The sequence below is a fragment of the Camellia sinensis genome, chromosome 2 (assembly GCF_055761805.1).
Source record: "Camellia sinensis isolate YWXY chromosome 2, ASM5576180v1, whole genome shotgun sequence".
In the NCBI taxonomy this organism is placed as follows: Eukaryota; Viridiplantae; Streptophyta; class Magnoliopsida; order Ericales; family Theaceae; genus Camellia; species Camellia sinensis.
The window spans coordinates 213,864,395-213,936,483 of record NC_138962.1 but is presented as its reverse complement, the minus strand read 5'-3'; the positions used below and the strand labels follow the sequence as shown (position 1 = coordinate 213,936,483).

The 72,089-nt window shown below is 34.8% G+C and overlaps 2 protein-coding genes and 1 long non-coding RNA gene across 13 annotated transcripts; 2 read left to right on the top strand and 1 right to left on the bottom strand.

Moving 5' to 3' along the window:
- Positions 1–9,542: 9,542 nt before the first annotated feature.
- Positions 9,543–16,656, top strand: LOC145820628 (uncharacterized). 2 transcript variants are annotated; one of them, XR_014362529.1, is made up of 2 exons: positions 9,543–10,370; positions 15,853–16,656. It is a non-coding gene; the product is annotated as an uncharacterized LOC145820628 (long non-coding RNA). The 2 variants fall into 2 exon arrangements; XR_014362528.1 differs by lacking the exon at positions 15,853–16,656 and adding an exon at positions 15,352–15,585.
- A 17,925-nt stretch (positions 16,657–34,581) lies between these two features.
- Positions 34,582–56,879, top strand: LOC114321936 (mediator of RNA polymerase II transcription subunit 12). Of its 10 annotated transcripts, none has more exons than XM_028269166.2 (14): positions 34,582–34,877; positions 35,890–35,984; positions 36,153–36,347; positions 40,356–40,415; positions 40,697–40,802; positions 42,196–42,264; positions 42,368–42,421; positions 42,642–42,749; positions 45,593–45,742; positions 45,844–46,164; positions 46,290–48,688; positions 49,867–52,482; positions 52,962–53,265; positions 55,960–56,879. In XM_028269166.2, exons 3-14 carry the CDS (start codon positions 36,220–36,222, stop codon positions 56,416–56,418), a joined length of 6,774 nt encoding a protein of 2,257 aa, XP_028124967.2. In that variant the 5' UTR covers positions 34,582–34,877; positions 35,890–35,984; positions 36,153–36,219; the 3' UTR covers positions 56,419–56,879. The 10 variants fall into 10 exon arrangements, with proteins under 10 accessions (XP_028124967.2, XP_028124966.2, XP_028124968.2 ...); XM_028269165.2 differs by having other exon boundaries at positions 35,887–35,984; XM_028269167.2 differs by having other exon boundaries at positions 35,887–35,984; positions 36,148–36,347.
- Positions 56,880–64,628: 7,749 nt separating this feature from the next.
- Positions 64,629–69,332, bottom strand: LOC114321937 (rop guanine nucleotide exchange factor 3). The gene is made up of 8 exons (XM_028269172.2): positions 68,897–69,332; positions 67,863–68,219; positions 67,653–67,769; positions 67,346–67,503; positions 67,162–67,236; positions 66,408–66,704; positions 65,814–66,158; positions 64,629–65,044 (listed from the first exon to the last, which is right to left on the bottom strand). Exons 2-8 carry the CDS (start codon positions 68,173–68,175, stop codon positions 64,916–64,918), a joined length of 1,434 nt encoding a protein of 477 aa, XP_028124973.2. The 5' UTR covers positions 68,176–68,219; positions 68,897–69,332; the 3' UTR covers positions 64,629–64,915.
- Positions 69,333–72,089: the final 2,757 nt, after the last annotated feature.

Sequence of the window (72,089 nt, the reverse complement as noted above, 5' to 3'; positions counted from 1 at the left end):
AAAAGATGATCAGCACTACCACTCAATCGTTATCTACAAGATAAAACACCCCTAGCTATAGCCGGGAGCCCTCTGATGCCCAAGTCAGTCCTCCAATATTATCAAAATATTTAATGAACTAATTCATAGAGAGAAATTGCGTCCCTCAACCCATAAGGGTGTTGCCTAGTTATAATATCCAGTAACTTACTTAGCAAGTAGTTTGAATGTTCCAGAAGTCATATCCCAAACAATCTCCGGTTGTGAAGGACTTTTATATCGATAAGATTTCATATCCTGATGAGTTTTGCACAACATAAAACACTAACGCAATGTTTGATAACTGTCATACACATGATAATTTATAATTACGCCACGTGCCAGTGTCGGGACCCACATAATTCCTGTAATTATTTTTATTCCCTCTCAGTCTTCATTGAAGAAAACAAAATCCAAACAACATACAATCAAAATCCTTGGCACAAAACGGATATAGATACTTCGATTTCAAATATAATCACCAATAATTCTTCTCCACCATGCAAGCCTGTAAACAAAAACATAAATCTCACTAAAACCGAAACCAACAGTAGAGAAAGAGAATCAGACTGGGGAAAAAATAAAATTAAAAAACAAATAAATTTATAGAATGGTAGGATATTACCCTCAACAACTTAGACCTCTCCCCGCCTAATCCGTTAGCTCCTCCGCCAGTGCCCGCAAAGTCTAGGAGTTAGGATGACTAATCATATTATTCTTTAAATAAGATTTAAAAATTGATTAATTTATCCCATGAAGTGATTTAAAATTTTGATAGATATACATCAGAAAAAATAGATAATAATATTACTAAATCCTAATTCAAATTTAGATATTGTCATATTTTTTTGAGATTCATATCTAAATTCTTATCTTTTTTATTTTTATTGTTGTGTGGTTTATTTTCTTTTTTTTCAATTTATTTATGATGGATTTTTGGGTTTTTATTTTTTTTTAATTTAATTTATCTGCAGTTTCTATTTTTTTTTTTGAATTATTATTATTTAGGTAAGTTATGATGTGAGTTAGATATGTGATAAACACGCGAGTTTTGTTGATTTAAAGTATGATGGTGGGAGATATTTTCAAATTAGATTTGTTTAGATAAACTTTAAAGATTTTTAAAATTTAAAATTGGATATTGAGATCTAAAAGAAATATTTTAACTGAATAAATAAAAATCAAATTTATTAATTATATGTGTTTGTATATCTGATTTTTGGTTTTTTTTTTTTTATGCTATAATATAATATAAAAGATATAGATAGATACCTACAACTTTTATAAAAATATTATCTAATTTTTTGGAGAAGGAAGAAGGAAGACAAGTTTTAATATTTTTTTTTTAAATTGGTGAAAAAGATTAAGATGGAGAGATTATGAAATATTTTTGTTATCTTTCCATTTAAAATTCATAAATTAATGGATAAGTATTATTTCTAAAATAATTAAATAAATAAATCAAGCAATAGTTTTTTTCATCTATTTTATAAATTGAAAAATCAATAATTTTAGAAAATTAATTAATTTGTCCTATTAAGTGATTTAAAATTTTGATAGATATACATCAAAAAAATAGATAATTCTATTACTAAATCATAATTCAAATTTAGATATTATTAGGGTATGGCTTCTGTACAGTCTTTAATCGGACTGGACCGTACTGTTGAGCCCGTGGGGGCCCACCACGAGTCCCGTCGTTAATCGGATCTTTATCTCGGCTGAAGAGTACTAAGTGTTGGTTTTTCCAGCCAACCACTCTTCAGCCTAGATCCTCATCTCGGCTGAAGAGTACTAAGTGTTGGTTTTTCTAGCCAATCACTCTTCAACCTAGATCATCATCTCGGCTGAAGAGTACTAAGTGTTGGTTTTTTCAGCCAACCACTCTTCAGCCTGGATCCTTATCTCGCTGAAGAGAGCTCAAAGTTGGTTATTCCTGCCAATTTAGGGCGAAGTGTTTGGTTATTCCTGCCAAACGTCCTGCAGCCTAGATCCTTATCCTCGGCTTAGGAGAAGTGTTGGTTTTTCCAGCCAACCTCTTCAGCCCAGATCCTAATCCTAACTGAAGAGAGCTCAAAATTGGTTATTCCTGCCAATTTAGAGCGAAATGTTTGGTTATTCCTGCCAAACGTCCTGCAGCCTAGATTCTTATCCTCGGCTTAGGAGAAGTGTTGGTTTTTCTAACCAACCTCTTCAGCCCAGATCCTAATCCTAGCTGAAGAGAGCTCAAAGTTGGTTATTCCGGCTAACTCTGATTTCATTGCCCTTGTATGCTAAAATTATTTTTACAGAATAAAACAATTTATGCTGAAAAAGAAACTACTTGTTTTATTGAAAAAAGAAAAAATTACAAGTACTTAAAAGAACTAAAAATAAAATAATTTGAGATTGGCAGTGTTCCATGGCTTGGGAATGGCTTTGCTGTCTTCATCTTCCAAGTGGTATGCCCCTTTTTCCTGCTAATCCAACCACTTTGTAAGGTCCTTCCCAATTGGACTCTAACTTGCCATCTCCAGGTACTAGGGTGTTTCCCATTACTTTGCGCAGCACCGAATCTCCAATCTTGAATTGCCTTGGATGTACTGTCTTGTTATATTTTCTGGATAACTCCAACTGGTATGATGTAATGTGAACCAGTGCTCTTTCTCTTCTTTCTTCTGCAAGGTCGAGCTCCAGTGCTATGGCTTCTCTACTTAAGTCTAGATCAAAATTTTCACTTCTAATTGTGGAGAGGCCAACTTCCAGTGGGATTACTACTTCCATGCCATAGGCCAAGGAAAAAGGTGTTTCTCTAGTAGACCGCCGAGGTATGGTACGGTAAGCCCATAAAACATGAGGAAGCTCCTCCGCCCACTTGCCTTTAGCTTTCTCCAGCTTTTTTTTCAATCCATCCAAGATGACTTTATTTGACGCTTCCGCTTGGCCATTTGCTTGGGGGTATGCCGGTGTAGAATTGTAGAATTCTATCTTGTACTCTTCACAAAAGCCTCTAAAAATTTTGCCATCAAACTGAGTGCCGTTGTCAGATATTAGAGCTTTTGGTATGCCAAACCGAGTGATGATATTCTGCCAGACGAACTTCTTCACATCTTTCTCCTTTATTGATGCTAGTGCTTCTGCTTCCACCCACTTTGTGAAGTAGTCTGTCGCTGCAAGAAAGAACTTTCTGTTGCCGGGTGCCGTTGGAAGTGGTCCTACTATGTCCAAGCCCCACATTGCGAAGGGCCATGGGCTAGTTAATGGTAGAAGCTCTCTGGCTAGTTCATGTATTTGGTGTGCAAACTTCTAACATTTCTCGCACTTCTTGACATACTTCATTGAATCCGCTTGCATGTAAAGCCACTAATATCCTTGCGAAATTGCTCTGTAAGCTAATGATCTTCCCCCTTGTTAACTTCCGCAAACGCTTTCGTGTATCTCGAATTAAAATGCCTCGACCTTGCTGGGATGGACGCATTTCAAGTAAGGTCCTGTGAAGGATTTTTTGTACAAGGCCATTGATGGGGAGAGCCAAAATCCCTGTGACTTTGCTCTAATCTTATTGGCTTCTTTCTTCTCTCTGGGTAAGACGCCGTCTTTTAAGAACATTATAATGGGATCCATCCATGAAGGGCCTAATTCGGTGCAACACACCTCTTCTACTTCGGGTTCTTCAATGCTTGGTCTTGGTAAGTAGTCAATCAGTAACGGATGTGGGATGGATGTATCTGCCATTGAAGCAAAGCCTGCTAGCTCGTCTGCTCTGCTGTTTTCTTCTCAGCCAATCTGCTCTATCCGTACTACTTTGAACTTCATGATCTCTTTTCTGACTAACTCTTAGTACTTAGCCATCCTTTTATCCTTTGTCTCGTAGTCGCTTGAAATTTGGTTTACCACCAGCTGTGAGTCACTATAAACCATTAACTCGGTAGCCTTCATGTAGTGTACTGACTTTAGTCATGCCAGAAGCGCTTTATACTCCGCTTCGTTGTTTAATGCTGGGAAGCCACGGTTGACTGCTTGTTCCACTATTAGGCCATCTAGTGAGATAAGGACTATGCCAAGTCCTGCACCGTGAGGACTATGCCAAGTCCTGCACCATGCCTGTTGGACGCTCCATCCACGAAGAGCTTCCACATCTCTCCAACGAATAGCTTCCAACAAGTGAAGGGATCGGATGATGCCTTAGGGTCATGAGCATTGCTGGTATTTTCTTCCAAGTCCACACTTTCTATTTGCCCCTCACTATCTGATTGTGCCAAGTTTTTACTTGTTGATGAGTCTTTGCTTGGTGTAGCATGGTTTGCTTCTTCCTCCCTTCCTTTACGCCAGTCTGTTTTGGGATGTGGCTAGGCATCCTGTATCAGGGGTTGCGCGTTTCCTGCGGCGCTTTCCATTCCCATTTCGGTTGTATCAGTCAAGTCAACTAGGCAGATGTGATGACTTCTTGGTGTGAATTCTGCCACAAAGTCTGCCAAAGCTTGGGCTTTTATTGCGGTTCTGGGTTGAAACTTTATGTCAAACTGTCCCAATTCCACTGCCCACTTTAAGATTCGCCTAGAAAAGTTCGCCCTCTTAAACAAAGCTTTTAATGGAAAAGCTGTGAGGACGATTATGGTGTGGGCGTGGAAGTAATGCGACAACTTCCTTGAAGCTATCGTCAAGGCTAAGGCCAGTTTTTCCAATGGTAAGTACCTGATTTCTGTGCCCAGCAATGTCTTGCTGACATAAAAAATGAGCAGGTGTTGGATTCCTTCTGCTTTGACCAACACCGCGCTGACTACATGCTGTGAAACTGCCAGGTACAAAAAGAGCTCTTCACCAGGTATTGGGGTTACTAGCAACGATAGGGAAGGCATGTATTCTTTCAGGCTTTCCAGGGCGTGGTCGCATTCTTCATCCCACTCAAACTTGGCCTTTAACGCTTGAAAAAATGGTCGACATCTGTCTGATGGCTGACTTATGAACCGGTTGAGTGCAGCTGCCATGCTAGTGAGATGCTGTACTTCTTTTACTGAGTTGGGCCTCTCCAGATCCTGAATAGCTTTGATTTGAGAGACGTTTGCCTCTATACCTCGGTTGGTCACCAGGAAGCCTAGGAATTTGCCAGATCCTACGCCGAACGCACACTTGGATGCATTAAGGCGCAACTTGTTCTTCTTCAAGATTTGAAACATCTTATCTAGGTCCCTAAGATGGTCATTCTCATCCTTGCTCTTGACCACCATGTTGTCGATGTAAGCCTCCATTGTTCTGCCTAACAACAGTTCAAACATCTTGGTGACCATCCGTTAGAATGTTGCCCCTGCGTTTTTTAGGCCAAAAGGCATGACCTTGTAGCAATACAGTCCTCTGGGCGTTGTAAGAATGTGACCTCCTGGTCTGATTCATATATAGCAATCTGATGGTAACCTCTGTACGCATCAAGAAAGCTAAGTCGATTGTGTCCTGCCGTTAGGTCTACCAGTTGGTCTATCCACGGTAAGGGAAAGCTATCCTTTGGGTATGCTTTGTTAACTGTTTTGTAGTCCACGCAGACACGCCATTTTCCATTCTTCTTTGGCACCACCACAGTATTGGATATCCACTTGGGATAGTGCACTTCTCTAATAACTCCTGCTTCTAGAAGGTTTCCCACTTCTTCCGCCACTATCTCGGCGTTGTGGAGTGCTGATCTGCGAGTGCACTGTATAATTGGTCTAGCAATTGGGTGGACATTTAATTGGTGACAGATGAAGTTTGGGTCAATGCCTGGCATGTCATACGGCGTCCAGGCGAACACTTCGATGTTAGAGGTTAAGAATTTCATGACCTTTATTCTCTCAGTGCTGGATAATGACAAGTCGAGCAAAAAGAACTTTTCTGGATCTTTTTCATCTATCCTTACCTGTACCAAGTTTTCTACCTTTTTCTGTTCAGCTGCTTTGCCAACATTTGCGAACAGCTTGTTGTTCTCAGGTTCTTCCACCATCTGTACATATCCCTTGGCAGCGCGGCTGCCATTTACTGTGACAAAGCATTGTTTGGATATAATTTGGTCTCCAAAGACCTCTTCAATTACTCCGGCTTCGTTGGGGAACTGCAATACTTGGTGGTAGGTCGACGCTACCAATCGCATGGCATGCAGTCATGTCCTTCCCAAGATTATGTTGTAAGTGGAAGGGACTTTCAATACCCAGAATTCCACTTGTTTCGTCATGCTTCCTGCTCTGACTGGGAGGATTATCTTGCCCACTGGCCACTCTGGCATTAAGTTGAATCCGATTAGGGGAGATGTTGCAGGCGCCAAGTCTTTGTATTTCAGTTTCAATTATTTGAAGGTTTCGTAATACGTTATCTCACACGAGCTTCCTTGGTCGATCAAAATCTGTTTGATGTTGTAATCCTTGACGCGGAGTGTGACGACCAGTGCATCATTGTGAGGGCAATATATCCTTAAGTCTCTGTCAGAAAAAGATATGACATTTGTGGCTTCTGTTCTCCCCTTTTTGATGGCAGGTTGTGCACTTAATACCTCCCTTAAGTGCTCAGCCTTCTTGATCATTCTCCTGAGCTCACATACTCACTCAGGTTCGAATACCCCATGTATTACGTTAATCACGCCTTGAGGTAGGGCGTCGATCGGCATTCCGTTTGGGTGATCGTGGTTCTGGGGGGTTGGCTGTGTCCCTTCTTCTATGTATTGGTCCAGGTGCCCAGCTGCCACTAACTCCTCCAAATGCTGTCTCAACGGCGTGCAATTCTCTGTACAGTGCCCCTTCTCATTATGAAAGGTACACTAGAATCCTTCGTCATAGTCTTTTTGTGCTTCTCCCAACTTAGCTAGCCATTGGACGAAAGGTTCATCGCGTATCTCGTTGAGAACTCGGTAGATCAGTTTTTTGAACACCGTGGTAATGGCACTGCGAACTCTTAACTACCTTTTGTCCAGATCCTCTTTGTTGGCCCGTCTGCGTCGCCCATTCCTGCTTGGTTATTCTACCGTGTTGACTTTTGCCGAAGTCTTTTTATTTGGTGTTGTTGTCGTGCAAGACTTCACCTTAGCACGAGCGTCATCCTCTTCCATACGAATATGTTGGTGTACTCTCTCCATTAAGGCCTCCATCGTGGGGGAGGCGTCATAGTAATTGAATCCCTCAATTTGTTGCCGACCGACAGGCCCCGTTTATATTGTGCGATGGCGAGGTTTGTAGGACAATCCCCAATTTGGTTGAAGGTTTCCTAATAACGACTGTTGTAGGACCTCAATGTCTCTTTGTCGCCCATGTCAATGGAGAGTAGCTGATCGATCTCCACTGGTGTCTTGGTGTTCGTTCTAAACCTTGTCACGAACCCCTCTGTCAATTGTGCCCAGGAGGCGATGCTGCCTTCTGGTAGCCTTTCGAACCAAGTTAGACCCAAGTCGCCTAGGCTGGACGGAAACATGATGCACATTAAGGCCTCGTTTCGCCGATATATTGCCATAACATAGCGAAAGTGGCTCAAGTGCATGTAGGGGTCCGTCTTCCCCTCATAAGTGGTGAATTTAGACTGGTGAAAGCCCGAAGGTAGTGGTGTGTTCTCAATTGCTGGAACGAACGTCGAGGTTTGCAGCCTTGCTAATGCTTTGTCTGCTGGTTCGTAAGTAAGGCGTGGTATTGGTATTCCTACTTCAACGTTCCCATGCGTCCGAGGAGCCAACCGCTGAAGGGCTGAAACTCTGCGCGGGTCACGTGCCCTGGTATCTTCTTTCCATCGTGCCCTTTCTTCTAGCACAGTTCGCAGATCGGATGATATAGGCAACTCCGTCTGCCTAGATGACGTCTAGTGCGTGCGCGAGGGGCGATAGGTTCTTCCCTCAGTATATGACCTCTCAGTTCTCGTTCTCTCAGACCTGGAGTAACGAGTCTTGAGAGTTCTTGATTGAGTGTCGCTTGTTCGTAGGCTCCTATTCTCTACTTGCGATGGTGTGGTATGTCTACCATGGTCTTTCGAGTGGCAAGGGGGCATGTTGCTTTTGCGCCTCTCTCCTGTTATCACCCTTTTTCCTTTGATCTGGCACTTCATAGACTCCATGTCTGCCACCATCTTCCTTATTAACTCATCTTGTTCCTTTACGCGATCCTCCAGAACTTGAGGATCGATCCTCCGCCTCTGTCTTTCAGGACTTTGAGAGCGATGGGGGCTGTTAGTCCACCTCTCCCTTGCATCCCTCCGGGGGTTCTGTCACTGGGGCTCTAAATCCGCCATGGGAGAGATAGAAGTCAAACCTTCGCGCCTCCCACCCCCCTCTGGGGTTTGTCCATCGATGGTGGACTGCGGAAAATCTTCATTGTGTGCCATTACTTCCAATTAACGAGGAAAAACTTGATCAAGAGGTTTTGTTCTTTCTGGTCTTCCCACAGACGGCGCCAATTGTACGAGTAAGAAATAATGTTCTCGTATAATCCTGTTGATCAAGTTTGCGCTTCTCCAAACGTCGTCGCTTTACTCCCTGAAAACACAAAGGTGAGCTAGCCGGCGGGTGTGTGCTGGATATCTCTCTGATGCCTAAGTCAGCAAAATAGACAAATAGACAAAAGCTCTATGTATTCGAGAATCAAAGTTGTGTTACCTCTCCATAGGTGATGTTATGAGCTTTTATAGGTTCCGCGTGGCACAATCCTAGTTGGACTCTTATTCCTCCATGCAGAGAGTCCTCCTAGGAATCACACTCCTGAAAGACAATGTTTATCCTTCAACACCCCCCCTCACTTCTTAAACCAAGTGAGATGGTTTTACCTCGGTAGTATGACAAAACGACCGAGCTAACATGGCCATGCTAAACTGGCAACAACGACCGAGCTCTAACTAGCTCGGTTCTTCCCTTCATGGCTTGTACCTCGGTTTCACCTGTTAAGACCGAGCCAACCATAGCAAGCTTGGGCCGAACTAATCTAGAGCAAGGTCCTGAGTGTAGACACCCCATTTTGACCGGCCCTAAGACTCGGGCGCTTTCTTTTGATTACCTGATGATGACAATTAGAATGTGTTTCTCACAAAATTCTCAGTAAGAAAGACGGAATTTAAGTTTTAATCCCAACCTTCACCCATTTTTTGGCCTAACTATTTTAGACCTTAAAACCCTCTTTTCAAAATATGTTTTTTTAAATGTTTCTACGATGTCCCGAGGCTCCCATTTCGATTAAAATATTACACTTTTCAGTAAACCGAGTAAGGGCAAAGTGAAAATAAATGGAAGGGAGGTGAACTTTTTGAAAAATATTTAAAAATATCTTCTTTATAGGTTTGGAATTGAAGGAAATAGGAGGGGATGAAAGAAAGTTGGTTTAGGAAAAGGATGAGTATCAAATCATTAAGAAGGAAATGAGCAGCCTTCACTAAATCAGGCATTTCTCTTTGTACACTTTGAATTTAAATATGAGGCCACCACCATTGGAAAGTAGACTTCTGGGGCTTCAATTTAGACCCAAGAACCACCTTAGACCAAGTCTAAATAAGGGAGATATGCCCATTTGAAGCTAAGCTTAAGAGCAGATTTGTTGACCCAGCCCGAGACAGCCTTCACTAAATTAGGCATATCTCTTTGTACACTTGGAATTTAAATGTGAGGCCACCACCATTGGAAAGAAGACTTCTGGGGCTTCAATTTGGACCAAAGAACTGCCTAAAACCAAGTCCATATGGGGGAGATATGCCCATTTGAAGTTGGGCTTAAAAGCAGATTTTGTTGATTCGATCCAAAACAACAATAGCCCATTTTTCTTGGTTTTGGTTCGGTTGGGACAACCCATTTACCCATTTTTTGAGCCATTTAAGTGCATCCACTCATCCTCCATTATACCTAATCATCCTCCATAGTCAAAAAGATTTTTTTTTTGCATCCATAAAGGAGTATCCCATGCAACCACCTTGAAAATTTGCCCTCCTATCACATTCTTGTCTCCCACCTTGTCTCCCACCTTCTTTTTGACCTTTACTCTCCCTCATTGCCTATATAGAATGATCATATTGTAAGAGAGGGGGAGGACCACGAAATTGAAGAGAAAGGAGTGAGAAAAGAGTGAAAAAAGAGAAAAAATTTGAGTTTTTGAGCCAAAAATATTCCTATCTTCCATATACACCCCATACCTTCCATAGCTACTGAAATTCCTCATTTCCATACACCAAAACCACTCCAAAAATTCTGATATAGCCAAAGATCAATCGCCTCGATCATAAGGAAGAATGTTTAGTGATTGAAAGTAAGGAAAACTAGAGAGTTAGCCACTTTCCATACCACAAACTCCATAAACTCCATAATTTCGAATTGAGGATTTGAGAACACACTTCCTACACTTGAGGGTGATCAAGAGAAAGTTTGGAAATCAAGAAGTTCAATATTTCTTTGGAAGGTGAATTTTTAATCTTTCATTTTCTTATATTTTATATCTTATATTTATATTCTTGCTTCTTATTTCATTGTGTTTTGTTATAATCCAAGTGGTTTGTTTATCTCATATTTGTTTTCTTACTTTATATTTCATAGTGTGTTGTTATAATCCTAGCGGTTTGTTTAGCTCATAATTATTTATTTATTTATTTTTATTCGCATACTTTAATTTCATATTAGTTTTGTTGTAATCTTGCATGTTTTACCTCATATTTATTTTTTTCGTGTATTAGTCTCATATTAGTTTTGTTGTAATTTTGCATGTTCTATCTTATATTTGTTTTATTGCTTTAGGTTTATGTTGTGAGTTTGCACTTTTTTTTATTTTATTTTATATTTATTTTCTTTTTTTTAATCTAACCTGTAGTGGTTAGTTGAGCCACCTACATATTTTTTGTTTGTTCCTTTTCTTGGTTTCGCAACAAGACAGGTTTTGCTTGGCCTAGTTCGCCGGCCGGCCTATTTGGCCGGTCGGTTAGCTTCTTCCGAACAAGATGGCGTAATCTCCCAATATTGACTAATTTCCGCCGGCGGTTCTAAAGAACATGAAGCTTTTATTTTATTTATTTATTTTATTTTGAGTGTATTGTGAGGTTTTTATTTTATTGTAATATTCTCCTCATCCCTCTCTAATTTGGTTTGTAATTATTCTTTAAAATGTTGTAATAATTCCCCGCCCCGCTTCTTTCTATCCCGTTCTTTTACTTGCTTTCTTTATTTGTACATAAACATCATATTTATTTTTCATCATAGTTATGCTTTGCATCCATGTTTCATGCATCTTGATTCGGCTAAGTTTGCATTTGTGGATTTAATCAATTCCTATGTGATTATGTGCGCTACCTCATGTTCTTGAGATGATTCACATATCATATTTTAGAAGCCGAATCTTTAGTTGCATCTCATGAGTGAATTGCATTACGGTTTTGTATATAAGATCATGCATATTTTACTAACTTTGTTTTGCAGCTTGTTCGTGGGACATCAAACATGTGAGTTTTTATGCTTTAGCATCCCGTGTGTGTGTGTTTTTCTTACTATGTTTAGCATTCTACCATGAGGCTAGTTGCTTATGTGATATAACTCTATGAATGCCGGTGGATGGAGGTTGTGTCGCTTAATTTGGAATGATGTTGATTTTTCATGCTTGTAAACTCAATTTATTTGGGTTGTACATCGTCAAAACTCTTTCAAAATGCATGATATCAAATTGCTCCAAAATGAATGGCATAGTCTATACTTGTATGCTTCACATAGTAAATTTTAGGATTTATTAACTAATCAGAACATGAACATATAAATAAAATAAAATTCATATCATGGTTAGTAAAGACCGATCTTTGATCGGGTGGACAGGGTGCTCATTATTGACCTTCCCCTCTCATACCTAAGGTTCCGAGCCAAGCATCCTTGGTTATGACGAACAGTGGCCTAGGCATGAGTTATGGGTTTCCTAATTTTCCCAAAATAAATATTAGGTGGCGACTCTGAGATCTGATGACGCAGTCCATTTTTGACAAAATTGCAATAAAATGGATTTTCAATAAAAGTTGCCAAATCTGGACTCTCATCTATGTTTCACATTGCACTCGTGAGAACAGATCAAAGAGATCTCGGGGGTCCGAACTGTTTAACGCGCGCGGGCACCCCCCGGGCATGTTACACTGAGGAAAGCTCAATACATCTTCGCTCAGAATGGTATACCACTCTGACCGTGGTGACCGAGCTAACTTCAAGTCTTTTTTAGGACCGAGCTAACTACAAGGTCCTTTTACTCAGCCATTTCTTACCTCGGCCCACAGAACGGCCCATTATACAGCTCGGCCCAATTTACTTATAAATTACCCTCTCAATTAATATGTAATATTTTTATAATTTCAACACAAACATAGTTGAATAATAATTTTATTTATAAGAAATTCACCAAATTTTTATTGAAATATTCACATATTGAATCCAATCTGTTTGAAAATTACATGACATTCAATAATGTAATTGAAATAACTATTAAATATTAATTAAGTAAAAAACATGTATATTGAGTTTTTGCTCTTCGAATGGATCCAAATGACCTTGTCTACAATTGGTTTTCGTAATATATATATATATATATATATGTATATGTATATATAAAGAGTATTATGAGTTGAAAACAAAGTAATTTATTTGTGTATTCATTAAAGATTTTGAAACCCAATCTTGTACTTCAAATATTCCTTTGTGCAGTTGACTTTTTATTGCAAAAGAGAAACTTATCATTTAAAAACTTAATCCTACTCACTACATATATGCAAAGAAACAAATTTAAACTTATGAAGATCTCAAATAAAAAAATAAAAATATAAGGAAAAATATTTTAGAGCTACTACATAATTAAGTTTATTTACGTCTAAATTTAAATTGAGTGCATCGAACACATAAATTAATATAATTGAAGAATAAAATATAATAAAAAATAAATGAGATTGAATGAAAACTTCTTTCAAACTCGTGAATGTGCTCCAAACACTCTTCTTGATTGGTACAATTTTTCTTTAAAAAAATGGGTGAGCTCCAACTGCATAACAAAACATCACTCTTTGTATCAGTCTTTTAGCCCTTTGTTGCCATTGCTACTTTTTTTTCTATACGTTGTAGTTGTAGTTGTAAAATTTTTAAAAAATGAATAATAAATTTTGGAGGCATAAGCGCATCTACTACATTATTATAATTTCAACAACTAACTTAGATTATAAAGAAAAAAAATTTAAATACACCAAATAAACTAAAACTAAAACAAACAAAAAAAATCTGCAAAAGAAAAAATAGAGCAAAAAACATAATATGAGATTTCAAATATATATTTCTTTTCACATAAGAAAAATCTTGCATAATTGGTTAAATCACCTATTTAATTTCTCTGCAGGGTTCTTTTGTTCTCCAATGTTTTTGCCCAATTTCATATTGTCATAGAAGTAAGGTTTTGAGATTTATAGTTTAATTAATTTATTTTTTTTTTTGAAATATCTTTGAGTAAGATATAAATTTGATGAAGGAATTTGAATTATAGTCAAACTCATCATTTATCTATAAATATTTTGAAAAAATCCTATCCATATAATATTATATATATCCATGACATAAGTAATTAAAAAGTGAAATAAAATTTCTTAAAAAAGAGGAAAAAATAGGAAAATAGAATGAGAGAAGAATAGATGTGCCACCTAGAAAAGAGTTTAATAAGATTGTAGAATTGAGAATTTGGAGTTTTTTAAGAGATCACTTAAATTTTAAAATTTTGATCATTAATATGTAATGTGTTTATAATTTCAACACAAACATTGTTGAATAATAATTTTGTTTATAAGAAATTAACTAAACCTTTATCGAAGTATTCACATATTGAATCCAATCTGTTTAAAAATTACATGACATTCAATAATGTAATTGAAATTAACTATTGGTGTTTTGGGTACATAGTAAAAAGCCACAAAAAAAACTAGCTTTTTTAGCACAAAAAAGTCAAAAAGTCACAAAAAAACCAAAAAATCAGCTTTTTACCAACTTTTCAAAACACTACTAAATATTAATTAATTAAAAAACATGTATATTGAGTTTTTGCTCTTCGAATGGATCCAAATGACCTTATCTACAATTGGTTTTCATTATATATATATATATATATAAAGAGTATTATGAGTTGAAAACAAAGCAATTTATTTGTATATTTTAAGGATTTTGAAATACAATCTTGTGCTTCAAATATTCCTTTGTGCAATTGACTTTTTACTGTGTGACACCCCGAACGTTTAATCAAGTCCACATAAATATTTTTATTTATATATAATTATGGTTGCACGTGATGATAGATTATTAAATGAATAAATGTATAAATCTAAAATGACGTTGGGTTATTAATTAGGGATTATTATTTAAGGCTAAATTAACACAAATATAAAATTTATAATACAAATTAAAGAAAAAAAAGGGGAATAAATAATAATATTATAATAATAATAATAATAATAATAATGAGTGTGGTAGTAAAATAAATATTTAATTTTCTATTGATATATGATATAATGTAATTTAATTAAGAATTAATTTAATTATATAGTAATATTGAGAATCTGGGCTAAAATGTAAATATCTTATATATATATATATATATATTTAATGGATAAGTGACAATCTAAGTTTTAATGAAGGAGATCGGAGTGGATTATGAAATTGGATTAGATCGCCACGCGTCGGCCTCGGGGCATTTCTACTTCGCTATAAATTGGGAAGAGCTGAACAGAAGCATAAGAATGATTGGAAATCAATGAGGAAAGAAAGGAAAAAGAAAAGAAAGAAAAGGAAAGAAAAGAGAGAGGGAGAGGTACGTAAATAAGTTGGGTTAGTGGAGTAAGGCTAAGGGTCACTATTAAGGTGAGTTATATTATACCTTGAGTTACCGAAATGTATTTTATTTATGTTTTGACTTACCAAAATCTATTTTATACAAGTTATATTTTATTAGTATATTAATAAAAGTTATGTTTTATAAAATTTTCAATTACGTGGTTTTATTTCTGAACCCTATTTGCTTAAAAGGAAACCCATGGATATGTTTGTTTTTATTTTAAAGAATAATTGGCTATAACCTTATGTGAAAATATGTTTTGTGAATACCATCACGGGAGTCCCATGCCTTGGGGGACTTAAATAACCATTGGCTTAGTGATTGACCACTTTGTGGCCCAGTGTTTGTCATGGATCCATTGATCAGTATAGTGCTAGTCACTTAGTGATGTACTGTGGTTATAGTGATTATTTCAGTTTCTGGCACTTAATTAAATTATGTATTCAACTCAACTCAATTTATAATGTTTTAGTTTAAATAAATATCCATGGCCATTTTGTGCCCTCGTAGTATAATATTTCTCACTCTGCTATGTGCTTATAGCTGTTACCCCTTTCAGGTGACGAGGTTTAGCGGGATCAAGATGGAAAATGAATCGCTATGTTTTTTTTTTTTAATTTTTTAAGATTTCTGTCTTCTATTATTAAACTCTTGTAATACAGTGAAGCTCCAATGACTATGTTTTATTACCTTTTAAGTAAATGGTTGGTACCCAGTTATTTATTTTAATTTATTTAATTTATCCGCTTGCGCTGTAACTACAGAATTATCCGAATCACTTTATTTTATTTTATTTATCTTGTTAGGACATTAAACCTTTAGGTACCAAGTTTGGGTCGTGACAAAAGTGGTATCAGAGCAATGTTTGTTTTTAAAAAGAATAAAAATAAATAATTAAATGAATAAATAAAAAATATATATATATATATAGTACAAGTTTTTAAAATTTTATATAATTTTCCAAAAAAAAAATGTATTGAACTTACATTATTATGTGATATGTCTAACGCATATAAGTCATGTTATGTATATGTCTAGGCTAAGTTTTCTTGTGTTGTAGGGCATGGCAAACCTATTGGAGCTATTTTGGTACGAGCACCCAGAAGCTCATATCCTCCCGAACCAGTTAGAGGGCTGGGGTGACTTAGAGAGTCTGGTCAGGCAAGCCCATCCAACACTTGACCATCTCATGGAAAGATCCGTTTACTTACAGGCTGAACCTGATGAGGACTTATTATTCTGGAGACTTAGCCGAGATAGCACCCGTGAAAGGTACATAAGAGCAACCCACGTTGTTGGTCTTGCTCCAGATATAGAACCACCACATTTTCTGGTCGCACCTCTACCCGTAGGCTTTGCAGAGAGGAGGGGACCTGCATATCCTAGTAGCCACCTTCGCACCACGACACCACCTCCCCAGTACATTGTCTATACCCCAACTGTGGACTTTACCGACGGTGCATCATACCTGGAGACACCGATACGGATTACTAGACGGGAATTCTGGGGTTATGATCACGGTGCTCCTGTTTACGTGGTTCAGATAGTATGGAGCTGTTTCGGAGTTGAGCTTAGTGGGTGGGAGTTTGAGTCCATCATGCAAAGTGAGTTTCTGGAGTTGTTTCATGGACTAGTTCTCCGAGGCCAGTTCTCCTGGTGGCCTAATGGGTCATTTTAGATATCTGACCAGAAGACCCTGTTTGTGAGCTGACCATGAGTAATCTAATCTTTTTGTATTAGTAGGATTAGACATTGATTTGTGACCGCCAGACTGACACCTTATATATGGTAACAATGATGTATCTGGTATTAATATGATGTATATGTGGTAATGTTAACATGATGGTAAAGTTATTATATTATATATGAAAGTGGTGATATTAATAGCAAAACTAATATGATGTATACAATGTGGTAATAATAGAACTAATATGTTACATATGACGTTGTATCAAAATTGTTTCAATATGATATCACGCTTACATCATTTTACCTTGTAGTAATGGCCAACGAAGGAAATGAAAACGGATCATCAGTCAGCGATACCATCCCAACGGAACAGATCATGGAAAGGGCAGTCACCAACTTTTTATAGGCCTTAAAAAGCAACATAACCAATGGGACAGTAGAAAGACGAGAAGGATCGACTACGATCAAACAATTTCAAGATCTGAAACCCACCACGTTTATCGGCAGTCCAAACCCACTAGTAGCAGAGGCTTGGGTCAGGGACATGGAGAAAATCTTCCGCGCACTACCTTGCACAGAAAGACAGAAGGTGACTTTTGCTACCTTCACCTTCAAAGACGATGCACAGGAATGGTGGCTCCTTACCTTGGAAAAGGAAGATATTGTGACTTGGGCGAGGTTTTTAGAAGTATTCTATGAAAAGTACTTTCCAGATTCACTACGGGAACAAAAAGCGTCAGAATTCATACATCTAAGGCAAGGAACCATGACAGTGGCCGAATATGAAAGTAAGTTCACACAGCTGGCACGGTTCGCGACATATGTCATTCCCACCGAAGCCCGAAAAGCCAGGAAATTTGAAGCAGGATTGGATCCTGAAATTAAGGACAGGCTGGAGGGTCTAAAACTACCAACCTACGCGGCGGTGGTAGATCGAGCGTACATTGCGGAAAAAGGAATTAAAGCTTTGTGATCTGGGGAGCCAAGTCAGAGGAAGCGATTTTGGGAAAGAGATAACAGAAGGCCCAGTGTCGCACCTCCCAAGAGAATAAATATAAGCACAACCAGTTCAACCGGTCCAAGCAATCAAAGTCCTACAGACCCTAAAGGTGGCATCATTCCAGCTTGCTCTACCTGTGGAAGGACTCATTGGGGACCATGCCGTCAAGATACGAGAGCATGCTTTAGATGTGGCCAAGTTGGCCATTTACTGAGAAATTGTCCAAAGCTCGTCTGCCCCTTTGAACCAGTCCGAAAACCCGCAGTACCTGAAGGAGCGAGAAAAGACCAAAAACGCCAAGGAAGAGCTTTTGCCCTGGTGCCTGAAAACCCAGAAGTTACTGAAAATATTGTGTCAGGTGCACTCTCTATTTGTGGTCACTTAGCCCATGTTCTCTTTGACTCTGGTTCAACCCATTCTTTTGTTACACCACACTTTGCTACCAAGTTAACGCCAATACCCGAACCCTTAGGATACATACTATCTATGTCTTTTCCCTCTGGAAATTCCACCCTTAGTATTGATGTGTACAAATCTTGCACTGTATCCTTAAAAGGTGAAACCTTACACGTAGATTTGATACCCCTTGGCATTAGTACCTTTGATGTAATCTTAGGAATGGATTGGCTAGCTGCTAGTCGTGCCTCTATTGATTGTAAAGCCAAAAAGGTGTTCCTCAGGTCACCAAACCAACTCGAGCTTGTCTTCGAAGGAACTAGAGCCTCTCCCCCTCCCTGTATTATATCCTTTATAACAGCCCAACGACTGCTAAGAAAGGGTTGTTGTGGTTGTATCTGTTATGTGATTGATACTGAACAAGAGACCCCCACACTTGATGCGATCCCCGTAGTTCGAGAATTTCCGGACATGTTTCCTGAAGACCTGCCTGGCACCCTAGTTGATCGGGAAATCGAGTTCACCATTGAAACTCAACCTGGTACCCAACCAATCTCAAAGACCCCTTACCGCATGTCCATGGCAGAATTGAAAGAACTAAAAACTCAACTCCAAGAATTACTGAATAAAGGCTTCATCCGACCAAGTACTTCACCATGGGGAGCTCCGATGCTGTTCGTAAAGCAAAAGGATGGTACAATGAGGTTATGTATCGACTATCGAGAACTAAATAAAGTCACTATCAAAAATCGGTACCCCTTGCCATGAATCGACGACTTGTTTGATCAACTGCAAGGCGCCTAAGTGTTCTCAAAAATTGATTTGCGTTCTGGTTACCATCAACTAAAAGTCAAAACGAAAAGCATCGAAAAGACTGCCTTTAGGACCTGTTATGGGCACTATGAGTTCCTTGTCATGCCATTTGGCGTCACCAATGCTCCAGCGGCCTTTATGGACCTCATGAATCGAGTGTTCAAACCCTATCTTGGCGAGTTCGTCATTGTCTTCATAGACGACATTCTCATATACTCTAAATCGCCAGAAGATCATGAACACCACTTGCGAAAAGTTCTACAGACATTACGTGATCACAAACTTTATGCCAAGTTGAAGAAATGCGAATTCTGGATCACTAGTGTACACTTCCTCGGTCACGTCATTAACAAAGATGGCATTTCAGTTGATCCCCAAAAGGTTGCAGCAATCGTGGATTGGCCACGACCTACTAACATATCCGAGATTCGAAGCTTCTTGGGCCTAGCCGGCTACTACCGGCGCTTTGTGCAAGACTTCTCGAAGATAGCTTCATCATTGACCTAGCTAACTCAAAAGAACACACCCTTTGAATGGACGGACAAGCAGGAACGTTGCTTCCAAGAATTGAAGGACAGACTCGTGACGGCTCCAATACTAGCGCTCCCCGTGGAAGCAGAAGGGTTTATAATTTACAGCGATGCCTCATACAATGGTTTGGGTTGCGTTCTTATGCAAAACGGGAAGGTCATTGCTTATGCCTCTCGCCAACTAAAAACTCACGAAAGGAACTATCCAACTCATGATCTAGAATTGGCTGCGGTGATCTTCGCCCTCAAAATCTGGCGTCATTATCTCTATGGAGTAGCCTGCGAAATCTACACTGATCACAAAAGTCTCAAATATCTGTTTACACAGAAGGAATTGAATATGAGGCAACGACGATGGCTAGAATTCATGAAGGACTACGATATAGAGATTCATCATCATCCCGACAAAGCTAATGTAGTAGCAGACGCACTAAGTCGAAAAACGACCAAAAGTTTGGCATGTACACTCGTTCCCTGCAAGATCCATGGATTGCTCGCCAACATAATCGTGGAAACCGAGTTGATGGAAGAAATTAGAGCCCGCCAATGTGAAGACAAACTTTTGAAGAAAAAGTACGAGGAACAAGGAAACACACCTGATCTTGACTTTACAATTAGCAATGGGATACTAAAATTTCGAAATCGAATTTGCGTACCTGACTTTCCAGAACTCAAGAAAAGGATATTGGTAGAAGCTCATAACTCGAGGGTTGCAATCCATCCTGGCAATACGAAGATGTATCACGATCTGAAGGAATACTTCTGGTGGACCGAAATGAAGAAAGACATAGCAAGCCATGTCTCCAAATGCCTGCGTTGTCAACAAGTTAAAACGGAACATCAGAGACCTGTAGGAATGTTGCAACCACTCCCTATTCCTGAATGGAAGTGGGAGCACATTACTATGCACTTCGTGGTCGGGCTACCACAATCTTTTTCAAAGAATGATGCAATATGGGCTATAGTAGACCGATTAACAAAGTCAGCACACTTTCTACCAATCAAAATCATGTACCCTCTAAATAAGTTTGCCACTTTATAAATCAAGGAGATTGTTCGGTTGCATGGTATCCCAATATCAATCGTGTCTGACCGAGATCCTCGTTTCATGTCTCATTTCTGGAATAGATTACAAGAAGCTTTGGGAACTACACTGAAATTCAGCACGACCTATCATCCGCAAACCGATGGGCAATCCGAAAGAACTATCCAAACGTTGGAAGACATGTTACGTGTATGCGTGTTGGACCTCAAGGGTAACTGGGATGAGCACCTACCTTTGGTGGAATTCGCCTATAACAACAGCTACCAGGCAAGCATTGGAATGGCGCCGTACGAAGCTCTATATGGAAGAAGATGTCGATCACCTCTGTGCTGGACGGAGGTCGGGGACAGGAAATTGTTAGGCCCCGAAATCGTGCAAGTCACTAGTGAGAAAATCCAACTCATTCAACAACGAATTCGCACCGCTCAGAGCTGCCAGAAAAGTTATGCAGATACTCGGAGACGAGACTTGGAATTTCAAGTAGGGGACCATGTATGTCTCAAAATCTCCCCAACAAGAGGAGTAATCTGGTTCGAAAAACGCGGGAAACTAAACCCACGTTACATCGGGCCATTCGAGATACTGGAAAGAATTGGTCCTGTAGCCTATCGCCTTGCACTACCTCCTGAGCTATCTAATATCCACAACGTGTTTTACGTTTCAATGCTCCGACGGTATCTCTGAGATCCAGAACATGTCATCGATTACGAGAACTTGGAGGTTCGAGAAGATCTCACCTACGAAGAACAAACAGTGCAAATTCTCGATCATCGTAATCAAGTTCTCCGAAATAAGACCATACAGTTGGTAAAGGTCTTATGGCAAAATCATCACATCGAAGAAGCTACGTAGGAAACCGAAGCACAAATACGAGCTAAATACCAGCACCTCTTCGAAGGTTAAGGTACGTCAAGTTTGAGGACAAACTTCTGTTTGGAAAGGAGAAATGTAACACCCCGAACGTTTAGTCAAGTCCACATAAATATTTTTATTTATATATAATTATGGTTGCACGTGATGATAGATTATTAAATGAATAAATGTATAAATCTAAAATGGCGTTGGGTTATTAATTAGGGATTATTATTTAAGGCTAAATTAACACAAATATAAAATTTATAATACAAATTAAAGAAAAAAAAAGGGGAATAAATAATAATATTATAATAATAATAATAATAATGAGTGTGGTAGTAAAATAAATGTTTAATTTTCTATTGATATATGATAGAATGTAATTTAATTAAGAATTAATTTAATTATATAGTAATATTAAGAATTTGGGCTAAAATGTAAATATCTTATATATATATATATATATATATATATATTTAATGGATAAGTGACAATCTAAGTTTTAATGAAGGAGATCGGAGTGGATTATGAAATTGGATTAGATCGCCACGCGTCGGCCTCGGGGCATTTCTACTTCGCTATAAATTGGAAAGAGCTGAACAGAAGCATAAGAATGATTGGAAATCAGTGAGGAAAGAAAGGAAAAAGAAAAGAAAGAAAAGGAAAGAAAAGAGAGAGGGAGAGGTACGTAAATAAGTTGGGTTAGTGGAGTAAGGCTAAGGGTCACTATTAAGGTGAGTTATATTATACCTTGAGTTACCGAAATGTATTTTATTTATGTTTTGACTTACCAAAATCTATTTTATACAAGTTATATTTTATTAGTATATTAATAAAAGTTATGTTTTATAAAATTTTCAATTACGTGGTTTTATTTCTGAACCCTATTTGCTTAAAAGGAAACCCATGGATATGTTTGTTTTTATTTAAAGAATAATTGGCTATAACCTTATGTGAAAATATGTTTTGTGAATACCATCACGGGAGTCCCATGCCTTGGGGGACTTAAATAACCATTGGCTTAGTGATTGACCACTTTATGGCCCAGTGTTTGTCATGGATCCATTGACCAGTATAGTGCTAGTCACTTAGTGATGTACCGTGGTTATAGTGATTATTTCAGTTTCTGGCACTTAATTAAATTGTGTATTCAACTCAACTCAATTTATAATGTTTTAGTTTAAATAAATATCCATGGCCATTTTGTGCCCTCGTAGTATAATATTTCTCACTCTGCTATGTGCTTATAGCTGTTACCCTTTTCAGGTGACGAGGTTTAGCGGGATCAAGATGGAAAATGAATCGCTATGTTATTTTTTTTTAATTTTTTAAGATTTCTATCTTCTATTATTAAACTCTTGTAATACAGTGAAGCTCCAATGACTATGTTTTATTACCTTTTAAGTAAATGGTTGGTACCCAGTTATTTATTTTAATTTATTTAATTTATCCGCTTGCGCTGTAACTACAGAATTATCCAAATCACTTTATTTTATTTTATTTATCTTGTTACGACATTAAACCTTTGGGTACCGGGTTTGGGTCGTGACATACTGCAAAAGAGAAACTTATCATTTAAAAACTTAATCCTATTCACTACATATATGCAAAGAAACAAATTAAAACTCATGAAGATCTCAAATAAAAAAATAAAAATATAAGCAAAAATATTTTAGAGCTACTACATAATTAAGTTTATTTACATCTGAATTTAAATTGAGTGCCCTCCTTATATATTACAACAAAATCGAACACAAAAATTAATATAATTGAAGAACAAAATATAATAAAAAATAAATGAGATTGAATAAAAACTTCTTTCAAACTCGTGAATGTGTTCCAAATACTCTTCTCAATTGGTACAATTTTTCTAAAAAAAAGAAGAAGGGTAAACTCCAACTGCATCACAAAACATCACTCTTTATATTGGTCTTTTAGCCATTTGTTGCCATTGCTACTTTTTTTCCTGTACGTTGTAGTTGTAAAATATTAAAAAAATGAATAATAAATTTTGGAGGCATAAGTGCATCTGCTACATTATTATAATTTCAACAACTAACTTAGATTATGAAGAAAAAAAAAATTAAATACATCAAATAAACTAAAACTAAAACAAACAAAAAAAATCTGCAAAAGAACAAATAGGGCAAAAAACATAATATGAGATTTCAAATATATATTTCTTTTCACATAAGAAAAATATTGCATAATTGGTTAAATCACCTGTTTACGGAGGGTTCTTCTGTTCTCCAATATTTTTGCCCAATTTCATATTGTCATGGAAGAAAGGTTTTAAGATTTATAGTTTAATTAATTAATTTATTTTTGAAATATATTTTGAAAAAATCCTATTCATATGATATTATATATATCCATGCCCTATGTAATTAAAAAATGAAATAAAATATATTAAAAAGGAGGAAAAAATAGGAAAATAGAATGAGAGAAGAATAGATGTGCCACTTAAGAAACAGTTTAATGAGATGTTAGAATTGAGAATTTGGATATTTTCATGGAAGTAAGGTTTTGAGATTTATAGTTTAATTAATTTATTTATTTTTGAAATATCTTTGAGTAGGATATAAATTTGATGAAGGAATTTGAATTAGAGTCAAACTCATCTTTTATTTATAAATATTTTGAAAAAAATGCTATCCATATGATATTATATATATTCATGCCCTAAGTAATTAAAAAGTGAAATAAAATGTATTAAAAAAGAGGAAAAAAGAATGAGAGAATAATATATGTGCTACCTAAGAAAGAGTTTAATAAGATGTTAGGATCGAGAATTTAGAGTTTTTTAAGAGATCACTACATTTTATGAAGGAATTTGAATTAGAGTCAAACTCATCTTTTATCTATAAATATTTTGAAAAAATCTTATCCATATGATATTATATATATCCATGCCCTAAGTAATTAAAAAGTGAAATAAAATATATTAAAAAAAGAAAAAAATAGAAAATAGAATGAGAGAAGAATAGATGTGCCACCTATTTATTTTTTTTGAAATATCTTTGAGTAGGGTATAAATTTGATGAAGGAATTTGAATTAGAGTCAAACTCATATTTTATCTATAAATATTTTGAAAAAATCCTATCCATATGATATTACTAGTGTATGCCCGTGCCTAAAGGCACGGTGCAAATAATGATGAGATCAAAATGTAATTAAATATAAACTTATTGGGTTTGTTTTGAAAAGATTTTTTATTAAAAAAACTTGAAAATATTTTTAGTTGTATATTTTGAAAATAAACATTTCCCAATCAACTATTTAAAATACAGCAAGTAACACAATCATAAACATTTCATTTTTATTAACAAATTTTATGACTCTAATGTATAAACTTCATATCAATGCAAACATTAAAAATAAAAACACCCTTGCTAAGCAAGTTAATAAAAAATTTTAAATACAAAACAAAACATACAAACCATGGTATTGTACATTTGTTAACACTCTATAATCCAAAAAAATTTACACCAAACAATGCACACCAGCCTGTATTCTGCAATTCAAAAAAAAAACAAATTAAAATTAAATACCAACCAACGCACACCAGCTATTACTCTGCAATCTAAGAAAATTAAAATTGAAATGCACACCAACCAGTGCTCTGCAATCTAAAAAAATTAATTTAAATACCAAGCAATGTACACCTGCTGGTGCTACTGCTGCAAATCACATTGTAATAGTTCTTTGCAAATTATAAACCTAAAACTACGTGAGAAAAATATAGGAATAATAATAATAATTTAACTTGCCTACAAATAATGTGACATGAGAAAAATGTACTCCCAACACAATCTGACATCAATCAAAAGCCTACAAATGTTATGCAAACTTTCAGATATAACTAATTAAGTTGAGAAACAACTAATATATCTAGATAGTTCAATATAAAGCTAGACATTGGGTCATTGAGCAATCAACAATATTTTTTGATTAATACTAAATCACTTGTACATCCATGAAAATACTAAATCACTTGTACGAAAAATAACAACCATACATAGTGGTCTAATGTTTTTTTTCAAATCACTTGTACATCTTTTGAGAATTTAAAACGAATAGCAAAAAGTCAACTCGTCTCTCCACTTTTCGAAATAAAACCATTGATAGCAAAATCGATAATAAAATCTAACAATTAATAGGAAAATTGCAAATCAATGGTAAAGCTTATCAACTTTAATAATTTAAGTGATAAAGTTTCCCATGATTTTGCAATTTTTTTGGGTCTTACCACTAATTTGAAATTTCTCCAAAATTAATTTCAGTAATTAAGTGTCACAGATAGAAAATACTTAATGGGTTACAATCAAGATGCGAAGAAATAAAAATATAAAAAAAAAAATGATTTACCCTGCAATTTTCGTAAGCAATCTTGGTGGAAATTCTACAAAGATACTAAGATCTTTTTATCCCCATTCGGGCACGGGTCATTCGCTATTTTAATTCATTTTCATATAAGACAATTAGCGAATGACTTGTGCCTAAAAACATTCCAAAAGGAAAGGGGAAAAAAAAAAAATCTAAGCATGCTTTCTATCAATTCTTGCATACCGTATCTCATGAATTGTTTGTATGATTTCAAATAAATATATCAAATGGGTTATGAGTTCGAAAACAGTTATGATTAAAAATTAATACTGTAATTGCTAAAAAAAGACAATCAATAGACTATGCTCAATTAAGTAGTCCTAAACAAAAATAATAATTTTCATTAGATCACTCAAACACAAAATAGATAAAAATCTGATTAACAAATAAAAGCCGATAGAAAATGAGATTAGAAGAGAGCTAAAAAGTTAATTGAAAAGTAATTTGAAAATTCAATATTATTCATTTTTCCTTTCAAAATGACACCAAAATTAAAATTAGGCAATTCCATCAACCAGACTCCTCTTGGTTAAAGTAGATAGCATAATAATAAGAAAACAAACAAAAAATTAATAACTACGGACCTCTAAAAAAAAATAAAAAAAATATGAACAAAAAAAATTAAAGTCGCTCTTTCTATTGAGGTAAAAAATCTATCATAGTGTTAAGCTTTTCTCTCATTCTACCTTTAAAACCCATCAAAGAAAACATTGAAATCAATTATTTCACAAAACTATCAACATATATGCACCAAGAGTCACAAATAATCACATACCCATAAATTGAGTCCTGAAATAATAAATGAGCTACACATACCTATAATAAAAAAAAGCTACACAATCCCAAAGAAATGAACCCTCAAAATCAAACATAGATCATACCCACATGTCAAGAGAGAATGAATAGGATAAAATGCAGATGGTTAAAGAGAGGAGAGATGGATAGAGGTTTGTGGAGTGAGTTTTGAAGTGAAGCAAAATACAAAAAATTTAGAGATCTTTAAAGGTGGAATTTCTCAACAAACATGACACATTTGAGAGGGAATTTAAAGGTGAAAAAACAATCTCTCACCATTTGATCTTAGAAAGAAATAATCAGTCTTACCAAAATATTCAAGATACTTTAAAAAAACTGCCTTCTTGATCTTAGCTATATGAGATCTGACAAAATGTTTAAAATTGATCTTGACCATCTAAAATGATACATGAGACAACTGTCCAATCTCTCTACTTGGACAATGATACAAAGTACATAACAATGTAATAATAATGATTCTTAAATTTTCGAAATTCACAAAGCTTCACAATTCAAGTGATGACAAAACAGAGTTATATTCTTCATCCAAGTACATCATTACTTATGGTTATCTATTCAAGGCTCTAAAGCTCTAAGCAACATGATCATGATTATCACCATCTTGCTCTTGCTTCCACTGGCCTGTGAGAAATTAATGCAAATTGTGAAAATTAGGTTAGTAACTTGGTAGACAGAAAGTAGCATGCTACATAAAAGAGAATTGATATGGTACATGATTTAATGTTGAGATATCCACAACGCAATACAATAACTTCAAACTCTCTTGCAAATGCCAACATCACCGTTTAAAGCAATGCAACTATTAGAGTCAATTGAAACCTATCATTCCATGTTCAAGTGAATAGACATGCGTCTGCACTATTAAAGTAGATAAATGAATAGAAAGAAAACAATAGCATAGAGAGTGAAATTGAGAATGACAACAAATCATACAAACCTCCAGACCGTAGCTACCTAAAAACCTATTGTAGTGAAAACATCATGTTTGATACAATAAGAAAAAGAAAACAACCAAAGAAAAAGTAAAATTCAATACTAAAACCATGATATAAAACAAAATTCAATTGATAGTGGAAGACAACCTTGTAAGAGAAAAATAATCCAAGTACCTACTAATCTGTTTATTTTTTCCCAATGCAAGAGTCTAGGCTATTCCTACACTCTTCTAACTCATTGAGAGTATTGTTCAATGGAAACCCAAAAAAGGAATGTGAGACATGTATTGCATAGAAAAGAAGAGTTACATGACTGACCAAATATTTTAAAAAAAAGTTATAATTTTACCTTATTTATTTTTATGCCAACACATCATGACTAAACAATGGATAAGAATTTTTTAAGATTGTAAACCGACAAATAATTAAATTCAAATTTATAAAATGAGTATGAAAAAAAAAATCAAAAAGCAATTAAAGTTTACCTTGTGTTTCCCGTCAAGAAAACAAACCAGTTGGAAACAATGTTAATTATAAAGGTTAAAAAATACAAAATAAAAATAAAAGAGAGACGAAGGACAATATAATATTTTAATTGAGATCCAAAAATATACATGATCCTCTAGCCAGAAAATTCAAATCATATTAAATAAACCCTCAAACGAAGCTTAATAATTAAATCATGAATTTACCTTTATAACTATAACTCATGCCTCAATTTGGAAGTGCTCACACTGGTAAATAAAATATTACAAACTTTAAACAATTGTGAGTTTTTCCAAAGAAAATAAGCATCAAAACTAACATATTCCTATAGATTCATATCCAACCAACAGTGGTAGAGTATTTAGAATGAATAAAGAAGAAGATTAAAAAAGAAAGATTACTTTAGGAACATGACATATTTCAAAAAATTATTTAGGGACATAAAGTCTAGATAGGAGTATTTAGAAACATGACATATTTTCATAGTACATATCATGGAAAAAAGTAGAAAATTTAAAATTTACTTGACAAAATTGTCACCCTTCAAAACTATATAAAAACAACGCCCAAATAGTACACTTTAAAATCCATGTAAACTACTAAGATAACTGTGGAACATAAAAGATGAAAGTGAAAGAGAAATGTGCCTATTTTGTGAAATGGGCACTAAAGGTAAATGCACTTATTTCTCAACTTTCAATTTTTATGTTCAATTTTTTTAAACTTATTTAATTTATTTATGTTTTATAAGTAGAAATTGCAACAAAATACTCTTGAATCTAGCATAAATTTTCAAAATAAAAAAGGAAAAATTATAGGTAGCCTTTTAAAAAATATTACATTTTTATATTCAACTAAGACCGAAAAAAAAAAACGAAAGACTTTTTTATTTTTAATGAACCTTTTAAAGATTTTTTTTCAATTTTTTGTTTTGTTTGTTGTTGTTGTTGTTTTTTTTTTTTTTTTTTTTGATCTAGTAGATTGACTTGAAATATAAATTTTTTATACACAAATTTAAAAAAAAAAAAACACTAAAAGGAAAAACTCTATTTTTTTTTTTTTTGTCCCAAACTCACCAAGAATGGATCTACATTTTGCCTCACACCTTTTGGATAACTACATTTAGAGAGTTCTAAAAGCTAGGCAAACTAATTTCATGAGTAGCAATTGTTGTTGGAGTACACATATTAGGTAAAGTTGTGAGATAAAATTAAAAAGTAAAATTATTTTATATATACTTTTGTTAAGTGAAATGTAGTGTTAGAGTTATTCTAAAAAGTAAAAAACTTTGTTGATTTACAAACCAAATTAGAACTAAACCACAAGATGTAATGTGAGATGTATATAAAGCAAGTAAAAATGAGTGAGAGAGTGCTTACAATCAAGATGTGGTTGAAGAGGAGGAAGAGCTGCGGAAGCATAAATACTATAGAGAGAGAAGATGAACAAAACAGAGCATAGAGAGAGAAACAGAGCCATTTGCTGATGCTGTAGTGTAGCTGTGTATTGAAATGAGGAAAGAGAAGAGAGTGAGCTATACCTATATATTAGTGTATGTCCGTGAATAATGTTAGGATCAAAACATAATTGTAGTTTATACGTATCATGTTGAAATTTGTAAAATTTATGTCATTTTTTGATAAAGATACTTAAAAAAAAATATAATGAAATTTTGTATAGTTTGTGTCATTTTTTCCACTTTCTTAATTCTAGTGGTAATAGAAGGCTCCTCAAAAGGGCATAAAAATTCTATCAGTTAATTCTGGAAATACATGATTGCGTCTTTCACTTATTAACTACTCCTAATTTCTAAGCCAAGGTAATCCCCACCGAATTTCACTATTTCATTAGAACTACATGCACCATCATGAAGTGGACCAAACTAAAATCTAGTATCCGTTGATCACTTCTGTGTACTGGTTTATTTTGGACAGATAGAATTTGTTTCCAAATCAGAGAGAGATCTTTTGTGCACCTTAGAAATTGTAAATCGGTGTTTATTTTATCACAATCATTTACTGGCTTATAGATAAGCAGTTCATGTATACACACACAAACATGTTTTGTCCACAGTTCTACTTCGTTATATTGTATGTTACAATGCTATGCTTGCTAGCATTGGTTTAAAGAATAAACGATCCTTATATTATTGAAAGCTTCTCTATTCCTACATCAAAGATAAAATTTCATTTCCATGTGGATCACCCAAATATATTACTAAATTAATCCTTCGTAGGAGCGAACTTATACTAATATGCCTTGAACCATTTTCAGTTTAGACAACATTACTTTTACCTTTGGATGTTGTGTTATGCTTCTTGTTCAATTGATAAATGTGGGAAATTGTGATGTAATTGAAACATTCTTCATCAAGGTCCTAACTTTCCCAAATCTTCATACCAACAATGTCAAAGACATTTAACATGAGCCATTTATCATATCTTTTCAAACAAATTGAACGAAGTATGCACAAATTGTTGCTCATTCAAGATTGCCACTCTTTCAACACTCATCAATCAAAGAAGTGCATATTTAGTTTACACATCTCTAGCAATATTTTAACTCCCACAACAATAAATACAAAATCCTTAGAGATAAGAAAAACTTAAGCTTAAAAAAGTATAGACCTGTCAAGCTCTATTATCCATTATCTAAAATTTGGCTACTGTTTATTATTAAAAATAATATCCAACTCCCACTGTTTGTATCACCAATTTGAATATACCTCTATTTTGGCTAAACCTTACCAACATACACTACATTTACTTAGCCTATTATAATAAATTCACTCACTATTTTAACAACAAAAAAAGTAGAATTATATAAGCATCTAGTATTAAAAATTAAACTATTTTAATTGAGGCATTTTACCGAATATGGTATATGTATGAAGACACACACAAAATATAGAGGGGTAAAGAGACAGATTTTAATTGAGGCAATATAAATAAGAAACAAATCACATAATATAAATGAGAAACACAATCAAACCCAAATGAGAAACAAATCACATAAAAATTTAGACACCCAACGAAAACCCAAATAAAAATTTTCAGGCATTTTGGAGACCCATTTTAGAAAGTGAGGCATTTTACAGAACATAGTGAATGCATACAAAGAGACACACATAAAACAAACAAAAAAAAGCCGTGCCAATTATTTTCTTCTTCCAATTTTCCATTTTTATATATATAAAAAAAAGGCCCTCTATTTGATTGCCTAGAAAGCTGAACCATACATATAAAATTAGAATTCTCTACTCAGAAACCCACTTCAGTCTTCGTTCGAATGATTATGGTTAATTAATTGGCACAGGTTTTGTTAGACATGGCTTTCTTAGACATGGCTTCTCAATATATATATACACACTGGAATCATACATAAATAGGGGGTTTAGGGTTTGGAATCATATATATACAGGGGGTTTGGAATCATATATATAGATATATACACATCCATATATATATACATTCATATTGGAATCATATGTATACATATATATACATCCATAATCATCCATAATCATATATAAAATCACATAATCATACATAATACACACAAATGCATATATATACATACATTCGGTCCCATCTCTGAATCTCCCATCTCTGAACATATATATAGTTGCTCCATTTGGTCGGAAGACAGAAGATGATGATTAAGAAGAGAGAATGGAGGAAGAGCGAAGATGAAGAGACTAATAGGGGGTTTGGGTTCGGTCGCCTGCAAAGGTTGATGGAGAGAGAGAGAAGGTGGGTCTGATTTCAAAATTTGAAATCAGAAACAAAGAGATGAGAGTGTGTGTGTAAGAGATAGGGGCTGTGGGTTGAAAATGATTTTGGACCAAGTAGAGAGCGAGGCACTGCTGAGTTCAATCCAATGGTTGATATTTTGACAAAGGGACAAAAGTCCCATCAGAAATAAAAAAACAAAGTTGTTTTGTTATATAGATATATATCCATGCTCTAAGTAATTAAAAAGTGAAATAAAATATATTAAAAAAGAGAAAAAAATAGGAAAATAGAATGAAAGAAGAATAGACGTGCCACCTAAGAAAGAGTTTAATGAGATATTAAGATTGAGAATTTGGAGTTTTTTAAGAGATCACTACATTTGGTTATATATATATATATATTATATATATATATACATATAGGCCTTGTTTGGGGTACTCTAAAAAAGTTAAAAAGTCAAAAAGTCACTATCTTATTTAAATCACATCATCTTATTTAAGCTATATCACCTTTCTACCACATCACTTCAAACTCGATCCATACTCAACCCATATTTCACAAAAAGTATATTTATTTAAATCATCCCAAACTACCCCATAGTATAGTATATAGGTAGGTATAGATAGATATATAGAATATAAATATAGATATAGATAGATAAGAGCTTTTATTAATATCAGAACATTAATCAAATTTTTTTTAGCCTCAAGCTAAAATAGTCAAAAAGCCAACTTACTTCCCAAACGAACCCAAAGAGAGAAAATTGCAATAATTCTTTGAAAAAATAGAAGAAGAAACAAAAAACTCGATTCACTTTTACTTCGAGCTTTCATTCCTCAATCCACTTATTCTTTTCTCCATATACCTTCCCACCAATAAATAGAGACAAATGAAAATAATTGAACCATGTCTACAAAATGCTAGTACCGTGCAACCAAACAATAAATTGAATTTTTACTTTCCTAAGCTAAATGAGATTTTAGTTAATGGGTAAAAAATTATACTTGAAATTCTTCAAAATCTTGAAAAATGTCATTTTTTTAAGAAAATTAAGATATATATGATATGATTGTCACCATTTTTGTTTTTCCTTTTGAATTTTCGGTATTAGAATTTCTTAGTGAAAATGTTGAAATGTTTTAAAATCATGATCATATCTTGTTGCTTACTTGTATTTCATGTTTCTATGATTATATATTTTTAAGCTTTGGCTTTGCTTTCCTTAAAAGTAAAATATGTCATTTATATAATCCATCAAAATTAATGACGAGTAAGCTAAGGGCGTGTTTGATTGGACGGACTGAATAAAGGAGATTAGAATCAATTGAACTTGAATCTTGTAACTGTGAATCACTCAGACTATTTGGTTGGATTGGATATGTATCATGTGTTTGTTTTTTCATGAAATTAGGTGTCTGAAAAGGACTATTTTTAGTAAATCCAATGTTTGGTTGGACGGACTAGATATGATAAATGAGCAAAAGACTATTTTACCCTTTTTTAATTGTTTATTAAATAATAGCAATATTAAACATATCTTTCATATTTTAATTATTTTTAGTTAGATTAAATAAAAATTTATTTTATTTTATTTTTTACACAATTAAATAAATTTATTTTTAAAAAATTAAATAAATTAAATAAACATAATATCAATAAAAATATATGTTATTTTTTAATTAAAATTTTAAATAAATTTGTTTTTAAAAATAATAATAATTAAACAATGAAATTAAATAAAACATCTATTAACATTTAAATAATGAAATTAAATAAAATATAAACAAAATTTTAAAATAAAACATCAATAAAATATCCATAAAAAATTATTTAAAAAAAACATCAATAAAAAGTTAAATAAAATTGTTTTATTTTTAAATTGAGACATTTAAATTTTATTGAATTTTACTAAATATAATACATAATTAAATAGTAGATAGTCAAAATAATCATTTTACCACCTAATCTCAACAGTAAATAGTCCTTCCAAAATTGTCCCACAACCCCTCCTAGGATAGTATAATCCCCCCATATGGGGGATAATTAAAAAAAAAAAAACAAACGTCGAATTGAATGCTTTCCTCGGATTACAATCTTCACAGTAAATAATCCCACCCCTTATCCCCAATCAAACAAAGGCTTCGTTTGGGAAGAATGAGTTGGGTGAGTTTGGAGCTATTTTAGTCACAAAAAGATAAAATAAGTTTTTTAGTCAAATAAGACAAAATATTGTATCAAATTCATAATTATTACTTTCTTTCTCTCACAAAAAGTAAAAAATAGCCAAAAAGTCAAAAAGCCAACCAACTTCCCAAACGAACCATTTTAGTTTTGTTTGGGAAGGACTTTTTGATTTTTTTGACTTTTTGTGAGAGAAAAAATATAATAATTATAGATTAGAGGTGATATTTTGTCTTATTAAGTTAAAAATTTTATTTTGAGTGTTTTAAGAAGATGGTTAAAAGTTATTTTTTAGTCTTTTTTTGACTTTTTTTGTGAGAGAGAAGTAAGTTAAAAATTAAAAAGTAATTTTTACTCTACTTCTCAAAATAAACCTTTATCTTTTTGTGACTAAAATAGTCTCAAATCCAACCCAATCCAACCCTTCTTCCCAATGAAGTCAAAAAAATCTCTTCCAATTTTCTACAAAATCCCTCTATATTTTGACACATAAATTCACGTATAATTTCATTTGATCGAGGTATGAATGCCCATGATCTTCTCCATATAGTGGTGGATTTCATTGCCGACGTCTAACCGGCAGGAATACATGCATATGAAAGGAGTTCTCCTAACAATTTTAAAGATAACTTTTAAGTCAATTTTTTTTTTTTTAAATATAAGAAAATTAAAATGCTGTTGTAAGATTTGTACATTATTGTGTAATATGTATTATTTAGCCCTCGCACAAATACTACACCATTTTTGTGGAAATAAAATCCCACTTCCCAACATATGAAATTACATTTTTACCCATACTAATCCAACACTATTTATACAAAATACAAGGGTAATTTTGGAAATAAACCATGAAAAGCACCATAAGTATATATTTAATTTTCACATCTTTCCTTTTTAAATATAATTTATAGCAGAGAGAAGCAAACAGACAAGTCATCATCGTCATCATCAGCTAATGAGTCAACCCTCCCCTCTCTCGCTCTCTCTCTATATCTATATCTATATCTATATCTATATCTATAATATGTATTTCTATGCACGATTCGCTCTCTTGTTCAAGCCCTAATTTCTCGAGGGGACGACATTTCTATTCAAACATCAATTTTTTCTTTCATTTTCCGTCAAAGTTCCGTACTTTCCCTCCCCCCCCCCAAACCCTAGTTTCGAAAAAGCTCGACTTTAGCAGATTCAGTCTCGTTTAGGTTCTTGATTTTTGAGGTACACGTTTGATTTCGCTTGTGAATCGGTTGATTTTACGATTTGGGGCTGGGTTCTGCAGAATTTGTTCAGACTTTTAAATTTTATTGCAATTCAGTGGGTTTATTGTATTGGGTTTTGTAGGTTAATTATATTTATTGCTTTTTTTTTTTTTTTTTTTTTCTCTTCTTGCTGCTGTTTGATTTTGTCTTGCATTTCTCACTGAGTGAACTGTAACTGATTTAACTTGCATGGTTTGCTTCAAGGGAAGTGGTTCAATTAATGAATATATGCTATGGGGATTACACTAATTTGATCAATCAGCCACTGCCTGAAACTTTAGGATTAGAGTTTGAAATTATAATTTTTGATTGGGGAAACATTATATGTGTTAATATTTTTTATATACATGCCAAAAGATATATATATATATATATATATATATATATATATATATATATATATATATATATATATATATTTTGGTTAACTCATTAAAAAGGCAGTTTTTTTTTGTTGAGATATATTTAATGTTAGCTGAAAGATTGTAAATTTATGTCGATGACTGCGGGAAACACGCCATTCGATGTCATCCTGAAACATTTTGGCATGGGGTGGAAGGATTATTCGAAAAATGGATTGCAACTTCTCTGAAGTATCTATCCATACATTTGTTTGAATTGTAGTTGGAATAGGGTTTCAGCTCTTGTTGAACTGGTTTTAGTTGCTTTATGGCTTGGTTTGAATGGAAACCATATCAATTTCAAATATTTATTGTTGGGTTTCCTCTGGTTTGGCCAATAAATGGTAATCTGTACCCCTACTGGGCTTGAACTTTGATTTTAAAGTTTAATTTATTCTAGTAGTTTTGTTCTTATTAAACTAGTTGGAAAACTAGTCTTGTTTATTTTGGGGTTCTATTGTATTCTGCAGTATGTGTTAAAATTTCCAATGTCACTATCACCTGCTCTATATTTATCCATATCCCTTGATGTATTATTTTCGTTGTAACGTCCAGTATGTTGTACAGCAGGTCAGACCATAGGGAAACCATACGAGTGGTTCAGAATACTTGGTTCTAACTGGCTAAAGAACTAGCAGTGTAGACAAATGAATCTTACCGTTGAGGTTATAATAAATTTCTGTAACATTTGACAACTGGATTTTCCTTAAATTGCCTTCTGGATTTTCCTTAAATTGCCTTTTAGTTTAGTTTGACCTAATATTGTTTACTGTTGGCATTAGCCTTTATTACTCATGGTTTTGTTTTAACTTGGTTACCAATTTTTAGTGCAGTTTGACTTGCATAGCATCTTATAATTGGTCGATGCTGGAGGCAGTATGCCGGTATTAGTTGGGAGCAATGCAAAGGTATCATGGTGCCAGCTTCACTAGTGCAGTTAATAATAATACAATTGGTGGGGCATCAGCCAGGGATGCATCACGAGCAGATTCGTCTTCACTGCCTGCTAACTTCCCCCTGAATCAAAGGTAACACAATTGCCTTTCCTTATGTCTAGGTTTCATAATATCATCAGCATGCCCATGCATAACTCTTGATTGTATATTGAATGTCTGGTGTCAAAGATTGTTTGTCTATGTAAATGCTCTGTTGACAAGGTAATTGGTTAGACAACATTCACAAATATGTGAATTCTGTCAATGTTATGCAAATGATGTCACTATTACCTATGAAATTTCAATGCTTTTAGCTGGAACTGTCAAGAATTTCCTTGAGCCAACATCTTACAGTTAGTTACCATCTTGCTATCTCATGCCAATTGTGTGTTTTATCCAATGTTTCAAGTAACGGTTTGTGGTTGCCGAATGGTAACAGTGGTGGTAATGTGGTTGTGGGGTGTAATGGGTGTAATGTAACGATAGCCATGAATTTGAATTGTACATCTCACTGAATATGTAGAATTTGGTCAATGAGTTGGCTTTAAGTGTATGAATTTCTGTGGTACGTGATATAGGAAATATATGGTATGGTTGTAATGAAGGTTTTGTTTCCAAAACCGGGTTTCAATGACATTCTGAGTTCACCTTTTACTCTATATTATTAATTTTCACGTTTCACTTATGTCATTTGGAACATTGAAGAAGGTGGAGTTACAGAGGACAGGTGGAGGAATACAAAATTTGGATTTAAAAAATTCAAAGTGTCCCTTAAAAAGTTAACAAGAATAATTTGAAGTCTAACTCTAAGCAACAGCTTCCTTACCTTTCCTTTTCTTATGTAAGTGCTTCCTTTCTTTTTCTTTTCCCCTTGTTTTCTAACGCTTCTTGCGCTTGGCCCTTCCATCACATTCCATTAACCGTCTTCCCCCCTCATTCCACCCCTCTTTGCTTGCACATGATCCCCCATACATCTGAATCCTGCATGCACTTTCTTATGCCTCATATATCTTTAAAGGTCTGAATAATATTCACTTTGCTTGGTTTTCATTTTTTAAAAACAGTTTTCAGAAAATTCTACACTCTTATTTTCCGTATTTTTTTGTTTTTATTGAATTTTTTTAATATTTTATGCAAATTTTTTGCTTTTTAGACACACCTAACATAAATACACCTAAAAAGTAAAAAAATTGTAAAAAAAATCTTTTAAAAATTCACTAAATACCAAAAATACAAGAATTTAGTACATTTTTTGTATTTTTATGTATTTCTTAATTTTTTAAAATATTTTTTCACAATTTTTTTACTGTTTAGACACATCTAAGTAAGGTGCATCTAAAAAAGTAAAAAAAATGTTTAAAATTTTAAAAATATTCACTAAAAACAAAAAAACACGAAAATCAAAAAACTCAATTTTCAAAAAACTTAATTCAGAAAACTCAAACCAAACACAGTGTTCTTTTTTCTTTCTCTGTGGATTTCTTTTCATTTCATTATCTGTTTCTGGTGCATTTGTAGTTCAGAATGGGGTTGACTTCCTGCCTTGGTTACCTTCAATTTTGTGTAGGAATGTTTACATAGTGAGCTATGTACTTTGGTCACGTGGTATGCTAAGGGTAGGGCTTAATGTCATGGAGTTGTAATTTGTTTCGGTAATCCTATCTGTGAAAGTGATTTCTTCCAACAAATAGATGGTTGATGAATCGTCATATAGTAAAATGCTCAACTTGGCCCTTTCTCTAGGAAATTGTAGTTCTGATTTAATCAGCACCCCATAGAAGTTATTGTAGTGCTTGGCCTTTACTCTAAAAACCTCTATATATGAGGTTTAAGTTCTTTATTATTGATATTTCTTATTATACAGGTGAAAATTAATGAAACAAATTGGAGAGAATTTATTGGATTCCTGTATATATTTAGTATATGTAACATGCATGATTCGGATAGCAAAGGAATATTCAGGTTCAAAGGCCTAAAAAATGATAGTGAAGCGCATGCAGATTATAAGTGTATGCTGTAGTGTTTTTTTTCCCGGAGGGTGTGGGTGGGGTTGTATGAAAACGTCCCCCCTGTAATGTCCACTTTTGAGGGATTTACATGTTATGTGTGTTTTGCACCAAAAACCTATTCTGTGTAATTCCTTGTGTGCAGTGAACCATCATTGCTTCATATTCTAACGATTCTTTATAGAGGAACTTTGTTTTAGGTGATTTGCGGGACAAGGTATTACTAAATTGCTTACTAATCATTTATGGGGATATGATGTTTTAATATCCCTGTTCAACCAACTTGCCAATTATGGGAAAAAAAATTTCATGACTGCTTGTACTGTCAGAAATGATTGTTTTACTAAGTTATCATTTGTAGGATATTTATCACCTTGGCTGGATTCAAGATTGTTAAAATCAGGATCCTACAAAGGATCGTTTTGGGGGTTTACCGGATTTGATTGTAGGATCTGATCGAGAATCGTAAGATAAGATCCTAATAAAATGATGACAAAATGTAATAATTAGAGTGACCCAAAAAAGCCCAAAGAACCAGGAAAAAAAGAAAGATACAGAGAACAGAATAGAACAAGAATAGAACAAGAATAAGACGAAGAAGAAGAAGCAGCAGCAGCACAGCATGAAGTCGAATGAAGAAACAGAGTAAACGAATCTGTTAAAAAAATAAAATAATATGAAATAAATAATTAAAAAAAACATAGAGAATACAAAAAAGGAAGAGAAATCCAGAAAACTTCGAACAGAAAGTTTAAAAAAAATAGAGAAAGGAGGAGGAAGAAGATTCGAACAGAGAATGATAAAAAAAAAGAGGAGGAAGAAGAAGAAGAAGAAGAAGAAGAAGAAGGAGGAGGAGGAGGATGCTGGAAATCAGAGATTCAAAGCTTGAGAGCTATGAAGCACGGACACAGACATGGATACTACATATAGTAGTTTCAAAAAAATTGAGATACGGATACAGCAGGGGATGCGACGAATTATTATTATTTTTATTATATATATTTGCTATGTAGATTAATATTACATTACCAAATATCAAAATTAATAAAAATTAACATTAATTCAATATATATATATATATATATATATAAACCACTACATTTAAATAAATTAATAGATTATCCATATTTGAACATGTGTGTCCCCTACAAAAAAAAGAAAGAAAAATAAATAAATAAATGGTGTGTCCCTGCCGTGCCCCTTGCAAAAAAATAAAAATAAAATTAAAGGGACAAGCAATTTGGCATGTCCCGTATGTGTTCCCGGCGTGTCTGTCACTGCTACAGTGTCTTTTCTGAAGTGTCCGTGCTTCAGACCTTGAGAGTTCACAAGCAGCAGCAGCAGGTAGAAGAACCCTAGATGGTTTTGTCTTCAACCCTCTTTTCCAGAGCCGTAATAAATTTTTTTCCAAGATGGGAGACTAGTTTTTACTTTTTTTTGTCTTCAGATACACGTACACCTCTATTGTTTTACAGCTGGCAAGAAATTTGATTTATTATACAAGACCCAAATTTCAGATCGCACAAAATCGCAATCCCAAGACGATCCTACGATCACGTACAATCCCAATATAATCCTACAACGATCCTACCACAGACCCGATCCAAAGGCTGATCTAGATCACCCAAGGAAAATTGGATCATAAGATCATATGATCCCACCATCCAGATCGCGATTTTAACAACCTTGGATGGATTTAGCTGTTTGTCCTTGTAACTAACGGAAAAAATCTCTTCTCAGTTCAGGGAATTTATATATTTTGTGCTTTGGGAGTTGCATAGGACGGAGGTCATCCATGATTTTTTGAGAAATTCTTTTATAATGTTTTGTGATCCTATGTTCCTTTTGTGTTTTCTGCTTGGCACTGCCTGTTAGTAAGCACTTAGGCTGGAATAATGTCTTCCACATAGGATGCCCATTCTTATTTTGCCTTGGTTGCTATATGCTTTATTCATCCTGATTTTAACTTTTTTTTTTTAATATCTTGATTCTTGATGCCATGAATTATTGAGTATTGATAATATATTCAAAATTTAAAGATAAGTTTCTCAGTTTTAGTTTATATCGACTTGTGAGCTAAATTTTGATCCTGCAGGCGGCTGCCACAGCCAGCACCCTACAAATTGAGGTGTGATAAAGAGCCTTTGAATTCCCGGTAATTTCTGCAATTAAACAATTTCCTTATTTAATTTATTAGTTCTCAGTGCATGCCAGTTTTTCTTTTAGCCCAAGTAAGGACACTGCAGGAAATTTATAATTTAGCTTTTTGGCCCTTTCTAATATACTTTCTTTATGTTCTCAATTTTATTTGATCAAATAATGTATTAGAGAGGCTTTAGAACTTTCTGATTTTATGCTTGCATTTGACTTTGATTACAGAATGTTGCTTGTTATTGTTATGATCATCATCTCACCTTCGTGACTATCCGTTTTCAGACTTGGGCCACCTGATTTTCATCCACAGACTCCAAATTGCCCGGAGGAGACTCTAACCAGGGAATATGTGCAATCTGGATACAGGGAGACAGTTGAGGGACTTGAGGTGTGCTTTTGGAACCAACTGCTATTTCATTCTCTCTTTCTTCTTGTTCCTTTTCTTCGATTTTGAAATTTTATGTTCTGATGTTGCTAGTAGATATCAAAGCGCAAATCTAGCGGTCTGCTGGTCATGAAATGTTGTGTATATGCTGAAAATTTTTATCAGTGAATTTAACATATCTGAAGTCATTCTTGGTGAATGACTCTGATCAAGCCAGTTGGTATAGCAATTTTGGCATAGTATTAGCAACCATGATTTGTTGTGTTTGAACACAATGTTACATATCTCACAATGTAAATTGGCACTCAACACTTCTTTCTTCTCTTCTTGCTGTTAGAACTTGTCTATCATATCAATTTTGTCTTGTAATATAGACATCATTAAAACCACTTTGAGCAGCTTATCGTATTATTTTATGACAGGGAGTATCACATGATATTATGGCTGTTGTGGAAGCGTAATGCCATTCTTCTATCGTATCTGTTATATTTAGAATTGTATGGAGTAGATGAAGTGATGAGAAGGAAAGATAGAGAGACGAAGAAGAGAATAATTTGCTGAAAAGAGAGGCACACTGAAATTGGGGTTTTCCTCTCTTATCACATATAGGAAGATAAATACAAACTACTGAAAATCCTCAACGCAACTCAAATAAACACTCACCCTCAAGTTGGTGCATAGATATTTTTTATGCCCAACTTGCACGCAATAGGATGAAACACCTTACCACTCAGCCCCTTAATGAATATATCAACTCCTACTGCATATGCAATATCTGGCTTGGTATGAGAAAGATATATCAATCTACCTAGCAAGCCTTTGATATCTTCCCTTGTCTACATGAACCTCATCACAATTGATAGATGCTTATCCCCTTCTGTTTCACTGATTTATTTCCTTTTATACTTGAACTAGATGTATGTTACCTTGATTTGTTTGATGATGATGTCAACACATTTCATGGTCCTATTGTGTGTATGTGATGTAATTCATACCATTCTGATTGTCTTTCAATTATGCTTGAATGCCTTCTGCAGCAAGTACATTCACTTTTGGATTTCTTGTTGAAATTGTATATTTTTTCTTTTCAATTACAATTTCATTATGTTACATGCATGCCACTTGAATCATGTTAAACTTTTTGTATTATCGGCTTTGCAAGCACTGATTCTCACTGTAATGGCATGTTAAAGTTGGTTCAGATATTTTCGAGTTTACAATTTCAGGACATGCTTGCAATTGAAGTCTCAACTGTCGAGAACAGATAGAGTTTGATGTGCTGTGTAATTATAATTAGTATTCATTTTAAATCCACATTATGATGTATCCATCTCAACCTTTTGTGTTCTCTCTGCCAATTGCGATCTGACTAAATTTCACTTGCTGTGTTTCACAGGAAGCTAGGGAGATTTCATTATCTCAGGTTCAAACTTTTGCTAAGCCCATTATCCTAAAGTGCAAAGAGGTGAGACTCTTAAAGTATGAAGCTAGGATGGTTATTTCTTAATTGTTCTCATGGTTTGAAGGTTCACAGCTCTATTTAAGTCTGATCGTTTTCTCTTCTGCAGGCAATCAGAAAATGTCACAGGGCCATTAATGAATCTCGTGCTAAAAAGCGTAAGGTGATAAATTTTTCCTCTCTCTGTTTGATTTTGATGTTTGCTAATACTCTCGTGCATGAGTTATTTTTTGACATTCCCTCACTATTTTGGTGCCTCTTAACACGTGTATAATAGATGTATGTTTAATTGTATATGCATTTCCCCTATGTCAATATGATTCTGAGCTTCTGAAATTTCATTACGGAAATTTAATCTGGAAATATATTCAATGATGTAACAGGCGGGTCAAGTATATGGTGTGCCTCTTTCTGGTGTACTATTAACTAAACCTGGTGTCTTCCTCGAACAGAAGCCGTGTGGAGAAGACTTCCGGAGGAAATGGATTGAGGTTAGATTTTTTACTTTACTGTTAATTTCACTTAATTGAATAAAGAGTGTAAGAGGAGGACATTATAAGCACTTGAATGAGGGATGATTGAAGTTGAGTCGATGCACTGGCTTTATTGGTAGCCAATGTACCTAGTGATTGCGCATTGTCTGTGTTCCATGTGGTATATCAAACTGTTAATGCTAAATACATTGTTAAGTATGCATTTCTGAGTAATGTGGTGTGCATATGATTAATATTATGGTAAATAGAAAATTCTAACAGAGAGGCCAATCTTATTATTATTATTATTTTTTGATAAGTAAAATTTATTAATAAGAGTGCCTTAAAGGGTGGGAAACCTGTAACCCAAAGCCCAAGTCTATAAGCTATAGATCCATGGGACCATGGGCAATTACAAGTCACCAATAAACTGAACAAAAGATGAAACGAAAAAATGATAATCATCCCTCACCAACAGAACAATGATTTTTTCAAACCATGAATAGAAGAAAGTACAACATAAATGTTAATAGCGTAAGTAGAAATACTAAGAGGATAATAGTGTAAACGTTAACACGTCGGTTGATTATCTACTCAAAGGAAGAAGGGAAGTTAACAAAGAGAAGTTGAACGAAAAAAGATGGGGCTTGAAAATTTTGTAATTTGGTGAAGAGAAGAAAGTATAGGCCTCACGCATGTTTTACTTTGAATACTTGTATATTGGCTTGGAATGTTGTACTTCTCTGTGAATCACTCCATGTCACCTCACATGTTGTGGTGATACTTCTGTTGGTTGAGGGAGTCGAAGAGGCAAATTGTATCTCTTGGACATTCATTTCTCTTATTTTCTTTCCTCGTTAAGCTAAACAAGCCTGAAAAGGGAGTAGTTCTATGTATTTCTTTTTCTCACAGTTAGTTTGTTCATATGGAGGTGGGCAAATAGAGCCACAGATGATAGCTGACTCTTGCAACAACTTGTGGAGTGCATGATTCGGTCTTGGTACAATGGATTCTCTAAGTGGTGAAGATATTATGAAGATTGTAGTGTACCGACAAAGTATATATTTATGCTTAACTAATACCAAATTAAAGTAGGAGTGAGCTTGTTTGAAGCTGGAAAATACAGCCACTAACTCACATCTTTACAACATCCGGTGGGGTGCATAATTACGCAACCTTGATACAATGGTCAAAGTGTTGCGATGGTTTTCTATAGATTGTCGAGGTGTATCTTAAGATGTATTAAGTTAGTTAAGCTTAATTAATGCCAACTATGATCAAAGATTCGAAGGGTGACATGGCTTGGCAGCCAACATATTAGTGTTCCATCAATTACATTATAATTTTCCCCTTAAATTTTTATTTTGTCCATGTGCGTCATATCTCCACACAATAGAGATATTCTATTCTCATTGTTTAGTCAATCCTTAAATATTGGAAGTCATAATTTGAGGATGTTCCATAGAACGATTCCTTTTTGTTGAGTTTGTTTGATTCAATGATTGACCGGAAGAGCTCAGGCATGGTCGCCTGGATGGAGAAGTTTCTACTTGGAGGAGGCTTGGCCGGAATTTTCTATTGATATATTTGTTATTAAACTTCAACTGCAGCTGGGTGAGCCTTCACTTTTTGGTTCCCATACATCAAGTGTATTATCATGATTGGCAAACTTTATGGTATTTCTTTTGAATCCACTATGGAGAGTGTCTTTCTATTTGAGAATGGAAAGTATTCACTTGTTCTGAAACTGTTTTTGTAGTTTGGGATAAATTCAACTATTGCCTGTTCTATGGTGTTTGTAAATTGTATATTCTACCAGGAGTTTATTTATTAAATTATACTAGTCAACTCCTCTTGATTGGGACACAAGGCTTGGTTTGGTTTATACTAAGTCAATCCCAAATCGTTAGTCCTTTCCAATTTGGGATGTCCCAAAATTTAGTCCTATTTGAAAGGTCAAATCGTAAGTTTTTCAAAAAAATTTCAAATCTACCCTTTAAAAATGGTTACAAATATACTTAAAAGTAGGGAGTAAAAGGGCAATGTTGGAAATCAATGTTTTTTATATGAACTTGAGGCATTAATTGCATGTTCCCTTAGAAAGGTGGAACTCCTAAATGGTAATAACATTTTGGGTTGAAGTGGCTCATATCTCAAATAAAGACTGTTGGTTTGCGAAGTCTTCGTGAGTTGATCCATAACAAACTGACTCAAATCTCCTCTGGACTACTGATACCAAGGGTGGAGAATCTTTTTTGGAATATTTTCTGTATTTGTTAGAGTTTTCTATAACAGTGTGTGTTGAAAGTTGTATTACAGAAGGTTCCAAGGGGACACAACCGTTATACGATCAAATTAAAAGACAAAGACATCTCTTTGATTATTTAACTGTCTTTCTTCTGTCAATTCATTTCTTTTGACTAGTATCTTCTCCTAATTATGCATTAATAGCTTCTGAATGTATTTTTCTATTTCTATGTTTTGGACTCCTTTCTGGTTCATTTCAGTTTCCCTTGGGGGAGGTCAGATTGCTGTATGGTATGCCACTAATTCATTTACTGTTTGCTAAACATGAACATGATCTGAGGAGAACCGATTTGCTTATTGAGCTAAACACTCATCCTCTATTGCCCCTACTTGCTTCACGTCAACCGGATAAGGTTCAATTAGTGTCTGTTTAATTTGACCCCAGCATAAGCCCATCCCTTCGACCCCAACCTCCTGTTGCAGGGGTACTGGTATGAATTGAGCAATCACCTGCAATTACCTGCTCTTGTTTGGGTGTGCCTTATTGTGGTTAATATTTTAACCAATTTCTAAGTGTTGGATTTGAAATTTAATGACTTTTAACATCCTTCCAGGGTTTATCACAACCCCATAAGCGTTTGCGTTCTTTGGCCGATCATGTTCCTCATGGCTATAGGAAGAAATCCCTTATTGAAGTTCTTATCAGGAATAATGTTCCGCTACTGAGGGCAACTTGGTTTATTAAAGTAACTTATCTTACTCAGGTATGAATATTTTGATCACTGGTAATAATATTGGTTATTTTTCACTTTCACTTGGTTATTCTTTATATTGGAAGGTAGTAGATTATGGTTTCATCTTGCAGGTTCGGCCCGGAGACAAGACTCAGTTTTCCCGCACAGAGCTGTGGACAAAAGATGTTATTGATTACTTGCAGTGTCTTCTTGATGAGTTTGTTTCTAGAAATGCTTCTTATTCAAATAGTCATGTTAGGGATAGGTCACCACAGATGGGCTATGGTGGGTCGATGCAGCACAAGAGTGATCCTGCATCAGCAATCCTTGATGGTGAGGAGCCTTCTTTACATTTTAAATGGTGGTATGTGGTGCGGATTTTACAGTGGCACCATGCAGAAGGGATGCTTCTTCCTTCGCTCATCATTGATTGGGTTCTCAATCAACTGCAGGTACTTTAAGTAATTTTTTAGACCCATTCATTTGCAATAAGTCATAAAATAAGTTTTTTGCAGGGGAAGTATATATGCGTCTATTAATTTTTTGGGACTTAAATGTCATATTTTGCTTTCTGCAGGAAAAAGATTTGCTTGGGATTTTGCAGTTGCTGTTGCCTATTCTACATGGCGTTATAGAAACTGTTGTCTTATCTCAGACGTATGTACGTACTGTTGTGGGATTGGCTGTTCGTTTCATTCAGGAACCTTCTCCAGGTGGTTCTGATCTTGTAGATAATTCGCGGAGGACATACACTATGTCTACTCTGGCTGAGATGCTTCGGTACATGATACTGGCCGTGCCTGATACTTTTGTTGCTTTGGATTGCTTTCCTTTGCCACCTTGTGTAGTATCTAATGTGTTGACTGATGGGAATTTTTTGTCAAAGACATCTGATGGTGCTGCAAAGATGAATAGTGGTTCTGTAGAAGTTAGTAGTCTGCTTAAAGATAAAGGGCTTGAACCTCAATGTCAATCCTTATCCATTGATCGGGTTGTTTCATCAATTCGGAAACGTGCAGATAAGCTTGCTATGGCTGCAAGGCCTGGCTATCCAGGTCGCAATGTAGCGAAAGCAATACAGGAGTTGGATAAGGCACTTATAGAGGGAGATGTGAGAAGGGCGTGTAGTTTCCTCTTTGAAGATCTTTGTGATGGAGCTGTTGATGAAGGTTGGATGGCAGAAGTCAGCTCATGCTTGAGATCATCTTTGAAGTGGATTGGAATGGTGAGCTTGCCATTTGTTTGTTCCGTGTTTTTCCTTTGTGAGTGGGCAACTTGTGATTTTCGGGATTTTCGTACTGCTCCGCCTAGTGGCATGAAGTTCTCTGGTAGAAAAGATTTTTCTCAAGTGTACCTTGCAACTCAGATTTTAAAGCTAAAGATAAAAGACATGCAAAATTCACTTCGGCGCAAGAGCAGCAGCTTTGCGAGAGGTTCCAGTCAGCTGAATAACCCTTCTGTTAGGAATTTTGTGGGTATTAATGAACATAAAAGTAATTCTAGGAGTGTGGTTAGAAAAAAAGAGCTGTCAAATATTTTTGAAAGCCCAGGTCCATTACATGATATTATAGTATGCTGGATTGATCAACATGAAGTTCAAAATGGGGAAGGTTTCAAGCGCCTTGAACTCCTCATTATTGAACTCACTCGTTGTGGCATTTTTTACCCTCAGGCATATGTGAGACAACTGATTGTTAGTGGAATTATGGATAGCAGTGGACTTCTGGTTGATGTGGACAGACGGAAGAGGCACTATAAAATCTTGAAGCAGTTGCCTGGGCTCTATGTCCGTGATGTTTTGGAGGAGGCACAAATCACTGACATGCCAGTGCTTTTGGAGGTCATGAATGTTTATTCAAATGAACGGCGCCTTCTGCTTCACGGGCTTATTGATCATCATAAAAATCCGAAGAGTGCAAATAGTTCATCTCGGAAACAAAAGCGTCATCTTGGCTCAGGTGGGGATGGTGCTTCTCCCCCTTTTGTTGATCAGTGGAGAACTAATTCGGCATCATCCAGTCTGTCTGGTAAAAGTTTCAATAGAGTTGCTGGTGTAGAAGAGCTAAAGGCTGCTATTTTAGTATTATTGCAGCTCCCAAATTCTTCTTCTACTACATCCACTGATACTGGAATTGATGAGTCTCAAGGGAGTGTTAAGAGGTTTGTTGGGTCAACTAGCAACAAAACCGATATGGGAGAAGGCACACCTGGGTGTGAAGAATGTAGAAAGGCAAAGAGACAAAAGTTAAGTGAGGAGAGGAGCTCATACCTTCAAGGGCATTCACCAAATCCATTGGATAATGAAGAAACCTGGTGGGCGAGGAAGGGTGTAAAATACTTTGAGGACTTGAAAACTGATCCGCCAGTTAAGCCAGCCAAGCAGGCTACAAGAGGCAGGCAAAAAATTGTGCGTAAAACTCAAAGTCTTGCTCAGTTAGCGGCTGCTAGAATTGAAGGTAGCCAGGGAGCATCCACGAGCCATGTTTGTGATAGTAGGGTAAGCTGCCCTCACCACAGAACTGGTTTTGACAAAGAAGATCCAAAATCAATGGATGAGAGCAGAACAACCCACTCTGGAGATATTGTTTCAGTTGGAAAAACTTTAAAGAGGCTGCGGTTTGTGGAGAAGAAGGTTATCACAGTTTGGTTGGTAACTCTGGTTACACAACTTGTTGAAGAGAATGAAAAGGCTGCTGCCAAGGTTGGCCAGTATGGTAGGCCTTTTCCTTCTGTTGATGACAAAAGCTCTGTACGGTGGAAGCTTGGTGAAGATGAATTATCTGCTATTTTGTACTTGATGGACGCTTCTAATGATTTAGTTTCAGCAGCCAGATTTCTTCTTTGGTTGTTGCCAAAGGTTCTCAGTGGCCCCAATTGTACATTTCATGGCGGGAGGAACTTTCTCATGCTGCCAAGAAATGTTGGAAGCCATGCGTGTGAAGTAGGGGAGGCATTTCTTTTATCATCTATTCGGAGGTGCACTCACAATTCTGTTTACGTTGATAGTTTCTGTTTGTAATTTGGCCATTGTGTTTGTTGGTTCTTGCGTGTCTGCTTGTGTATTGTTTATTGTTTTTGTTGTGAAGTCAATGGAATTATGCAACATTCATGTCTTGTAGCTCACATTGCTGCCATTTTTTAATTGAAATTTCTTCTTGGCACCTATTTTGAAAAAATAATGGTATGTGCTTGCATGTAATGCCTCCGATGAATTCTCTATTATTCTGAAATCCTCTTGAAGAAATAAGTAAAATATATGAAATGAAGAGGGAAAACTCTCTTTCTCATATTTGTTCACCTCCATATTGTAAGAAGGTTTGTAATGTAAAACACAGTTAATGAAACTTTGGTGACTCAATTGTTATGACCTGTCTCTGACTCTACTGAGTTCTGTGAGTTCCAAGCTGTAGGAGCAGTTTAATTGAAGTGATGTCATTTAGATTGCTTGTACTTCTGTTAATTTTTTTGGATAGCTTTGTATAATCTTAAGATTTTAGGCTTGCAATTGTGTTATCTGAATAATTTTTGTGGCATTTCAAGGACTAATTTCAGTTGAATGTCATCTGTCTTAAATCGGCTATTAATTCTTCATATTGATGGTGGATATTGTTTCAGAAATTTCTGACCTTTAGATTAGTTCCTTGTCCCTGTTTTCTTTTGGCGCATGGAGAGTACATAAGAGGAAGAAAAAGTTATCTATTTTCACTGTTGGTGCCTGTGAAAGAATTGAAGCTTAGGTTTGCAGCCATGTCTTTTTGGAATGGGAATAATATAATGTTGTGGCCTCAAACTACACAGCCACTTCTGTGCATTTGTTGAGCATAAAACAGCAATTTTTTGTTTTCTAGAGTTTCCTCATTTTGCGACTCCAGACACCATAGTACTTCCTTCTATTCTTTCTTTAAATTATTAATTTTATTTTACTATGATATGATTTGTTATAGTATTGTTTGCAGGATACAGTTTTTTATTCCGTATACAATTTGAGTCACCTTTACTCTTCTGTAAATAATGCTGTTTTCATGGGCGAACTCTTTAGTTTATAGTCTTACTCCATAATTTGGATTGCATATATTTAAGCTCTTGCATAATATCTGATGATGCATTTGCAAGTTTAGCTCACCATGTTTCACTAACTATGGGGTTTGGTTCAGGTATGAAAATATACTTGTTGCTACTGGTCTTCTTCCTGAAACTTTGTCGGCAATGATGCATCGTGTGGCCACTATTATGGCCTCTAATGGAAGAGTTTCAGGTTCAGCAGCCCTAGTTTATGCAAGGTACCTGCTGAAGAAATACAGTAGTGTAGCTAGTGTTGTTGAATGGGAGAAGAACTTCAAGGCAACAAGTGATAAAAAACTTATTCCTGAACTTGAATCTGGAAGATCACTTGATGGAGAGTTTGTGTTGCCACTTGGAGTTCCAGCTGGAGTTGAAGATATTGATGATTTTCTACGGCAAAAGATAAGTGGTGTCCGAGTTTCTAGAGTGGGTATGAGCATGAGAGAAACAGTACAAAGACATGTTGAAGAAGCTTCAAAGGGTTTCCATGGCAAAGAGAGAAAACTACTTGCAGCTAGTACAATCAAAGGCCCGTCCCTCGAGAAAGGCGATGATGGGTATCAAATTGCACAACAAATAGTAATAAGCCTAATGGAGTGCATAAGGCAAACTGGTGGTGCCGCTCAAGAAGGGGACCCCTCTTTGGTGTCCTCTGCTGTTTCTGCAATTGTCAGTAGCATTGGTCCAGCTGTAGCAACAATTCTTGATTTACCATCTAGTGGCAATCCTACAACTTTTCTGTCTACTGGTGGTTTATTTACATTTGCTCGTCGAATTTTACGTATTCATATTACTTGCCTATGCCTCCTTAAGGAAGCACTTGGAGAGCGTCAAAGTCGTGTATTTGAGATAGCTCTTGCAACAGAAGCCTTTTCAGCCCTTGCTCAGGCTTTGGCTTCTGGAAAGGCTTCTCGTGGTCAGTTTCAACTGTCTTCTGAAGCTCATGATTCCAGTGCAAACTTGTCAAACGAAACAATGAATAGTTCTACAAAAGTAGTTTTTGGAAGGTCTGCAAAACTTACAGCTGCTGTTTCTGCACTTGTTGTTGGGGCAATTCTTCAAGGTGTTGCTAGCCTGGAGAGAATGGTGACTGTTTTCAGATTAAAGGAAAGGTTGGATGTGATTCAGTTTGTAAGGAGTACAAGATCCAATTCTAATGGGAATGCACGTTCAGTTGGGGCATTTAAGGTTGATAACTTGGTTGAAGTCCCTGTTCATTGGTTTAGAGTGCTTGTTGGGAACTGCAGATCAGTTTCTGAAGGATTAATTGTGGAGCTTCTAGGTGAAGCATCTATAGTAGCTCTATCCAGAATGCAAAGAACACTCCCTGTTAGCCTGGTTTTTCCACCTGCCTATTCCATATTTGCTTTTGTTATATGGAGGCAATTCATCTTTAACACTAGCAGTGTAAGCCGTGAAGATGTCCATCAGGTGTATCAATCTTTGACATTGGCAATAGGCGATGCCATAAAGCACCTCCCTTTTCGAGATGTCTGTCTGAGAGACACTCGCGGTTTATATGATCTTGTTGCTGCAGATACCACAGATTCGGAGTTTGCTGCAATGCTAGAAGTGAATGGTCCAGACATGCATTTGAAAGCAATGATGGCCTTTGTTCCTCTACGTGCAAGGCTTTTTCTAGATGCCATTATTGATTGTAAAATGCCACACTCCATGGTTTCACAGGATGATGGGAAACGGGTCTCAGGGCATGGTGAGTCAGGTGTCCAGTATGCAGAAAGTGAGACAAAGCTTCTGGACAAGCTGGTACATGTTTTAGATACATTGCAACCTGCAAAATTTCATTGGCAGTGGGTTGAGCTCAGGCTTCTTTTGAATGAGCAATCCTTGATTGAAAAACTGGAGTCCCATGATACCTCCTTATCGGAGGCTATACACGCTGCCTCCCCAAATCCTGAAAAAGCAGCGGCTTCTGAGAATGAAAACAATTTCATTCAAATCATCCTCACAAGATTGCTGGTAAGGCCTGATGCTGCTCCTCTTTTTTCAGAGGTCATACATCTTTTTGGGAGGTCACTTGAAGATTCTATGCTATTGCAAGCCAAATGGTTTCTTAATGGCCATGATGTTCTTTTTGGAAGAAAATCCATTAGGCAACGCCTTATTAATATTGCTGAGAATAAATTCCTGTCAACTAAAGTCCAGTTTCGGAAGCCTTGGGGCTGGTGTTTTTCTTCTTCGGATCTCGTGACCAGCAAGGGAGACATGCGGAATTTTGAAGCCAGTTCTCTTGAAGAAGGAGAGGTTGTTGAAGAAGGGACTGAATTAAAAAGGTTGGGAAGAGGACCCACTCAAGCATTGGATGTCGAAGGCATTAATATCTGTCAGCAACATGTAACTGAGAGGGCTCTAATTGAATTAGTTCTCTCTTGCATTGATCAATGCTCTGATGACTCACGCAATACCTTCGCAAATGATATGATCAAGCAGATGAGTATTATTGAGCAACAAATAAACACAGTTACTCGTGGAGCAAACAAGCAGGGTGGAGCAGTTAATTCTGGAATTGAAGTTACGGGGATTAAAAGCAGTACTCGCAAAGGCATGAAAGGGGGCAGTCCTGGTTTAGCTAGACGATCAACAGCAACTGCTGATACTGTACCACCTTCCCCTGCAGCATTGCGAGTTTCCATGTCATTGCGTTTGCAGTTTCTCCTCAGACTGCTACCAATCATCTGTGCTGATGGGTAATTTTGCATTTTAATTACTGAACCTCAGTTATTGCAATTTATTATGTTCCAGGAACAGCTTTTGAGTTTTACTTGCTGTACCTGTTGCCTGAAAGGTTTTTGCCCCCCTGTTTGGCAGAGTTTTCAGGACTTGTTTTTTGATTTTTTTTTTGGGTTGAAAAATTAGAAACTAATTTGATAAAAATTAACACTGCAAAAGATATTTTTAAATTAGAAAAAAAAAAAAGAAGAGAAGAGACCCTTGTGAAAATACTCTGTGTTTTTTATTTTTTGAATTTTTTTCACCAAATTAGTTTTTGAAAAAAAATCAGAAAACACTCTGCTAACTCAATCAAACATGTACTTTCACTTTGTTCCATCCATCCATTAAAATTGAGGGTTGCTTTTACTAATGGTAGGAAAGAAGTCCCATCAATTGATTGTATTCTTGTTGCTATTTCTTATGTAGTTTTATTTTTGTATATTGGTGTTCTCAGGGAGCCTTCAGTTCGTAACATGAGGCACATGCTTGCCTCAGTAATACTGCGCCTCCTTGGAAGTAGGGTTGTGCATGAGGATGTAGACCAGTTCTTTTTTCCAACAAACAGTTCTTTCTTAAAGAGGGATGTGGGATTGTCAATGGAAGCCTTCGCTGCTTCTGCTGTAGATTTATCTGGTGAAAGTCTCTTTGATCGCTTACTGTTAGTGCTGCATGGATTGTTGAGCAGCTGCCGGCCAAGTTGGCTGAAGTCAAGGAAGGAGTTTCCTGCGTTTGATAATGAGGTGGCAGAGAGTTTGCAGGTATGATTTTTATTAACCTTAAATCCTTAATTTTTAATGCTTTGGTTTTGATGGACAATGCAGCTAGGAGGGAGTTTTGAATAAGGGGTTGGCCACTGAATCCTCAATACGAGTTTAAAAAGTACCCAACAAGAACAATTGAACATTTTACACTTCATTTGTCTACTTACACTTCATTTATCCATAGCTTGTGTTACACGGACTCTTCTATTCTCCCAGCGTACCTTTGTCCATCAATACTATCTATCTATACTATTATATAAAGCAAAGGCTAGAGTTGGTGTCTTAAAGCCTTTGCTTTTCTAAATGCCAAGTAGCATTTCATATTCCTAAGATACCCTTCACCACTGGTTAAAATCCACCCATAATCTCATAACCACTTGGAAGTTAATCAACAAAATAACTGTTGCATAGATTTTAAATTTTTATTTATTGACAGATTACAAAAATAAAATTCTATGTTATTTATTTATATAATACTCAAATATTTATATCACACGCATTTGCATGAGTAGAAAACGCTAGTTAGGTATATATACTGATCTCTCGTGTCAAAAGATTATATAATAGAATAATATATTTAAATGTTTTGGACGGATGTGTCTTCGTACCATACCTAACTTTGGGATACATATCCCTACATTCTAAGATTAAGGCAATGTTTTGGTACACAGGAACAGAATGAAGTGAGTACATAATGAGAGTGAGAATGGAATGGAATGTCCCATTCACATTCCACTGCTTGCTTGCCAATATGGAATGGTGTGTAAATGGATTAACCATTTCCATTTGCATGTTTGGTTACACTTGTTGAGCTGCTGGAATGACATAAAAATTTAAGACTAGCATAATAAAAATGCCGTAGTGAAGAAATTAGTGGCTGCTTTGCTGTATAAAATCCAACGCTTAGAGACCAAGGTTCATTGGCATGCATAGCTAGTACAAAATGTCTCAATGATTTTTTTATTTTATTTCAGCATTTTAATTTTAAAATACTGCGCTGAAAGTGAATTATGCAAATCAGATTAACAATTCTTATTTGCTCAAGCAATTGCTGCCATTGACCTCTGATTGTGCGTGCCATTTTTAGAGAGAGAAAGAGGAGGTGAGAGAGAGGTAGTTGAAAGATGGTAGCTCATGGTGGTGGGTCTTGGGGTTAGAGAAAGAAAGATGGTGAACATGATGGTAATAGTGGTTCCGGAGGTGATGACAAGGACATGGGACACGACACGGACATGCGGACACACAAATTTTCAAAAAAAGGGGGACACGACACGTTGGGGACACGTTTAATATATATAATTTTATTTATTTATTATATATCTAAAATTTTAAAAAAAAATATTAGTTCCTATAAAATTACAATAATAATAAAATTAATAAACGCATTACTTAAATTTTTTTAATAAAAATTGATTTTTTTCAAATAAAAATATATTTTTTTATTTATAAATTTTAATAAAAGCATGGATGTAAATAATAAAATAAAAGAAAATAAGGGAAGGAAAAGAGACACATCAGGAAAAAAAAAAAAAAACAGGAGGGGAGAGAAAAAAAGGAAAGGGAGATAGAGGAGACAGAAAAGGGAGAGAAACAGAAAAAGCGACGAGAGATAGAATAAACGAAATCAGAAGAGAAGAAGAAGAAGATAGAAGAACAGAGAAGACCAAGTTGAAACAAGTTAGGGTTGGTTCTCTCTTTCCCTCGATCTGTTTCTCTCTCTTTCCCTCGATCTCTTCCCTCGATCTGTCCCTCTCTTTCCTTCGATCTGTCTCTCTTTCTATCTCTCTCTTCCCTCAATCTATTTCCCTCTCTCCCCTCAATCTGTCCCTGGCTTTCTCTCTTTCTCCTCTCCAACAGGTCTAGGGCTTTTTCAATCAACTTGTGTGTCTGAAACGTGTCATCACGTGTCCACCGCGTGTCCGACTGGAAAAATTCCATAAAAAAGAAAGGGACACGTAAGGGAGAGTTTCGAACACGTGTCCACAGTGTGTCCGACACTCGTACGCAAGCCTCAGAGACGTGTCCGTGCTTCATAGCTGGCTCCTAGTAGGTCCAGAATAAACTAATATGAAATTTAATGTAACACTAATGAACAGAGTCAATAGGAGATTGGGGTGGGGTTGCCCCTTGGCTCAAGTTGGCAGAGTTGCTACTGTGCTCTGAGGTTGTGGCATGTTTAACATCTTAAGTGGGGTTTATACTCGACAGAACAGAATTGTGTAAAAGGATTCAAGAAGCCGATCCCACTTGAGTGGGACACAAGGCATAGTTTGGTTTAGTTAAGTTTATTTGTTGAAATGTCACGCAAGCTAGTGTGAATTACTTTTCTTGGGAGGTTTACTAACCTAATTATTATTAATCCATCTGAGTACAGTAGGCTATTGTTGATGTTATGCCTTTAAAGTTATTTATCAAAAAACAAAAAATGTTATGCTTTTAAAGTTCAAAAAAAAAAGAAAAAAGAAAAAAGAAAAAAGAAAAAAGAAAAATAAATAAAAAACTTGGTTCTTGAAGAATACTGTAAACTGGATGGTGTTTTAGGATGTACATGTAAGAAGCCTTTTGTGTGTGTGTGTGTGTGCCCTTTCTTTCTTTCTTTCTTTCTTTAACTTGTTTAAATTTATTCATCGATCTTCTCTGGTCAAGGAATCATTGAATTGTGACTCTGCACATTACTGTTAATGGATGCAGAATGACTTGGATCGAATGCTCTTGCCTGACTCAATTCGGTGGCGTATCCAAGCTGCAATGCCTATTCTTTTCCCGTCTTTTAGGTATTCCATCTCTTGCCAGCCGCCATCTGTCTCCTCAGCTGCCCTCACTTCACTTCAACCCATCATTGCAGCATCTGGGTCACATACTGGAAATTCAAACTTACCCCCAAGGAATCAAGTTTCTTCGACAAGATCTGCTACTTCTGTATCTGAAAAAACGAAGCCATTGCCATCATCGCAACTCGACATGGATATAGAATTAGACCCATGGACACTCTTGGAGGACGGAGCCGGATCGGGCCCATCTTCAGCTAATGCTGCCGGTGTTGGTAGCAGCGACAATGGTAATCTAAAAGCATCCAGCTGGCTCAAGGGGGCTGTGAGGGTGAGGCGCACGGACCTCACATATATTGGTGTTGTGGATGATGACAGCTGATTATAAATTGATTTCATTCTTGATTTGCCTCCATGCCCCTAAGTTAATCGTTGTTATTTTGCTTGCACACCATTGGTATTCGTATCAAGATTGCCATTTGGTGGTCAAAAGGAGCTATGGGAAGAGGTTCTTTTGAGCTTCCGTTCACCTTTTGGGAAAGAGAGATGATGTTTCTCCTAAAGCAGCTCATTCAACCAGGTCTCGGGGCCCAGATTTACTACTAACCCTTCTTGTTGCTTCTCCTTTCTGAGCCGTGAAAGTTACATGGTGAGGTTTGGAGGGTTTGTTGTATATATAGAGATAATTGTTTCAATTGAGGTGAGTAAAATTTCTCAAGAATGAGCTTTATAGCTTGTTTTGTGCTCTCATCATTGTCTTGTTACATCTTCCCAATTGAGCTGATTCAAAATATGTCGACAACTATTTGTAGCTGTTTAATGTTATTCAAATCTCTCTCTCTAGTGTGTGTGTGTGTGTGTGTGTGAGACATATACATACATCTTAAAAGGCTTGTTTGCTTGGAATCTGGTATATTTGTAAGTTCTGTCTAGATTTGGATTTGTTTCAAATTTTGATTGGTTTTCACATTTAGATTTTTTATTAGACTTTTGATAAAAGCATGCTTGTAAGTGTACTAGAACAAACTAATTAGGAAAAGTCTGCTAATCCGATTTACCCATCCAGAATTTTCTGGGTAGGTGATTGTGTGGTGGATTATTAAATTTATGTGGTGTGGGATCCATATATAGAATAAATTTGAATCACAAGATAATAATTTTAGGTAATTCCTGGATAGTAAAGTCTTGATTTGTAGTATTACTGTTATCATTATGTATGTTAAATTAGGGCAAACTTTTTTTTTTTCCTTCTCTACCTTGTGTATCTGTTCTTGGCTGCTGAACAGTAGGGACAAAGCTTCTAAAATTTGTGTTGTCTATTTTATTTATTTATTTCTCCTAAAATTTCTGTTGTCGATTTTATTTATTTATTTTGTGCGCGTGTTGAATTCTTAGATGTTTGGAGCACCTGTCGTTTTGGTGGGTATGTAAGAGTTGCTATTTCAGATTTAAAGGAAATGAAATTTTGGTGAAAAATGTGAATTTCTTTTACTTGTCCAACTATTGCAAGAACTTTGATTATATCTGTTTTAAAAAGTTTGTGTTGTTCGTGTGTACTGGTATTTGTCATTGTGGTTGTGGTTCAAAGATCCAAATTGTTTATTTATTTATTAGGATGTGTTTGGATGATGGATTTGAATAGGGGTTTGGAAAGGAAAATTGGAATGGTAAAAAAGTTTAGCTTGTATTTCATTCTCATTTTTCTTATGTTTTTTCTTATCCTTTTCAAATTCTTACTTAAATATGTAATCCAAACACAATGTTAATCTATGTATGCCGCATGTTTGCAAAGCAATTTAATATACTTCAATTGGTTTTCCATTGATTTTATTTTACGACTTATAAAAAAATATTGTTTTGAAGTTTGCAAAGCAATTTAATAAGCTTCAATTGGTTTTCCATTGTTTTTATTTTACAACTTAATACAAAAAATATATTTTAGAAAAAATATATTACAAAGAAAAAAGATTTTAGTTGAAATGTGACAACAATAAACATGTATGGGACTAGCTTGACACTGAAACTAGTGCCACATAGGTTGTGAAAAATGATACACTTGTATCAAAATGGAGAATTTAGTGATTTAAAGTGATCATAATTTTTTAAATATATTTTTTTAAAGTTTGTTGTGTTAGGAAAAAAAATCATATTTAATTAACTAATATTTTGAGGGAAAAGAGTTTTTGTGTGATCAAATAAGGGTAAAATAGTGTTAATTTATTATTAATTGGGACTATCAATAGATCTTAATAGTTAAATTTGGTTCTCATCAAGTCCCATAGAAAATAAGTCCTAGTAAAAATCATTGTTAAAAATAATTTTTTATGATGATTTTTTACATATGTTGATAGAAATTGACAATTAATGATTTTTTTTGGTCAAGATTTTTATAAATTGTCACTAAAACCTACAACTAGTGACGTTTTTCTGTGGCGAATTTTTCAAATTGTCACTGAAAGTTAAAAATTAGTGACTTTTTTGTGACAATATTTTTAAACTATTGCTAAAATTTATAATTAGTGATTTTTTTTATGACAAAATTTTCAAATTTAACAAGTAGTGACTTTTTTTAATAGTGTTTGATGAAAAAAGCTATTAATTATCATAAGACCTATTAAACAATAAGTCTACATATTATAACATACACGTAAAATCCCCGTTACTAATTTACAAATATATCCTATTGAATGTCTAACTATTTATATAGAATTGATTTACCTCTGTCATATCACATTTTAGAACACATAACATACTATATTTTCATTTCTATTCACTTATATCAAAACAGTCTGCGTTTCAAATAACACAATGTGCAACTCAAGGTTAAAAATCAGAAACCAAGATGTTGAAAAATACTTTTCAGATTACATTGTGAGTAAAGATCTAACTTGATTAGTATTAAAAAAGCCAAACCAAGTTCCAGTTAGATTAACTTTCGAACTGAGCTCGATCTGAATTTTTGAGCTCAATATGCAAAGTAGCTGAGCTTAAATCTTACAAGGGTCAACTCGTTTGTTGCACTAGGAATATCACTGTCTTCTTTGTTTACCATGAAAAACAATTATAGGATTTGATATAGGTCAAAATTTATTTTGCTCTTTTGAGATTTGAGATCAGAGCACTTTACCTCCTTTGTGATTCAAATATAGTAGAAAGTCTCTAAGCAGTTTTGGACCAAAGTGTAACTATTAATACCGTTAACTACAGAAGTGAAATGACTGTATAATACTCTCAAACTCTATACTTTTCCAAATTCTTACTTAAATATGTAATCCAAACACAATATAACTACAGATGTGAAATGACTATATAACACTTTACTTACTTTGTGATTCAAATATAGCATAAAGTCTCCAAGTAGTTTTGGACCAAAGTGTAACTATTAACACCGCTAACTATAGATGTAAAATGACTATACAATACTTTCAAATAAATGACTATAAATCTCGAACTCTATATTTTTTATGTTATTTTCTCTCCTCTCTCATACACATAATTTATAGTGTCTTAACATTAATTCAATTATATCCCAATCAATTTTAAATTCTTAATTGTTTATTGTAATTCTTAATTTTTTATTCTAATTATAATTTATATCACAATTAATTCTAAATAATTAATTATTTATTGTAATTCTTAACTTTTTAATCTAATTTTAATTAATTATATTTTAAATCACAATTAATCCTAAATTTCTAATTATTTATTGTAATTCTTAACATGTTAATCTAATTTTAATTTAATTATTTTTTAGATTATTTTTTAATTATTCTATATTTTATATTTTAATTTAATTATATTTAAAATCAATCCTTAATTGTATTTTATATTTTAGATCAACAACAATGCTAGGTTTGGCTGGAATGTTTCGAAATTTGCCTTGCCGATCGTCCAGGCGGACATCCAGCTGGTTGTCTGGGCGGACGTCCGGCGAGATGGCTCACCATTGCAGTCGATAAGGGTGACATCCGTGGTAGACAATTTTTCACCCGATCGTCCGGGCGAACGTCCGGTACACACCCATTCGAACCCCTCCCTTTCGAGCCCTCGACCATTTCCGTTAGATCAAACCCAATACTATTATGAGGCTACACTATAGGCTCATTAACCTATTTGGACTTTTTTAATTCAAAATTAAAAAATTAGGTAGCTTTTTAAATTGATTCCCAAAATGGGTCAAAATATATTTGCAAAATATGTTTTTCGTTTTTATTTTTTTTTTTAAAAAAATTACGATTTCGGTTTTTTTTTATTAATTATTTAAAAAAATATATTATGTTGATAACGTATTTTGTAAATACGTTTTCTAATTAAGAAAATGTATTTTACAAAGTACATTTTTATTGAATTTTTTTTCAACAGAAAGCGTATTTGCAAAATTCTACGTTCATCTTGTTCTTTCCAAATTCTACTTTAACGGAATAGACTTACAATTATTGTGTTTTAGGTGGTCTCTTGGTGCAATTATGTATGAAATGTATAAAGGTAACCTAAGAATGCTGCTAATCAATATCTTGTTTGCATTAAAATGAAATAAAAAATCACATGCCAAGTTCTGGTGAGTTTCAGTATTATTTTTATTTACTTCACCACTTTAACCTGTGTAATCCCCACCTTCTTGTGAGATTTCATTACATGCATGCTCTCATCTAGTTTAAGAAATTTTGGTGAAGCTTTTTTGCACATTTCTTTTATTTCATACTTATGTTTCATTGTGTTCTTATTGTTGAATTACCTCACAAATTGTTTTCCATTTTTGTAGTAATTAAAGAGTTGTTTCGATTGCCTGGGTCAGTGACTTTCATTTTCTTCCTAGTTTTGATGTGATTCTGAACTTGAAGAGTGCCCAAGGGAGAGGCTTCAGATCCTCTGTCCCAAGTTTATATCCCAACCCTTTGTATCATTCCCCTGAGCTGCTACGACGCCACCACTTGAGTTTAGGCAAACCATATAACAGAACAGCAACACTAAATTTTGATGGACATATTGTTGGAACAATCTTTTGTGTAAATAAAATAAATTGAAATAATTTAAACAAAATAAAATAAAACTTACAGAATTTATTTTGTTGAACCGAAAATAATTAAAGACCAAGTCGAGTGTGTGACACTCTGTCTTTAAGACAGATTCGCCCCGCTACGGTACTTGCGGTTGAGTGACGTTTATCTCCCAGGATACAATGATCTTTACAAATTATAGTAGTACTCCAAACAATTTGTTCGGCGAACCAAACCTGTGTTCTAACTCTCTGAAATTTATACTAAAACTAATATGAAGAATAATGCAAAAAATGCAGAATTTAGGACAGCAAAAAGACAATAATCAGACTGAATGTCGGAGTCCCTGGATTGCTGGATTTAAGGCTATATATATAGGCAAAAAACTCTGCCCCGAACAGGTTCCAAAAAGTTGTGAAAAGGTGCACAATAAATTTGAACCGTTGCTTGAACTCTTTTTCAAAAAGTTTGAAAAAAAGTACCATTGATAAGAACAAATTTTCAACCAATTTGAAAAGTGATCTGTTGGAGAACAGTTAAAGTAACTATTGCACCTTTATTATTTAAATCATTTGAAATATATATATATTAAACTATTTGAATATATATATATATATATATATATTAAACTTTTAGAATAGTTTAATAAATAAAGGAAGAGGTACAAACTTTAGGAAACCACTTATGAACCTAAAATTTGAATTTAGAATTAAATTAAATTTCCATAATTACAAATTTTAGGAAACCACTCAGGAACCCAAAATTTGAATTTAGAATTAAATTAAATTCCCACAATTATTTTTTATTTAAAAAATTCAAATGAATTTTATCTAAAAAATTAATGTTAGACCCGAAAACGATGTCAACTTTCCATTCACTCATAAATGGTTTTGACGTTCCATCTTCACCGGGTGACTTGCCACGCGGCAAGGAACACTTCACCTCTTCGGACCCACCCCAAAAGACGTTTGGGGCCACTCAAATTTGGGCTAAAAAATATGCCAATATTAAACCATTTTTCCAACACATATAGGTGGTGCAAATCTTGACTGCACAAAACCTTTTGATTTAGAAGTTGACAGATCTGGAGGAACAGCGGAAAAACACTCCCTCCAAGCACAAGTGCAGTTTGAGTCTGATTGACTAAGGACCAGTTCATCAGACTATAGCCATGACCTGAGGACACATACCACTTCCTGATGAGAATATGTTGTGTGTAATATTCCTTGTAAGCATGTTACACAATGAATCCAAGAAAAGGAAAATTCACCTTCAAGTAGATTATGCCATCACTGGATTTTTGCATCTTTAGTCTGCAAGGAGTTTGCCAATCTGTTGATGATCTTGAGTTTCAACAGTTGAATGCCTTCAAGAGATTCAAGGTACAACATTCTGGTATCTTAACAAAAAGAAATCCTCAAGTCAACATTCTGGTATCTTAACAAAAGAAATCCTCGTGAGGCATATATTTTGCAATTCTGCACATGGTTCAATTAACATTTCATTTTTTCACTTTTATTTGTCACTTTTATTTATAGGTTTTGAGTGTAGGCTGTCGGTTTATTCACTGAAAACCAGCTTGTTTAGAAGACAACTGGAGTTGCAAGCCATTACATGATGGAGAGATGATATTTGAGTGGTGGCGTTGTGGCAGCTCAGGGAGAGAGTGGTACAAATTGTTGGAAAATGGCTTTGGCAAAACCTTATTTTTTGCTAATTTTGAGCATTAATTAAGGTGGGACCCAATGGGTACCCAAGTTTGTGGGAGGGTGATGTTATAGGTAAATTGGGCTATATCCATTGGATCCAAAACAAAATCCCCACGTGCGGGTGCGTGGTGTGAGGTTGGGCTTATCCGGCTCAATACTTATCTTTTAGGCCAAAAACTTTTGTAATTTATTTATTTATTTTTAATTTTGGTTTCAAAATTCAAAATAAATTGGTCCAGGTTTTTTTCTTCACCCAAACAGATCCCTAACGAGTTCAGACCCACCCGAACAGATTCATACTTGTTGAATTCAAACTGAATTTGTCTGAACAGTTGCCTATCTGTTGGCAACTGTTCGAACAGCCACCATTCCTCCTATAAAAAGCCAACAATTCCGAGATAAATTTTTTCCCTCAAAATTTTGTCCTTCTCTTTCTGTTCTTTTATGTGTTTCTGCATCTATTCTGCATTTAATTTTTAGGAAGAAAGAGAAAGAGTTACAACATAATTTGGTTCGCCAGACTTGATTTTGTAGTGCTGCAAATTCAAGTGTTAGTCATTACATCATGGAAAGTAGATTCTGGTTAAAATTCGAAGCTCCGGAGCGAGGGCAAAATCTATTTTACGGAGATTATGTCCAACACAAGTCTCGACTTTAATTTTTGTAAGCGTTTAATTCGGAATTTAATCTATATAATTATTTTCTGAATTATTTTATTTTGTTGTTTATTTTAATTATACATTTAATTTACACACATCACTGTGGATATAACACAAATAGTTGGGACAGGATCCCAAGTTTGCAAGGGAAGTCTATCAACCTGTAATTTATTCAATTTGATGAAATAAAGGTGTTGAATGCGGAGTCCTGTTCTATGCTCCTTTATTGGTTCCATCAATGAGTTGCAAACAAAGGGGAACTACCAGGTATTGTCTTCTATTTTAGATTTAAAAAATTGCCCTTCTGTTCAAATTATAATCGCAACCCACCTTGATGCATTTGGGTCATGCTGAGCCAGGTGCTTAAATTGAGCCATGACATTACAATTTATGTATGCAGGTGGTGCTATGGGGTTGTCAAGTTATGTGCCAAGATAAGGAAAAAAAAGGTAAAGAGGGGGGGAAAATGTAGGAGTGGTAGTTCATTGTTTACATATTTTTATCTCCTCTTATGAGGAGAAAAAAAGTGTTTCTAGTATTTTTTGCCTCCATACTTGCCTTTTGTAACTATTGGAACGGTGGATTTGTAGGTGGTTATGCTTCCGGAGATGTGGAAATCCAAAGCGTTATGGGGAGAAAAAGAAGGTTATCAGGGACTGGTACGCTCAATCAATTATTAGCCCACCCAGTTTGAATGGCTCATGAACGCTTTACGCCTCCATGTATACATCGATGCTTTGACTCTTTCTGCTAGCTTGAGTGCTTCGTGCTCTGAACTTATGTTCAGACAGTCAAGCAGATACTCGGGGGAGAATTTGGTTGCACCATACACGTATTGGTAGATTGTATCGCCTAAACTTGCTTTTCCACTCTGAAAACAAAATTTTCCAACGTGGGATGTGGAGTTAGAAAATTTTCAAGACTAATGTAAAGAAGGGTAGAATTTAGAAACAGAAAACAGTTTTGCTACGAACATAGAATGGAACAAAAAAAAAAAAAATAAATAAAAAGAAATATTGTAATGGCAAAAAAGATTAACTTGTATTTCATTCACATTTTTCTTTCCTTTAAAAAAAAAAAAAATCTTTACACAAATTCATAATCGAAACATAACTTTAATCTCTATATACTCCATGTTTGCAAAGCAATTTAATAAGCTTTGATTGGTTTTCCATTATTTTTATTTTACAACTTAATATGAAAAAATATTAGAACTATCATACCACATTTTATAACATGTGACATACCATGTTGTCATTTCTATTCCTTATATTAGAACTATCTGCATTTCAAGTAACATAACATGCAACTCCAGGTTACAAATCTGAAACTAGAATACTGAAAAATGCTTCTCAAATTACATCGAACAAATTGGCTTTATAGGGCATGCAAAAAAACAACTCATTTTAGATTCTTGTAAAAGAGTAATTAAGGTTTTACTCCATATAATGAGCTTCCTCTCTTGCAAGAATTCATTGAAACTTGGGCATTTGTTCTTCTTGTAGTTGTTTCTTCTATTGGTCTTGTTGGTTGTTCTTTGTGGATTTATCTACAAAGAGGACATCATCAATCCAAGCAACAGTGTTGAATGCCAAACCTTCCAACACCCTTGAGTAGCTCTCTAGGATTGCTTGCCCCACATCCTATAAAATTGCAACACTTTATTACTTCTCAAAGTAATACTCACATCAAAAAAAAAAGAAAAAAGAAAAAAGAAGAAGAAGAGAGTAATATTCACACAAACATGTAAAATCTCACAACTGTATACCATGGTTTGTTAATTTTAAACAAGACGATTGTCACACAATAGTAATATTACAAACACATAATTTTTACAAAATGCAGTTTTGCCAGTACTGCATTCATCCCAGTGAAGTGAGCGTGTTGGCAACAATGTATTTTGTGCATTTTTCAATTTTTTGTTTGTTTGCTTGTTTGTTTGTTGGTGTGTGTGTTTTCGGAAAATAAAACAATGGAAAGTTTGAAAACATCTATCATTTTTGTGCAAAATGGTTTTTGGAAATTCAAAAACAACTTTTTAGTATTTTTGAAATAGTGAGTTGTTTTCAAAAAAATATTTCGAAAATAGTTTTCGGAAACAATTCCCCAAAGAAAAAAAAATCAAAAAATGAAAACACAACCAAACACTATTTTCTGGAAGAAAAAAAAAAATTGAGTTTCCAAAAAAAACTACTTTTGATATATATATATATATATATATGTATATGAAAAAGGCCTTCATTTTAGGAAACAACAAAAGTGAAAACATGAAACCGATAAGTGTTTTGGACCTTTTTAATGTTTTGTTTCCAAAAACACAAACCCAAAAAAAAAAAACATAAGCAATTGGAAAATGCACTTTTGATTCATCACTTCAACGTATCAATAACCATAAAAATTACACATGCTTACCTTATTGTATTGAATCTTGCATGTATCCAAGCTTGTTTGTGAAAGTTCAGGGTACCTCTGCTTCAAACAGAACAACAAAACCTCTGCTCTCTCTGCTAAAACTTGGTTTTTGTCACTTCTATCAATGTCAGACATGAAATCCTTAACCATGTCCCATGACGATTTTGAATGGCTCATGAATGCTTTACGCCTCCATGTATACATCGATTCTTCGACTCTGTCTGCTAGCTCGAGCGCTTCGTGCTCTGAGCTCATGTTCAGACAGTCAAGCAGATAATCGGGGGAGAATTTGTCTACAACACACATGTATCGGTAGATTGTATCGCCTAAACTCGCTTTTCCACTCTGAAAACAAAATTTTCCCACATGGCATGTGAAGTCAGAAAATTTGCTAAACTAATGCAAAGAAGGGTGGAATTTAAAAACAGAAAACGGGTTTGATACAAACACAGAATGGAACACAAAATACACATAATGGGATGAGTTTTATTATCCGTCATATATGTATTTTGTGTCTGAGTCTGTGATCGATTTTTTGTATTTCTGATCTTATTCAACAGAAAAATGGATAGAATCAAAGCATGGTGGACTAACCTTAGGAAGTGATGCCATATATGAGTCTGGAATTTCCATCTCACATAGGATTGTACCATTGATAGCCATGGCAGCTTTGTGAATTTGATTCGCGCAATCGCGCTTTTTTCGCAAGTGTTTCCTTGATTTCTCAGAGAGGCCGTCAGGCGGAACACAAGGCACGGGAAGCCACCACTTTTCCTCTTTACGCTGAGGATGAATGACCCGTCTGAATGAACCAGTACGCGTTGAATTACCTGACATACTTCCTTGTTCTGCATACCAAAACTCAGTTTCTTGGAAGCTATCCAACATGTCCTGTTTTTTAAGAAAATGAAAACAGAGTTAAAACAGGGTTACTCTGTTTAAACAAGTTTTATGTGTTTTTTTGAAAAATGAAAACATAAAACATAAAATGAAGAAAATAAAACACAGACAAACATCACTTTCCTTTTTATAAAAAAAAACTTGTTTGGCAAACGGCTTCCTAAAATTATTTTTGAGAAAATTTCATGAAAAATCAAACTCAATTTAGGAAACAACAAAAGGTGAAAAATGATATGAAATCGAAATTCGTTCTGGAACTTTTCATTGTTTTGTTTCCGAAAACACCCACACACAAAAAAAATAAAAACAAATAAATGAACACGGTTTAACCGAAACACAACCAATTGAAAAATGCAATATGATTCATTATTGCAGGGTGTTAATGCACACCCCTGTTTGGAGACAGAGTAGCTCTTTTTCTGTTTCAAGAGAATGAAACTTGTCTTACCACAAGCATCGAGTCTAGCTTTCTCAATGCAGGGAGGTTGATGTAAATGTCTGATCTCGGTCTGCTTTCCATCACCTGGAAAAGAAAAGACGAATCAACACCTTACGCTAAAACACGCGAAAATGGTAAAATTCATAAGTACCCTTTTTGAAATTTACAAGATTCAAAAAAAAAAAAAAAAAACCTCAACCGCCGTTCCATCATGTAAATTTTGTGATGTGGTTGGGATGAATTCGACGACGTAATCACATACGGATAGAAGGCAATTCATTTCCCTTTTCCACATCAACTTGTTCTCAGGATTTAGAGGTTCTAATTTGAGATGGTGACCAAACACAGAAGCTGCAGCATACAACATGACTAGAAAATGAGATAGAACCACGGTTTTAAATAACAGTATCGGGAAATGTATCTATATCAGCTATACGATCATAGGACAGTATCAGCCAATATATTAGTAATTTATCGGTATAAGGTCGGAAAAAACATACCATAGAGGTTGGTTATGGCATTAGAAATCGTAACAGCGGTGCAGACACCTTTCCCACTTCCGGACATGTCTTCACCGAGCAAAAGCTTGGAAAATCTTTCCCTCATCATTTCAAGTTCTGGGAAGTGTTTTCACAACAAGATCAGCAATCCTGTATTTCTTTGAACGCTAATTTTTTTTTTTTAACATAAGAATTTACCCGAAAGCTCACCTAAATCCACCGGCTCGTTATCGTCAGGTTTGTCGCCCAACCGGCTCGTTTGCTGCCTGATGCCCAGTCTGCTAAGAATAGGAGTTTTTCTCAGCGGCCACAGCGGGGATGGTGTTCCCGGGCTGCTTTGGTCGTCAGTTGGCTGCGAGCAGCCTGACATCTCAGAGTTTGTTCTGCAGTATGTGAAAGAATCTGTGCTCATCGTCCAAAACCCAGTAGTTCCAGAGGGTGAATTGTCAGTTTGATCCACGGAAGAAGGTGAAGCTTGATAACCCAGATCATAATTCTCATCCGAATTAGACAAGTTGTCCATTTTTTGAGACTTTCTCTTGAAGGACTTGGTTTAAATACTCAAATCTGCATATGGTAATGAAAATGTTACAAAATGATTAAACCTGTTCCAAAATTTCTAATGATTGGAGTTCATGGCTATCTAACACGACAACCGTGACAGAACTCGGTCTCGAAGACTAGCTGTGGAGGTGAAAGTGTTCTCACGCTTATATACTGTATATTATTTTCATACTCAAGCAAGCATGTTTACTTTGAAAAAATTGAAATTAGTTTAACGAAAATAAACACTAAAAAAATATTTTAACATTTTTAAAAATTATATCAAAATAACAAGTGGTCTTTGTTTTTTATCATATCAAACTAATTTCTATTTTTTTGAAGGAAAAAAAAGAAAAGAAAAGAGAGAATATTTTGGAAAGGAAAAGGAACAGGGTGAATATTTCTCTCCCTCTCTCCCTCTCTCTCTCTATATATATGGTATTTACTTACAATAACTACCCTTGAATCAACTTGTATTACAGAGTTCATTCATGAAAAAGCAAGACAAATCTTTAGGAGAAAAAAGCAAAAAAAAAAAAAGGTCTATCATGTGTCATTGTTACCTGAAAATTTTGAATAATTCAACTGAAATTTGCAGGAAAGCATGAATGTGTAAAAAAGCAAAGTGAATAACTAAAATTTGAAAATTCAAAGGCAACGGTTTTCAGAAAAAGTAACGGTAAATCAATTATTTAAGTTACCTTTAATAGAGCAAGATTTGAATTTGAGCCGTTAAAAGCCATTGAAGTTCCGTTTGAAACCTTCCCTCCCTCCTATGAACTCATGAAACCTTTTCTTTTTCTTTCCAAAAGAAGTCTACTTTCTTTGAACAAACAAGAAAAAAACACCATGATCATCAACAACAACAAATTCTAGCCGTCCGATTGCAAACCCGTCTTTATCGATTCAAATAAGACCAACCCAGTTGCTAAAATAGCTGATAGACAAGATCTGAAGAGAATTTTTGCGTGCTGACTTTCAGACTACATAACAAAACCCTCCCAAGAAAGCTTTAGAAGTGGAAGGATATTAATATTGATTTTGATTGAATAAGGATAATGAGGAATAGAATGTATATATATAAAATTGGAATAATGGAGAGAGAATGTGGTACTCGAATTGTATTGATTGTATGATGATGAACTCAAATGATTCACATTTTTTATAATAAGACTTTCAACTTCTGGATGTGCATGAAATGGTCCCACAGATGCTTCCATCTAGTTCAGAACTTTTGCACTTTCTTCAAAGAAAATGATGATTTTTTTTTTTTTTTCTCTCTTTTGCTTTTGCTTCTTTTATTATTTTGTGTTTTTATTAGTAATAAAAGAATAATAGTATATAAAATATGTATTACAACTGCTTTGTGACTAGTCATTTTAAAACATGATATTCATTCAAATGACATTTTAATTATTGAAATGTCGAAATATTCTATATTAAAATTATGAATAGAATAGCATTTTTCGTAATTAATTATCTATTAAAATGACATTTAAATAGTAAAATATCACTTTCACTCCGGTGAAAAATTATGTGCACAAATTAATGCTATTTTTTGTAATGAAAGAAAAAGAAAAAGAAAAAATATTTAGAGTAACGCTATACAAATAGAATTTTTTTCATACACGATAACATGGCTTTTTATGATCATTTCATTTCAACTCAAAACATCCGAAAATTATCTAGTAGGTCCAAAACACCACTGTCTGTATGTCCGTTCAATGATATTCTATAATTTGTCCGCCATGTCCTTAATTTTTGGGCCATATACTCATTTAGCCTCATGTTATTCGTTAGGTATCCAGCCAACATGAAATTCCAAAAAGACAGAATAATTTCTTCAAAACTTCTATTATTGTGACTTATAATGGCAACAATAGCACATCATTTAATAGATGTATTTTATGTATACAATATATTTTATAAGATGTGACAGTGTATTAAAATATTTAAGGCAATACTTTCTTTCTCATGTAATCTCTAATGTCAATCATCTCTTTTACACATAATTGAATATTAGAAATTAATTTAAAAGGTAGAGTTGTATATTGTTTTCTTTTGTAAATTATTTTTCGTTTAATTATTATTACATTAAAGGTGTGTCCAAATTGCATGTTCTTGGGAATTTAATATGATGTGTGGTAGTTAGGTCTGTCGGAGGTTAAGCTTCAGAGGCATGTGAAATATTTCACACTTGAAAAAGACAATAAAACCTCTTCTTCTTTGAGAATGAGGTCGTGACATAGACGTGCTTGCCATTAAATGGAGACTTAGTGACACTTTTGTTCTATCCATGGCATATGGAGGTATCATACAATTAACGCAATTGAAAAATCTTCAATTAGGTCAAGCACTTCTATTATAATTTAATACATTACCTACTTTTGGGTGCAAGACAAAAATAAAAAAAATAAAAATCATAGTTTAGAAAAATAATTATAATAAAATTGTACCCCAATGTACAAAATTCATACTTATAGTAAAGTTTGAGACTGATATTATTAAACAATTATCTGTCTCACAGCCACAAGGGGTTGGTTGGATGGTCAAGACTTGGGATCTAGGGTATGCTCTCTTCAAGGTCTTAGGTTTAAAACTTTCTAAATGCAAATAATTCTTTGAGACTAGTTCATACGGAACTTTGTTCCGTTTTAATTGGTCCTTTGAATTAGTAGGTCCAATAGGCCGAACACTGAATTATCAAAAATACAATTGTCTCCCTCACTTCATTCTCAAATCATCAAATAATTGGATGTTACTCTCTGGATGCATTCAAGAAAGAAAACTTTTGTCCTCTAATTTTAGTTTGTCAATTTCTTGTTATTATGTTTATAGTAGAATTATCAGCTATGATTCAACTTTGTCTTGGGTAAATGTTTGTAGATATTTCGTGTGCAGTACTCCCGTGTTATCAAACTTGTCTAGGTCCTTCATGTTCGACTTCTATTAGGTAGAGATTCTTATAATCACACCTGAAGAGAGTTGTTTGATCACTCCTTTTTTTTTTTTTTTCCCCCTAATGGAGAAAAAAAAAGAGAATAAATTCTATACTTGGAGCCATTCTTTTGGAGGGTTTTAGGAGGCTTCTGAATCATTTGGAAGAACATTTTTTTATAATATCCTACTGAATTTTCACTCTTGAGCGGCCTTGACCTTTTGTGGTGTGACCATAGAAGAGGCATTGCCTTTGTCATAGTGGTCTTCATCCACTAAGGGAGTCTCTGTGCCTGCTGCTTCCATCTATCAGCCCACCTCAGTGCCTTGCTCCCCCAAGTATTGATTTGGAAGAGCACTTTATATATAATAGAAAAGTCCATGAACCATGTAAGAGTAATCAAAAAATGCTACAGAATTTGAAATGGAGGGTGTAGATTTAATCTTTTCTTTGTGGAATCAGTCCATGAATGAATTATGTCCTTAGATTGCACATTCTGGGTTATTTTTTGATCCATTTTTTTTGGGTTTGCAGACCTCTTGATATATAGTTGTTAGCATTCTACATCAGATACAAATGATAACATGATGAATTTATAAGACGACGACGATATATTTAACTTAAAGATACCTTCTGGGCTATAGCTCTGTTTTTCCTTTCATTTTCTTTTATCTCAGCAAACTCAGCATTGAAACACAACCCAAAGATTTTTCAAAATTTTGAAGAAGAAAAAAATCAAATTTAAATATTTTGTTCTGGACTAATTTAAGAGCCCTTAGCTAGTGTTGGTTGATGGATTCACAAGAGCGAAGGAAAAGATGAACCAACAAGCACATAAAACAATGAAGCCAAAGGTCACATACACTATCCATATTACAACTCAATTGCCTTTAAACTTGCTTTTGTTTGTCATTAGAACTCGTATTTTCACAGAAAAACAAGAACCTCCTCCATGG

Excerpts from the sequence above, each read along its gene's own strand:
- LOC114321936 (XM_028269169.2), top strand. The coding sequence starts at position 36,220 with ATGCAAAGGTATCATGGTGCCAGCTTCACTAGTGCAGTTAATAATAAT. Across the intron at positions 40,803-42,195 it reads AGACAGTTGAGGGACTTGAG|GAAGCTAGGGAGATTTCATT; the intron begins GTGTGCTTTTGG and ends TGTGTTTCACAG. Across the intron at positions 42,265-42,367 it reads TTATCCTAAAGTGCAAAGAG|GCAATCAGAAAATGTCACAG; the intron begins GTGAGACTCTTA and ends TCTCTTCTGCAG.
- LOC114321937 (XM_028269172.2), bottom strand. The coding sequence starts at position 68,175 with ATGGACAACTTGTCTAATTCGGATGAGAATTATGATCTGGGTTATCAA. Across the intron at positions 67,504-67,652 it reads TGCCATAACCAACCTCTATG|CTTCTGTGTTTGGTCACCAT; the intron begins GTATGTTTTTTC and ends TGTATGCTGCAG. Across the intron at positions 65,045-65,813 it reads GCAAGATTCAATACAATAAG|GATGTGGGGCAAGCAATCCT; the intron begins GTAAGCATGTGT and ends GCAATTTTATAG.